This window comes from Lotus japonicus, chromosome 1, assembly GCF_012489685.1.
Source record: "Lotus japonicus ecotype B-129 chromosome 1, LjGifu_v1.2".
NCBI lineage: Eukaryota > Viridiplantae > Streptophyta > Magnoliopsida > Fabales > Fabaceae > Lotus > Lotus japonicus.
The window spans coordinates 127,816,164-127,888,252 of NC_080041.1; the positions used below are offsets into that span (position 1 = coordinate 127,816,164).

A 72,089-nucleotide genomic window follows, 5' to 3' on the forward strand; every position below is an offset into this window, starting at 1 on the left:
ATTAATAACAACTACTTGCAAAAACAAACAGGACCAATAGCACTGAGCCCATGAAGACTAGGCCAGACAAACCCTAGCCTTCAGGGTCTCCAAACCCTAACCAGGGTAGCGGAACAGTAGCAGTGGTGGCGGGGATCAGCGGCGGCTCCATAGCTCAAATCCAAAGTAAATCTGCTGCAAACAGAAGAGAAAATTTGATATTCACATCTTTAAACGTCACTTCTTATACCTTGCCGGCTCTGCCGTCAGCAATCTCTGCTACAAGGCTATCATAAACTCAGGTGTTCAACACCTTTAAGTCAGGGGCAAGCCCCGCAGCAAACCAGATCTGGAGGAAAGAAAGGATGAGACCAAGAAACTGTTATGAGCGATGGAAGCCGCAGTTGGTGGATGGTGGTGGAGGTCACGGCCGTGGCACCAGAGGCAGCAACAAGGAGAAGCAAAACAGGGGTGAAAAACAGAGGCGAAGGTGGTCTTCAGAACAAAGCCAACAACAGATGAAGATGACAGCGGCGGAGGAAGCGGTGGTAGAGACACAGAGACGACGGTAGAGGCACAAGGCTGCAGAAAGGTGCGACGGCGGCGGCCGGTGGGTGGAGGTAGGCGGAGAGGACAGTAACATAAAAGGGAAAATAAGCAAAAGGAGAAAACAACCCACTTATTGGGTAGCAAATCCACCTACTGTGGAAGGGAACCCACCTATTGTGGGAGAAAACTACCTACAAAGAGCAGTAGAAACCTCCATGGAGGAGGAGGAGCCCCCCAAGGGGGGAGGAGCCCCCAAAAGGGGGTGGCGGCTAGCTTCTCTTCAAACCCTAGCAGAGGAAATTGGTACTTACCGATCTTACCCTAATCCCAATAGTTTACTTAATTAATAATTTGAGCTTAAAATGAGTTAGTTCTTAATTTCATTTTTAATTCACTATTTTTCTTTTATCTTGTTTAGCCCACAGAGGCCGAGCTTGCAAATTATTAGGCTGTAGTATTAATTTTTGTTTTGGTCCATCATGGCCTGAGAATACATTGGCCACCTGCGATCCATCACAAATGGGCCAGAACATCATGTTTCAACAGTCCAATCTGTTTGGTTTTGGTTTTGGTTTTGCTTAATGTTTTTATTTTCTAATGCATCATTTATCCGACCCCTTTTCTTCAATTCTAAATTTAAAAAATACCACATTTCAAAATTTTGAAAAAAAAGAGTAAAAAAATAAGGTGACCATTTGTAATTAAAACTAGAAATTAAAAAACGTAAGCTACACATTTGCTGGGTATTAACACGAGGAAAACTCTTCTCGTCAATTTTTTCATTGCTCAGTGAAGTTTATGATGAGATTCAATTTTACAATGATTTGGATTTTCATATGCTATTGTTCCACACACCTATAGAGAGCATTTCAGCCAATTTCAAGCACTTTTTCTTTGTTTTGTAGATAACAGAAATGTTTGGATGATAATTTGACATGCGATAGTATGGTCTATTCTTTTGGACAAAACTCACTCCACAAATCCCAATTAGCATAAATCGGGTTTGTCTAGATGGAACTTGGTTTGACCAAAAACAAAAAAAACAGAACTTGGTTCCCTCTATTTTCTTTCTTTGTTGGATCTCTGATTCCGTTTCTCTCCCAAATTAGATACTGACTTCATTGTCTGTTTCAAAAAAAAATACTTCATTGTCTATTTTGCTGGAGAGAAAAAAAATAAAAAATAGATTTACCAAATTTTCATTTTGTTTATCTGAGAGGCCTAGAATTTTTTTTTTCCATAAATAGCCATCCATGCCACATATTTGAGCACCCGATAATTGAGTGTGCATCTATTTATAGAGAGAAAAAATGGAAAAGGCTTCCTTGCACGACATCATAAGGAGACAAATCTTCACGAATGCATTCTAACCGTAGGATGTCAGCAGAATCAACTTTTCATTAGAAGTAATGATTTAAAAACTTAAAAATAAATTGTTCATGTTAGTGGTGTGATAATGAGCTTTGTGCTAAATAGCAGGAAAAAAATCTCTCTCATGAGATTATCTTAGTGAGTATTCACTTAGTGTAAATATTTTTCTACTATTTCTAGTGATTATCTCCTCCTATATATTGAAGATTTTTCACTCAAAATAATATATTGGATCCTATTGTCTCCCCCTGTTCAATTTTTTTAACCTAAGATAAACTAATAATTAAGACAATGATGTTGTTCTCCTTCAACCACGAAAAACACTTGAACATTAAAATCAACCCCTTTCAAGCAACCAATTATCCCAAAAGAGCTTAAGCATTTGGGCTAATGAGTTATTTAACGTGATATATATTAAAGCCTCTATGACTTAGCGGTCTAGAGTCCGACCCTTGCTCCGTCACCTTCTAATTAAGATGTGAAATTTAAGCACATGGCAGGTAGGTCTATGCATTTATCCACGCTTCAAGCCCAAATACTCTTGCGTGAGGAGGCGTGTTAAAAATATAATATAAAATCATTCATATAACCCTTACCCAATAGCTTAAGCTTTTAGGCTAATTGGTTATTTGACACCCCTTCCCCAAAATCCCAACCTTCATGACCTTCACGCCAAACTCATAAACCACCACCACCACCGCCATCCTCAACCCAACTTTCCCAACCCACTACACAAAAACCTCAAACAAGCCACTACCATCGGCCACAATCCCGAACATGGAGCAAAACCTCCACAAAACTCACTCTTTCAAGTCTTATACAAACCCTCCTCGTTGTCGTCTGCTTTGCCACCACTATCATGGGAAACAATAACGTCCTTCCTTTTCTTGGCCAACAGACATCGAGATCCATCCATAAGAAATGTCGCCCCTTTCAACATTTCAAAATATCGAAGTGTAAAGGAAATTTCAACGCTGACACCTCTCTCAACGACTTCGATGACCTCAAGAGAGAGTGTGTGTGAGTATTTGAAATTTTAGGGCCATGAGCTAGCCCTGGCCCATAGGGATTTTCTTGTTTGGGGCTTTTTGGCCCTAACCCACGTGGGCTAGGGCTTGTGGTCCAAATTGACAGCTCTACTGTAGGAGACTAAGCTGATTGAAAGTCGGATAAAAGTGCTGGATAGTTAGGCCTTATCCTTGGACATGGCCTTTGAGTTCGTTCCGGCTGAGGGATCTGCAAGAGGGTTGGCATCACTGTGGAAGAAAGCTGCGCTTCAAGTTATTCAGAGAAGCAAACACCATATATAACCGACAATTTAGCGAAACTAGGTTGTGTTAGAGCTTCACCTATGTCGGAATTGTCATCTTAAGTTGTGCTTCAGGCCCTCATTGCAATCAGTATTGTGCTACTGCTAGTGTTTGGGTTGTTGTTCTAATTTGTCGTGATACATTATAGGTCACCTTGGCTTTGAGGTCGTTGTTGTCATTGGGGGTTATGTCAAGATTAACGACAATTCATTGCTGTTGTTGGTGTTTTTATCATGTTTATCTCCTCTCCTTTCTGTCAGTTGTTGGCTTTTTATTTCATGTTTCTTTTTACTTTTCTTATTGGGCTTTGGCTATCTTAGCTTTTTCTGTTTTCTCACCAAAGGGAGGTCTGTCCCCTGGGTATGTTTTATATTTATATTATTCTAATCTTTCTTTTTTTTTAAAAAAAAAAGAACTAATTTATGATGTATCTATAGAAAACACTTTTTATTCGATGCATAAATCAATGTTATAGTGATAATATAAGACATTTATAATTCATAAAGACAATTCCTAATTTGTGCAACCTAAAATAGGAATCTAATTTTGCACAATCAACATAAATATTTTCTAATGTACACAACATAAAATATGAAACAAGAATAATAACCGATAATCCAACTTAATTGTCACAGTAATGCCATTATACCAAAACTTAAAATTACATGCAAGATCAGAGACGTTGAACCATTCCAGAGGTTTTTTTTTTCATTTATTCTTTTGTTTCTTCAATTGTGTTTATCTTGTCGAATTACTAAGTTTTTCTATGTGCGTGTCTTTTTTCTAATTAATTACTACTTTATTTTTCATCTAGATGCCTACCTTTTAGGAACTGTTATGATGGTCATTGGCATGGGTGGCAAGGCAAGGTCTCTGCCAAATCAAAAACATCGGATCAAATTATACATGGCACAATCACATCCATATATAGTATTATGGTTGTCAAAACCAGACATAATAACTTTGATATAAATAGTAGGAGCTATAATAGTAATGCCCATAAAATTAACCGAAGAATTAACCACGCAGATTTACTAAAATAGGAGCTATTATGGTTTTCACTCAGTTATTGATTGCAACTGTCATAGCTGGGTAACGTGCGGTACATGACTCGTACAACCGAAGTCCCAAAATATATTATTCATTTCCAATCTGGCCTCCTTAACCCCCCCCCCCCCCCCCTCTGCAACCTGCAATTTCTACAAGAATCACCACAAGACTAACTGTTCTCCCTTAATTTATCCATAATTTCCATCTCGAAACAGAACGTTTCACTACCCATCCCCCCTCTGCCTCTTCCTAGTGAAAATGGCCTCCCTCTCTCTTTTTCTCTTCCTTTTGTCCGGCATTACTCTTCTTTCTTTTTCTATCATAGCATTTTTCTTACTTCCACAAATCATGGCTGATGATGTTGACTATTGTGCACCTTTCACATGTAACAACAATCTTACCCCTTTTGGCACAATAGTCAACCCAATTGTTGTGGGCACCTTGCTTACAAGCTCAATTGTGAAATTCATATGTTCACTACGAACATAATGTCTCGCAAATTTAGTGTCCTTGATATTGTTCAAGAGTCTCAGATTTTGACAATTGTACCGTAAGATATATTGGAATTGAACAGTGTTTGTCCCAAAGAGTATTCCAAGGTCACCTTAGATTTGTCTTTCTTCAACTTCAACTCCGAAGATGAAGAATACACATTGTTATTTGGTTGTCGTCATCTTCTATAAAAGTCTCCTCTAATACCTTTTCAAACTTATAACTGTGTCAGAGATGGTAATCTATATAAGGGACTCCTTGTGTTGTCTAAACGTGTGGTGAATTTCACCAATATCGGGTGCAAAAACAACTTCACTCTTCCGCTTTAAAAAAAGTTTTCGGCACATCCGTTACAAATAATTTTCCTGTAAGTTTTATGTATTATTGAGAGGATTTAAGATCATGAGGAAGGTGAACAAAGACATTTGCGGTAGCTTCCTAAAATCATGAGGGAGTTGCCGACAAAACTCAAAAACAAATGCATTTATGTGCAACAAGAGCCAACAGAATACTCTCATATTACGAGTATCTATTCTTTTTTCTCCTGATTTCATATGTTATCAATTTACTTAAAATACTACTCTTAATATTTGGAAAACTTGCATTCACCTCCCCTCCAATCTTCTTATAGGATACTTTGCATCCCTATATATTTTTAAAAGACACCCACCTCTCTTGCACCAATCATCGTTTGCAATATGTTAAAATGAAATACAATATCTCTAACTTTCCTTTCAAAATTTGTTATTTCAGGAAATGCATGGAGTCAAATTATCAGGAACCATATTGTTATTGTAGGTAATATACTGAATTTTCTTTTATATTACCTCTTTCATGGTTTCCTCATCTATTTTATATCAAATTATATCAATTTGTATAAATGTTTATTGTTAATAAAACATGTCAAATTAGTCTTTTATTTCCCACCTACTTATATCCTATGATTTTCGGTCTTTCGCTCATTTTAGATATTTGACTTGAATTTTCATATTTTTTCGTTATACTGTAGTTCTTGTTTATTATTATACTCTATCATTTAAATTTAACCTCAACACTTAAGTTATGTTGTAGGTCATGTATTGATCGAGAATATAATAAAAGTTTTATAACATAATTGTAAGATTGTATGACTTCTGCTTAATGAGAATTCCTTTGATTTTGGTTATATTATTAATGAAGAGTAGTTTTCTTACAATGGAGAAAAAATATTGATAACTTATTCATAAATAAAAATTAAACAATAAAATAATTAATGATAAACTATAAATACTTAAAACATTTTTAGAAAATTGCTAAGCAGTCCACTATTAAATAAAAGTATGGAAGTATTATAAGTTATTGGAGATTGATATAAAAAAACATCTTGTAGATCATGAAATGTTGCTTCATTGCTTCTGGTATGTAAATATGGATGTAAGGTAAAATAGTACTAAAAAAGCCCTATTCAAACATAGTACTAAAAGTCCCTTCCCCTTTACTAGTTTTTTTTTTTTTTCAAATGTCATTTATCCGAAAATTTAGATGTTGGATGGAATTGAACCACACAATTGTTCAATTGTTACTTTATCCATAACCTTAGCAAATAATTTTTTTTAGCAAACATAGATGTGAAATTTTAAAATAGAGGAAAACTGACAGCAAGAGTGTTCAATATAATAGGAACAAGTAAAAAGCATAAAAAATAGATAACAAAAAGTCTTCAATGCAAAGCGCTATTGCTAAGCAATAGATTTTAGTAAAAATAGACAAATCAGGTATTCTTATAATAGTATCATTTATAACTTTAAATTATTCAATCTCAATATTATATTGGAATGTTAATTTTCTAATATATGTGTGGTGATATGATATTCAAAAATATATTAAATGTTTATTAATTCTATAATTATATTTGCTAACAAGTTTTACATGTGGAGCAATTATAATATTGTCGATATATCTCATATTTTGCTGCTTTAGAGCCAAGCGAATTACACGTCCTGGAGATTTTGAGCGTCTTAGAAAAGATAACCAAGCCATTAAAAAATTCATGCCATATCTCAAGATTCTAAATTTGGAAACTATGCATCAGTAGAAATCAATAATATGATCGACCGATCAACTATGCTAGGACAAGGTAGTTTTGCTGTAGTCTACAAGGGAACGTTACTCAATGGAACTATAGTGGCTATAAAGAAGGTTAAATCTTCCAATAGTAATGATAACGATTTCAAAACTGAGATCTTGAGCATAAGTAGTATTTGTCATAAGAATATTATTATTCTGCTCGGATACTGTTTGGATAGATATAAGAGAGTTTTGATATTTGAATACATGTGATTTTTGTATTTTCTGTAATGAAATTGTTTAAGGATTCATTGGACAGGTATTCATATATCAGAACTTTCTAATATCTATCCAAACAGTATCCGAGCAAAATAATAATATTCTTATAATGAATATTACGGATGCTCAAGATCTCATTTTTGAAATCGTTATCATTACTATTGGAAGATTTAAGCTTCTTTATAGCCACTATAGTTCCATCGAGTAACGTTCTCTTGTAGACTACACCAAAACTACCTTGTCCTAGCATAGTTGATTGGTCGATCATATTATTGATTTCTACTGATGCATAATTTTCCACATTTATAATCTTGACATCTGGCATGAATTTTTTAATGGCCTGGTTATCTTTTCTAAGCCGCTCAAAATCTCCATGACGTGTAATTCGCTTTCCTCTAAAGCAGCGAAATATGAGATTTATCGACAATATTATAATTGCTCCACATGTAAAACTTGTTAGCAAATCTAATTATAGAATTAATAAACATTTAATATATTTTTGAATATCATATCACACACACATACATTAGAAAATTAACATTCGAACATATTATAAAGATTGAATAATTTAAAGTTACAAATGATAATATCATAAGAATGTATGACTTGGCTATTTTTACTAAAATCTAGTGTTTAGCAATAACAGTTTGCAATTGAAGACTTTCTGTTATTTATTTTTTATGCTTTTCACTTATTCCTATTATATTGAACACTCTTGTTATCATATTTCCTCTACTTTTAAATTCCACATCTATGTTTGCTAAAAAAAATTATCTGCTAAGGTTATGGATAAAGTAACAATTGAACAACTGTGTGGTTCAATTCCATCCAACATCGAAATTTTCAGATAAATGACATTTGAAATTTTTTTAGTAAAGGGGAGGGCCTCGACTTTTAGTACTATTTTTGAACGGGGTTTTTTTAGTACTATTTTACCTCACATCCATAATTACACACTTACCAGAAGCAATGAAGCAACATTTCATGATCTACAAGAAATTTTTTCATATCAATCTCTAATAACATATAATAGTACTTCCATACTTTTATTAAATAATGAATTGCTTAGCAATCTTATAAAATGTTTAAATTTGTTCTAATTTATCATTAATTATTTTATTGTTTAATTTTAATTTATGAACAAGTTATCAATGTTTTTTCTTCATTGTAAAAAAACCTACTCTTCATTAATAATATAACCAAAATCAAAGGAATTCTCATTAAGCAGAAGTCATGCTATCTTACAATTATGTTATAAAACTGTTATTATATTCTCAATATATACATGAGACACAACATAATCTAAGAGTTGAGATTCACACTTATGTGTATTAGATCCCTATGAAAACATTTATGTGAATGACGTGGTTAAAGTTAAATGATAGAGTAAAATAATAAACAGGAGCTATAGTAAAACGAAAAATATGAAAACTCAAGTCAAATCTCTAAAATGAATGAAAGACCGAAAAACATAGGATATAAGTAGGTGGAAAATAGAAGACTAATTTGACATGTTTTATTAACAATAAAACATTTATACAAATTTATATCATTTGATATAAAATAGATGAGGAAACCATGAAAGAAGTAATATGAAAAAAAGTTCAGTATATTACCTACAATAACAATATGGTTCCTGATAATTTGACTCAATGTATTTCCTAAAACAACAAATTTTGAAAGGAAATTTAGTGACATTATATTTCATTTTAACATATTGCAAACGATGATTGGTGCAAGGGAGGCGGGTGTCTTTTAAATATAGAGAGATGCAGAGAATCCTATATGAAGATTGGAGGGGAGGTGAACGCAAGTTTTCCAAATAATAAGGGTAGTATTTTAAGTAAATTGATAACTTATAAAATCAGGAGAAAAAATAATACATATCGTAATATGAAATTGTTCGGTTGGCTCTTTGTTGCACATAAATGCATTTGTTTTTTAGTTTTGTCGGCAACTCCCACATGATTTTATGCAGCTACCGCATATGTCTTTGTTCACCTTCCCCATGATCTTAAATCCTCTCGATAATACATAACTTACAGGAATTATTTGTAACGGATATGTCGAAAACTTTTTTTAAAGCGGAAGAGTGATGTTGTTTTTTCACCCGATATTGGCGAAATTCACCACATGTTTAGACAACACAAGGAGTCCCTCATATAGATTACCATCTCTGACACAGTTGTTCGAAAAGGTATTAGAGGAGACTTGTATAGAAGATGACTACAACCAAATAACAATGTGTATTCTTCATCCTCGGAGGTGAAGTTGAATAAAGACAAATCTAAGGTGACCTTGGAATACTCTTTTGGACTCAATTCCATATCTAATGGTGCAATTGTCAAAATCTAAGACTCTTGAATAATATCAAGGATACGAAATTTGCGAGACGTTATGTTCATAGTGACCATATTAATTTCACAATTGAGCTTGTAAGCCGGGTGCCCACAACAATCGGGTTGACTATTGTGCCAAAAGGGGTAAGATACACTCTCTTTCAACATATTAACATCATCAACCATGATTTGTGGAAATGAGAAAAATGCTATAATAGAAAAAGGAAGAAGAGTAATGCCGCACAAAAGGAAGAGAGAAAGAGGGAGGGAGGCCATTTTCACTAGGAAGAGGCAGAGGGGGAATGGGTAGTGAAGGGTTCTGTTTCAAGATGGAAAATATGGAGAAATTAAGAGAGAAAGGTCAGTCTTGGGGTGATTCTTGTAGAAATTGTAGGTTGTAGTGGAGGGATTTTAAGGAGGTCGGATTGGAAAGGACTAATATATTTTTGGGACTTCGGTTGAACGAGTCTTGTACTGCACGTTACCCAGCTATGACAGTTGCAATCAATAACTGGGTGAAAACCATAATAGCTCTTATTTTAGTAAATTTTTGTGGTTAATTTTATGGGTATTACTATTATAGCTCCTACTATTTATATCAAAGTTTTGACAACCATAATACTATATATGGATGTGATTGTGCCATGTATAATTCGATCTGATGTTTTTTATTTGGCAGAGACCTTGCCATGCCACCCATGCTAGTGACCATCATAACAGTTCTTAAAAGGTAGACATCTAAATGAAAAATAAAGTAGTAATTAATTATAAATACTTTCTTTGTTTTTAAATTATAAAGTTTAAACACCTCTCATTTACTTTATTTTATATATATATATATATATATATATATATATATATAGATGATGTATCTTATGAGAAAGGTAATCTTATGTGAGAAAATGAGAATAAATCACGACCGTTAGATCTAATCATCAACGGTCAAGATTAAAACGTCATGTGACTTTTTTAAGTGATCATGTGACAATCACATGACCATTAAATTCTTTTAATCTTAACCGTTGATTGTTAGATCTAACGGTCGTGATTTATTCTCATTTTCCCACATAAGATTACCTTTCTCATAAGATACATCATCTATATATATATAGGAGATGTATCATAAGAGAAATATGTGAGAACATGAGAATAAATCATAACCGTTAGATCTAATCATGAACGGTTCAGACTAAAACAATTTAATGCTCACATGACCACTTAAAAAAGTCATGTGACTTTCTTAACAACTCACATGACTTAATGTTTTAATCTGGACCGTTCATGATTAGATTTAACAGTCGTGATTTATTCTCATGTTTTCACGTAAGAACACCTATATATATATATTTGATACTGTTTGTTAAGAAGCTCACTCTTTTGGTCTTTTTTTGGGTCAAAGAGAACTGGTATTAAGGCCCAAAGGCCGAGCCCATCTTTTGATCTGAGTTAAGAAGTAAACCAAGAAACGTAGGCTAAATGAGTTGGTCCATTAATTCATTTTTAATTCACTAATATCTTTTTTGGTTTTATTTTAGCCCGTAGAGGCCGAGCTTGCAAATTATTAGTCTGTGTATCATTTTTTGGCTGAGAATATGTTGGCCACCTGCGATCCATTACAAGTGGGCCGGGTAATCATGAATCAACTATCCAATCTGTTTGGTTTTGTTTTTGTTTCATGATTTTATTTTATTTTATATATATTTTTTTTTACATCGGAAAGATAAATTGCACCTCAACTCATATGTTTCATAACTCTTACCACTTGAGCTATGATTTAAGGACAACATCATCATATTTGTTTGATTATCATTAAAAAGTAATTTCTGTCAATACGATATTAAAATAACAGCAAGTAAAAAAACTTTTAAAATTTAACTTCTCCAGTCTCCAGATATACCAACTTCATTTCCTTAAGTCAATTTTTTTTTTATTTCCTCTATTTTATTTCTTTGTTGGATGGGTCTCTGACTCCGTTTATGAAAACCCCAAATTAGATAAACCAACTTCATTGTCTATTTTTCTGGTCTCAAAGAAAGAAAAATACTTACTACGTGGGCTCAGCTAAGTGTTATCTTTAAAATCCATGGGCCTTCCATCACAAACTCCTACTACAACTTTGGTGAGAACTTGAACAAAAAAAGAACTTTGGCGAGAGATTTGAACAAAACATGGGCAACGAAAAACATGAGCAACAAAGAACCCAGAAGGAGTTCGTGACATGACTGTTTCTCACTCAAAATAATATATTGGATCCTATTCTCTGAGTTATGATATATACACACTTATTCACTCTTTTTTCACCTTCATTTTGTATATATTTATCTTTTCGATCTTTATCAATCAAATCAAATATCACATTTATACTTTCTCTCTCCTTTCTTCCTATCTCTATCTCTCTCCATCTCTCCACACAAACTTTTTTACCCAAGATAAACTAATAAGACAATGATGTTGTCAAACTTTACCTCATTGGGTTATTTAACTTCATCCTAAATGAATCAATAAAGTTTAGAATAATTGGATTAGAATTTCCACACATTTTTTATTTGTATTTTTATACATAATTTCATTGCACAATGTAAGATGAGGTTATAATCCGATGGGTAAACAACCCATAAGATAACTTTCCTTAATTTACTCTGTAAAAAACCCAAGATAAACAACCCTTTACCAACATACTACTACATGAATGGTGAAAAAAAAAACTATCTTCAAGCCATTTTTATACAATTTTCTTTTCCTTTTCAGAACAAGATAGAGGAAAAAGTCATTAAGGGCTGGAGATGATGAACAAGCTAGGAGGATATCCGAATAGTACATTTGATCCAGTCATGAAAGAATCAATTCTAACCTTCAAGTTTGATGATGAACAATTACAAAAAAACCAGAAAAAAAAAACTAGAAAACAGAACAAAAACGCTACGATGTCAGGCTCAGAAGCTGCTCAAGATAATCAGCACCCAAATCCTCCAAAACCAGCACATTTTGGCAAGCATTGATCATCTCTACCTTCTCACCTTTGATTTTCTTCTTACAAGGCTTTACACTGTTCTTTGTTCTCATAGCATGCTTTCTCTTGAGTGCCAAAACAGGGGAAGTTCCCTTTTCCCAAGGCTTAGTAGCCATGTCTTTCATTGACTCTCTCACAACTTCCTCTGGGAAATTCAGCACTGCAAGGGAACCCCTTGTTGAAAATGCTGCTTGGTCATAAGCCAAAGCTGCTGCTTCAGCTGTGTCAAATGTTCCAATCCACACTCGAACACCGTTTCTTGTTGAATCTCTAATCTCTGCTGCAAATTTCCCCCATGGCCTTGTCCTCACTCCTCTGTACACCCTCTTACTAGGAACTGATGGTGGCGGCGGTGAAGGTGATGATGATGCTTGATAAGTTTCTCTCACTGGTGGAGCACAAGTTTTGCTGGGGGAGGAAACTTCTGATTGTGATTCAAAGCTAAAGACAGATCCTGAAGAGTTGGAGTTAGAGTTTGAGTTTGAGATTGAGTCAGAGGATGATGATGTTTCCTTGGTTTGTGATTGTGATTGTGATTGTGAGTTCTCACTGAAATTGTTGAAGGGAAGAAGAGTGGTGAAATCATTGAAGAAAATGTTGCTGTTGTTGTTGTTGTCTTCCCAGGAGAAAAGTTGAGGATTTTCAGGGAAGAATTGAAAATCTTGGTTTTGGAAGAGAAGAGAATCAAAATCCATCTCAAAATGCTCACAATTTTTTTGATTTTATGGGTGAGCCAAATGTTAATTTGCTTTTTTCTGTGATTCTAGAACTCTGCTTTGGAAGTTTAATTTGAATGAAGATCTAAGGTGGTTGGTTCTCTCATTTATATACCAATTGAAAAGTAGAAGGTGAGAAAACGACCAAAAAGATTAATGGATAAAATAATTCGAATTAAAATGTTAATATATTAATTGTGGTGATATAATAAAGGTAGATATTATTGGGCAAAGGAGGAATATTTTTATTCACCAGCTTGTATTAAAAAATGGACCTGGCGCCTAAATTATAAAGTAGTAGATCCTTCTCACCTGTATGAAAAAAACAGTAATTACATTTGTTTATTGAGGCACGTGAGTCAAAGTGTCAAACAAAAAAGCTAGCCACGTGGGCAACTCCCAACATCATATAGGTTGAAAATGTCCATAATCCATAGAGTCATGGTAATTTTATGAGTGAAGTTCTAGTTAAGTAATGGTGTTAATATTGGGTAGAGAAATGTTTGATGTACCGATATTATAAATTTTTTTTATACCGTGAACTATTCAGATTTTGTTGGAAAATATGATTTCTTTTAATTAAATTTACTTACATGACAAATTTTTAAAATCTAATTGGTTGCTAGTATACAAAAACTTTACACTGTTAATGCATCAACAATTCTGATTTTTTAAACAACTCAACAATTTGTAACCTCATTTTGGAAGAGTCTATTCGAGGTTAATTTACAGAATAAGTTGCCCCGGTCCATGGCAAATTAACCATACATTCAGATAATTTCTAATCATATATATATTTTAATCAGGATTTGAATTCTAATCAGAAAAAATTTGTACTAATTTACCAACAAATAACATTTTTCTATAAAATAAAATAAAAAAATACATACATTTTAATAATTTCAAATTATTGACGGTTGATCGGAGATAGTAGCGAAAAATTTCAAACTAAAATACCAATAGTCAATTCTGTGGCCAGGGTTCGAACCCTGACGAGGGAAGGATAATTTGTACTAATTTACTAACAACTAACATTTGGCTATTAAAAAAACGTAACAACAACAAAATAAAATAAAATTATTGACACCTTAGTTGCTGCTTATAGCCAGATCCGTCTGTAATTAGGTCTTAGTTTAAAAATAGCTAGGTCATTAGTAATTTGACCGAACTTTTGTATGAAAACAAATTCTTATGAATTTCATATAAGCTTTCCTTGTGAATTTTCTTTAAAATATATAATTTTTAAATGTTTAAATTTTTATAAAAAGTTTGTTTCGTAGAAAAATTTACAGAAAATTGAATGTTGTCCATATGAGGGTTGAAATAGGTAAGGTCAGATTTTGCAAAGACGAAGCCTGTTTTTCATTCCTATTTTGTGGCCCAAAACTTAACATGTGGCTTTGTCGTAGGTGAAAATTTAAGGCCTGACATGTCATTTTAGACGGCTCAACCTGACCTACAAGCTTATTTAATAAAAAAATGTCCTCCTAAAAAGGTTATCTAGGCCAACGTATTTATAGGTCAGTAAACTAATAGACTTTTATTTATATATATATATCATTTAATTTCCATTTATTTATATCATTATTAAAAATAATGTTATGTAAATAGATCGGCTTATTTGACTAAAATGTTTTTTTATAGCTTGAGCTCAACCTTTATACTCCATCCATCTGTTTCATAATAATTGTCTACTTAGAGAAAAAATATTTGTTTCACAACAACTGTCTACTTAGAATTCCAATAGAATATTAATTGATGTTTTTACATATAATGCATTGGAATTCTATTTGAATTATATGTAAAAATTGCCCCCTATGAGATATACACAATAACTGTCCCCTATGAGATAAATAAATGATGAGATATAAAAGTACATTGTAAAGGGCAAAATAGGAAAACAAATGATATGTTTTAAAAAGTTAACAAAATTAATTGCATTTCTTAATATGTGTGCATTTTTTCTAAGTGGACACTTATATTGAAACAGAGAGAGTAGTTAATTATATACTTTTTATAATATTTAAACCTGACTTTTTTAATAAGTGGGTAAGATCAGGCAGGGATAGCCCAAGGGTAAAGCCACCTAAGCAAGTGTTTTAGGCTAAAAAAAAATTTATTTTTTACTAAGTAAAAAGAACCCCCAAATTTTTTTTATCAAGTCAAAAAGGCCTCCAACATATATTTTACTAAATAATTTTTTAGGTAAAAAAACTCACTTTAAAATTTACTTTAAACTTCATTTAGTGTTGGGCTGACGCCTTTAATGGTCACCGTGACCGCCCCAAATATAAATATATGTTTCTTTGGTATGTTTAAGGGTTCGGGTATCTGGGTACTCATCTTTGTACAAATATTCTTTGGCTTATGAAAAATGAATGCATATACGCGCACCAGTTAATTTATCTATGTGGAAATTTAATCTCTTTTTTTTCAAGCCTATCAAGAAACGTCATTTTAGATGAAGTGAATTTAATTGTCATAGCAGAATGAATTTAGTTGACGTACGAAATGAAAGATTATACTATACTAAGTTTTAATATTATTATTACTTTATTCGTCTTACGCAGGAGTGAAATTAACAACTGCTGATAACTCAACGTAAACAGTGTTACAGCTATAATTATATTACATTTCAAAAAAAAGAAGCTATAATTATATTAGAGATTATGAAGAGAATGCAGGTAACACAGCTTTGAATTATTAAACTTTTATTGGCCATATAGTATATCATCAACTTGCATGGCAACTTGCATGTTAATTGAACAACAATTATATTACAACAATTATTATATCCTTGTAGGGTCTAGACGCCTCGTGCTTTATAGCGACAAACTAAGCAGGTACATGTATCTCTGTTACCTGTCTCATCTAGAAGCATATACTATGTGACACTTTTCAAGATAAGTAGTTATTAATTTAATATTTTTAATATCAATTAATAAATCCCGTTGGTCCATCAGATCGTCTTGACTTCTTTTCAAAATTCAAAGTCAAGAGGAATTAAGATGAGAAGCCTTTGTTGAATACATAGCATCTTCTACCGGCAATAACTATGTATGTAGAGACTGCCTGAAAATAAAGAAGAGTTTCTAGGAGGACTAAAATTACAAATTAAATTAAATGAGGGACCAAATTAAATCCTCTAGTTTAAAAGGACAGAAATATATTTAACTATCTACCTAGTCGTGATCCTGCATGTGTTTGATCTTTCTAATATGGTCACCATTTTTAAGAACCAAACCCTTTAACTATATCGAGATGGTCTGGAATAAAAAAGTGTTTGCAAATTAAAGAGGACTAAAATTGTACAATTAAATTAAATGAGGGACCATACCCTCTAGTTAAAAATGATTAGTCATTGTAAATGCAGCTACATTAGTAGGGGTTTTCCTTTCATAGTGATTCTATCCGACTCGAACATAGATTTACCTAATTTTCGATACTAATTTGTTCTAAATGTGAAAATATCTCTCAAATCATCCCAAATAGGTTAGAATAGTAAGTAGTTAGTTTCACATATATACTATGTTAAATATGTTAGTTATAAGTATTAAATCCTTTGTTTTCGAGTGTAGGTATTGGCACCCAAAAGTAGGGAATATTCGGCTAAATGCGGCGACTGTTGATTAGCTGATTTCAATTGTCTGAATATGACAGTTGAGCCAATTGTTAGTTGATGGATTGACTGCTAGTCAGTCGTTAGCCAATTTGCATCGACTATCAGTCAATCGTTAGCCGATCTGAATCATCTTCTAGTCAGTCGTTAGCCGATCTGGATCGACTGTCACCTAATCGTTAGCTAGTTTGGGCCATCAAGTGTGGAAGGTTGTTAGCCCAATTCGTTACTTGAGTGAAATTCTCAGATAAAACACGTGCTAAAAGAGATAATGCAATTTTTGTTGATAACAACAAATCCTTACCTTTAAGGAGGGAATATTCTACATGGATTTTTGGAATTTCGCTAGAACTAATTAATCTCTAAGTGAAATTTCCGTCCAATACTTGAAGATAAAGTCATACTGAATTCACTTGCTACATATATATGAACTTCATGTGAAATAGAGGTAGTAGAGCCAATCAATCAATTTGAGAAGGGAAACTCACTAGTTGATATGACGATCTTTGTAGGTTGTGGGACGATGTCATGATCCTAAGTGGTTGTATAAGTGCTTAGTGGCTAGAGATGTGATGAACTTCATGGAAGACAAATAATTATTGTAAATAGGTGTGATTTGTCTCTATAAATAGTAGTTTGAGGTTCATTTATAAACACACAACTCATCAATCAATCAAACTACAAATTGCCCTCATTTATCTTTTCCTTTAAATTTCAATGCCTTTACATTTCATCCTTTAAGTTTCATTTACAGTCTTTCAGCCTTTTACCCTTTCACTACTTAATTTATTCAGCTTTATGTCATTTACTTTCAACCGATTTAAGCATTTTTTTATCCATTTTCGTCTTACCTGAGTTAATAGCCATACTTTCGATACAAACTATTTAACAACGACCACTAAGAGCATTTTGAAGTGCCTTCGAACCTGCATTGATGAGTAGAAACCCTTCCTCAAATGATCGCTTGATTAGAGAATCGTTACGTTGGTTTCTCAGCCGATCTAAACACCCACCTAGTCCCCAAAACAATTTGTAAACCAAAAGTAGGATAAAATTCAAAAGGATCCAAGCAAAAGAGAAACCACAATGCCAAAAATTGATGAATCTAGCTTAAGACAAGTATTTCTAGCTCAAGTTAGATTAAGGCAGCGAAGATTATAAAATTTTGAGGAAGTCTAGGTTAAGGCAAAGTATGGTTGGTTTAAGCCAAAAAGTGGCAGAGAGACTATGATTGCAATTTGGTGTAAGCCAGATGTGGTTGTGTTAAGTCAAACAAGTTACACGGTCTTGATGTAATCTTTTGTCTTAAGCAAAATTATGCTTGCTTAAGCTAAACTATCACCAGATTTCTTTTGAAAATGACGAATAGATCAAAAGAAAGGAACTTCTTAGACTTCTTTTGATATCTTATGAGAGAAATTGAGAGAAAAGCTTGGGAAATTTGGACCTTGACCTTCTATCGACCTCGGAATAATCGACGAGCGTCACGAACCATCATTGTCATCTTAATTCTTCTCTTGTAAGTGGATTTATAACTTTCTTTTGTTGGAATTAGATGTAATATTTAGCTAGGTGGTTTTCTTCTTGATGTTTTGATTTCTGCACATATCAATATTTAGTTGGTGGAAACAATATTCACATAATCCTTGAAGACGACAAACTCATATCTACTTTGCTATGATTGAATTGTAAATAATGTTTAAGCCAAAAGTAGTACAATTAAGGAAAAACCTTTATCAGTTACTCGAGTTTGGTTTGTTGGGGGAGAGAAGGAGGTTAGGGAGAATGGAGAAGGGGGGAGGTGAAGGATCTTTCTGATCTAGAAAAAATGGTGATGTTGTACCAAAGAAGAAGGTTCAGTAGGTAAAGAGGGCCATAGGAAGAGTGAGACACAACCTTCACCTCCACCTCCACCATAACCTATCTCAATCGTCCAAGCCCAAGAATTCGGACCACCATGCAGTAATCAGATACTCTCATCTCCCTTTATTTTTCCTAGGGATTTGATTGAACAAGCAAGACCCATAAACTAAGCTCACCAACAAGAGTTTTAGGATTCGCTCTTGAGGCCTGTCATTATCGTCGAGATCGACCGCTCCTCTGGCTTCCTTCGTGAAATTTCACCAAGCCGCTTTTATTGCCCTTTCACATATTTCTTCCTCCCTTTGCAGTTTTCATGCGTGTTACCTTAGGGTTGGAAGGCTTTGCTTGTTTAAAAGTATAGGTTCGAAAGTGGGGGAAGGGGGTGGCTCAGCTGTCTGTGGTATTTTATGATTTTCTTTGGAAGTAAAGGAGAGGGGTTTGTGGTGGAAAGCACGAAGGAAGATTGAAATTGCCTCTGTGAGAGATTGAGAGATGGTACATAACCCAACAACTTATTTTTTTAATTTTTTACCCAAATATGGTTTATGTGAGAGACTGGTAGAAAGCACGAATGAAGATTGACATTTTCTTTACCCATAAACCTTTTTATTTTGGTTTGGGTTGTATGAATTTTTAGGTTACTGGATTTGAGTTATGGAGGAAGATGAATAAGGAGGATAAGGATGAAGAAAAAGGTGGAAGAGGAGGACTAAAAGTGATTAAAATAGTTCAGAGAGACCGAGATTGATGCTAAAATACTACGTGGTCACCTCTCTGGTGACTAGGCTAGCCAGAAGAACTATTGACCGACTAAAATTGATGACACGTAAGTAGTTGGACTTAATTTGATTTAAAAATGTTTCTCAAGAATCGATTGCCAAATATTAAAAATTCAAGGACCCAATTTAATTCTTTACAAAGTAAAGGACCTAAGACATATTTAAGCCCATGGATAGAGAATAAAAGTTTGTGTGGATGATATGCATGTAGAAGAAAACATCTACGTACGGATGATAACATATGGGTTCTTCATTGGCAAATGAGTTATTGAGCTGTCAATTAGTGAATTAAAGGAGTCCATAAGGATGTATATCAAAGATGGTACCGTAACACACAATTATATTGAACTAAATCGTTATTTGATAAATAACCCCTAACTTCTCAATTAGTATATTAACCAGGCTTTGTTTAAGGAACACCATCAAAATATGATACTATAATTTAGTTTTAAAACGTAAAAATGACAACTAGTTTAGGTGACGCCTCAAAGTCTTTCTCTGGTTTGACTTTACGATCTTTTCTCATATTATAAATTTATATCTAAGAACTTGTCATATATAATTTTATGCATATTTTTTACTTTTAATATTAGATGATCACAAATATTTTAAAATGTTATTTTATGTCATAAATATTTCAAATTTTAAAAATGATGATGTTCTAAAATGTTCATAACAAATTAATACAAATGGATATACAATTACAAAATAATTGATTTCAATTTTTTTTTTTTAGAAACTTAATAAATTTAGCCTCAAAATCCGGTTATTACAATTTTAAGTTTCCCTACATCATACATTCTCATTTATAATTAAATTGAGATAAGATAAATCCAAATTTTTTTTTAACCATTATTATCAACTAATAAGTCAAATACACATGTCAAACGATAGTGAAAATTAATTGTGAATGATATCGTGATAATTAAGATATTCAAAACCGAATAGTCTGGGATTAATATCAATATTATTTTCTTGTTCATAATCTTTATAAGCAATTACATAATTTCTTGCATTTGAGTATTTTAAAATTTCATAAAAGTATGAATACATGTTATTAGGTTATATACATCCAACTAACATCCTTTGTTAAGCCTGATTCAATGTCACCTATTCTTGAAAATAACTTCCAATTCATCACAATATCTGAATTAGAATCAAAGAAGGCAATTACCTTTATCATTATGCTTTATAATGACAACAAATAAGGGCTAGCACCCCTTTGCTAGAAATGAATACAGTTCTAGTTATAGAAAAACAAATTAAATAAGATTAAAGGACAATCTCTTTTTCATGTTGGTATGTACCTTCAAATACCAGTGTTTACTTCCAATAATGCATTTATTTGTCTATAAAAAAAATGATGCAGGAAATGCACGTTTAATAACAAGTGTAGTTTATAAGATTTTTTACTAAGATTTTATTAAAATTTGATAATTTTTATGACATACATGTGCATTCAATTTATGTTTTTATTATAAGTTCATATCCTTCATATAACAGTCATGCATGACACATTTTCAATATTACTAGATAGTGGATGAGATCATACCAGCAATAATGCATCGGATCTCATCAGAACTCTACATTTAAGTACGCTTGGACGAGAGTAGTACTATGATGAGTGACCTTCTGGGAAGTCCTCGTGTTGTGTCCCCTTTTAAAATAGCATCAAGATATTGCTAGATAATATTTTTAGAATCATTGATTCATAATTGTGTAGTAATGAGTTATCTAAATCAATTAAGGTATTCGAGCAAAATCAGTCTAGTCTCTCTTTTTCCAAAAACAAAAGTTTATTGAATGCGTAAGGATTAAAGAGTTGAAATATGGATCATCTTGACAATGGATTTAATATAACGCGAAGCAAACGAAAGCAACACAAACACACAAACCTACAACATACACAAAAACCGCAAAGAACGAAAATTGAAACCAACGCATACTCCTAGACTCTCCATACTTCTTTGGATGAGTAGCTTTGAGATGCTTTAAACAAACTTGAAGAGTCATCTCGTCAATACCGAAAAACAAAACTCCACAAAATTTCTCTGTCTCCAGCATGCCTCGTGCCCTCTCACAAACGCAAGCATAATTTTCTAGAGACGGTATCTCACGATCCTTAACATTTACCAGAGACTCTACCACAACCGGCATGTCACTATCTTCTACTATTAAGGCTGGAAGATCATTCTTCTTCTTCTTCTTCGTGGGCTGACCTCTCTCTTTCTGTGCATTTTTCTAGGTCGACCTCCGCCTCTCCGGTCCGAACACCTAGAAGTTTCAGACTCCACCAAAATCATTCTAGTCCTACGTGATTTAATAATATTTTAATAGTTTTTTTTTAAGTAATAATATTTTAATATTGTTATCATGAGATAAAATTTTCTAAAACACATATTAAATAGTATTTTTTTTTTTTCGATGATTCATTAAATAGTATTTAACCACTAAGTTACATTGATTTTACTCAAAATAAATCCATGATGATTTGAACAACCTGTAATAATGTTTGTTAATTTTGTTTGGGATCCTAATATAAAAGATGGCGCTCCGATCCGCAAATTAGCTAGCAAAATAGGGACATCTCATAGCTAATTCGTGTACCACATATTAAGATTGAAAAGTAAACACCCTTATTAATTAAAGGATCTTCAATGAGAATCTTGTTAGTTAAACTAATAATTGAAATATCATGTAGAAAATAATAAGTGTTGTATATACTTTTTTTTTTCTAAACTTATTCACACAATTAATAACCGTGAGATTAATATTTCACTCTACAATCAACATACTAAGTGATAAAAGTCGATGATTGATAAGTTATTATTTATTTATATGTGCTGAGAGTTAGTCCTCAAACACTTACTCATGGATAAAATCGTTCACCGCTACCTTAATCACATCTACATTCTATTAGTAGTCAGTGGCGGAACTAGATCTAAAAATTTGGAGGGGCGAATATACATGTTAATAATAACACAAAAATATAATCAATTATAAGGATAATTGATGTATCTCCCTCATATTCCTATCTCACATTGGATGTAGGTGTAACTGATGTGATTTTTTTTATCAAAACAATATCCATAATAGAAGTGCTAATTGGTGAACATATTATCTTAGTAAGGATAATTACAGAACTGAAGTCAACTTTTTTTCATCTTATTTTCACTTATTTTTTATTCTTATTTTCTCTTCTTTTACTTTAACTTATCTCATCATTTTATATCCCATTGTGTAAGTGTGATTAAGATATATTCAAAATATATAACATCATTCTCCTTCATATGATGATAAAAATATCGCTTAACTCATAGATATAGATATAGATATAGATATTACCAAGCCAAAAAACTACCCAACATCTTATATATTATTTAAATAAATGATGCCCACCACTTAAACCTCCCCATCGAATATTTCTTCCATATCTAAACATCAACACCTCAGCATGCGACTCCATCTACTCCAAGGTGCCAACTGCCAACATATGATATGATCTAGTGACCAGTGCACCTATACTACAAAAGTTTGGGGGGGTGGGGGCCTTGGCCACTCCCTGCCTCAAGGTAGTACCGCCTCTGTTAGTAGTAAAGAAAATAAAAGCCAAAAGTAGCATATTTTCTTGTAAAATACTCCCTACGTCTTCATTTATAAGTTATTTTTTGTGAGTTTTTCTTGTCCCAAAATATTAGTCACTTTATAATATCAATGAAGCATTTAATACATTTTTCCAAGGTTATCCTCATATTTAATATGAAAGAGATAGTGTGATTTTGAAAAAAAATATTAATTTGGAGAGAGAAACTCATGGGCAATCTAGGAAAATTGCTAATTTTTTTACCAATTTATTGCTAGCAATCATTTTTATTAATCCTAGAGAATTAAGTAAAAATAACTTATAAATGGGGACGGAGAGAGTATTAGAGAATAAATTAGATTTGATATGCATAGTTCAAATACTACTACCGGATATCAACAAATTATATGCGGAAGAAGTTTCAAAATATAAATGAAAAAGACAAAATAAATAGATTTGGTGGCATCATATAATAGATATTGAGGGGCGGCACAATAATGAAGCCATGTAGGTTATGGTGAATGCCGTGCGTGAGTGATGGTGGATCGACATGCCGACTCGTTGTAATTAATGCACCAAGATAATTACAAAAAAGATGTGACGTATCAGGGCAGGTAACTTAACTCCTTCCTAACCAACAAACTACTAGTACTAGTGTAAAATAAGCTACCAATTTGGATTCTACAATGAAACTAATCACACTCCACTTAGTAAGCCTTAGACCTGTAGACAGGTAAAGGCTACAGAGCCGCTAGCTGACTCACATTCGAATTAATGAAGATGTCGCAGCACAAGGTTGGGTGAGTCAAGTTTAAGATGCGCTTCGTCCTTAAGTTTCAGGCTCGACGTCTTGCGGGCATGTGGACCGATCTTGTTGTGAACCGGGCGACTCGACCTACACAGGAAGGGACCGACGTCTTAGGTGAATCCACCCTGATGAAACCATAGTAAGTTGGGTTAGCCCCGATAAAAGGCCCATTAACCATAGCGATGCTCAAATGTAATAAACTTGGGGTTTAGCCTCACTATAAAAAGGCTAAACCTCTCATTTAATAAGACATGTAAATTTCATTCTATGCGTTTACAACTTCAAACCCTAGATCTTAGAGTGTGAGGTCCGTGTAATTAGGAACACTTGGAGTGTGACGTCTGTGTAAGAACAACCTGTTTGGAGGATTTTATAGCATTAACGTTTATGTAAGTGTTAATAAGTTATGTAAATAGCTTATGACCTTATTTATAAATTATGAACTTATTTTCATAAATTGTTTATAATAGCTTATGAAAAAGAACTTACATGTCTCTATAATCCACTTTTTTTTGAACAATAGAAACCGGTTATTAATAAATAAAGATAATGAGAACATCCCTCTCATTTAGGAAAAAATTACACAATGTTTGCCCTAAGTTGATTTTGCCTACCACACACTTGTTTAGCAAGTTGGTCAGCAAAATCATTTAATGATTTCAGAACGGAGAGCACCCATTTGATTAAGAAAATTCTGTAATTTCCCGAGTCTATACTTACTTTCATTTTCCCAACCAACCGCTAACGCAAAATCACGCGCTCTCAATATAGACATCCTTATAGTGAAGTTCTGTGTAGAAGAGCATGACGTTTAATATGGTTAGAACCTTTGCCTCATATGCCCAATATATGCCCACCGATTTAGAGAAGCAACCGAGCACGAACCCTTCATGTTTCTTAACACACCGCCTATATCACTTGGACTCGGATTGCCTTTAGGAGATATGTCCACATTGAATTATAATGAGCCAAGTGACAGCGGTAACCAACACCCACCACGAGGCTGATTATAAATCTGCAGTTTTCTTATAACGTGTCAATTCTCTGCTATCATACCAGTTGCATATGGACAATCCTCCAAGTTTGCTAAACCCACCATGCTAGCCTAATCTTGGTCATTTCATAAACTTGGCTCCGTTGAAAATGGCATAATTTCTTGCAATATCGATATAGTCCAACACAGCGAAAAAGGGACTCAATTCTCATATTCTTCTATCAGCGAAAAAGGGACTCAATTCTTATCTATTCAGCCACTATAACCTACTTTTAACTTATTTTAATATATTTTTCAAACTAACTTATGAAAATGTGCTTATAACAGTAAACACTTATTAAGTTATTTTCCCAACAAATTTGCGTGAATCATATGCTTCCACAACAAGGGCATAATTTTCTTAATTCGAATCGATTGTGTGTATTGTGTCGATTCTTTTAAGTAATATAGCTAGAAATACCTCTTGAATCCTTGTTAACACACTTTTGACCACAATCGGTACATTTATTCGAATATCTTTAATTTCATCTTAGGGGTCGAAATCATTTGTTGCAAAACAGTATTGGTACATAAAGCACGCAGGTTAGCGACCTCCCTTCACAGCCTCCTCACATAACCCTTCATCGACGAAAAATACCCAAAAACAACCGCCCAATTAAGTGCTTGAACATACAAGATCAAGGTGGTGTTGCAGCAACGCACAAATTCAATCATCCTCCTAGTCGAAGATTGAACTCCTCATTAAGAAAGCGGCGCTCATGGGCAATGTCGTCATGATCCTCTCAAGATTGAGCTCGTGGTGGCTTGCTAAGGTGAAGAGGATATGGAATAGCGGAATGAGGGTTTTCATCGATTCCAAGAATAGGGATGACTCGCAGCTAAGTATGAACGAGGTTGAGGATTTGTGGTGTCTGATGATGGTCTCTATTTGGGAAGAGGTTGGACACAAAAACACAGATAAAAGAAACAACTTCAACAAAACTTGGGTATCTAAGCAAAAGTTTGAACTATTGACTAAAATAGTAGCAGGAACATACAATGCATCTCGGCCGTTAGTATTAAATAATAATATAGTTAAATCAATGGTAATTTTAAATGGTGCATCAATGAACTAATTTTAAAATGATACACTATATTAGCTCTATAACGTGCAGGTTGGTTTTATGTGTTGGAGTTTTTGGTTTGCTTTTTTGGATTGGTCTCTATTGCAGGTGTCGAGCGGCTTGTTTTCATTCAATTGTATTTGTTGCCGTTTTTCGACTATTTTAGAGATCTTTTCTAGAGCAGCAATCGCATGGGGTTTTACTAGGTTTTTAGCATGCTCTTGTGCGTGAGGGTTCATTGGGAGGTTTTTGCTATATGAGCTTATCTTTGTAGGTACTGTACCCATGTTGAGAAGGGTTGTTCTCAACATTTCTTATCTATATATATTTTCAACTTAAAAAAAAAAGGGCTAAAAAGCATTTTTGGCCCCTCATGTTTTAAGTTTATGCAAATTCTGCCCCTACCCTATTTTTGTCGACGTTTCTATCCCTCATGTTTTCAAACAGTGCACCGTCTACCCCTCCACCAGTCAGGCTTTTTCAAGAGAGGTTCCTGAGTGGATTGGAGAGATGAAGAGGAGTATATGAAGTTGATGATGATCAAGGAAATGATATAAATTAAATTTGCTTGATGTATATATCAATTATGTATGTAACTGAATTGGTTAAATGCATGTTTTGCTACTTATAGGTCTTGAGTTTGAATCTCTCATGTCATTTTTTTCCAATTTCACTTGTAATTTCCACGTGACAGGTCCAAAAAATATAAAAAAAATCAAATCAGCTCATTCCGTTAGTTTTTTAACGTCTGACTGACGGGGGGTAGACGGTGCACTGTTTGAAAACATGAGGGGTAGAAACATCGACAAAAATAGAGTAGGAGCAGAATTTGCACAAACTTGAAACATCAGGTGTCAAAAGTGTTTTTTAGCCAAAAAAAAAATGATACACTATATAACACTGAAAATAATGAAAAACGTCATCGTTTTTTTTTATACATCGAAAAGATAAATTGCACATTCCAGATATTGATTCTTGGACCTCCCCACTTATCCCATACATTTCCTAACTTTTACGTACTACTTATCATTCGGGAACAAACGCCTTCGTTTAGTTTCAATGAGAAAATATTGCTATAGTTATTACTTATTACATAGAACAATTTTTAAACTGATGTGTCTTAGATTGTGGAGAACAATTTTATCCTTGCAAGTTGAATCTTTCCAAAAAAATTGGATGCTCTTAGTTTGAAATAATGACAAGTTTCCTTTTTTAAAACACATAAAATCCGGTAACGGAAATTAATACATATATATAAGCTAGCAAATCGGAGAAGCTGGTTGGCTGCAGGTCAGCAGGTGATAATTAAATTGTACTATTAAATATTAGTAGTACACTGGTACAATGAACAAGTCGAAAGTCGAAAAAATTGAACCATTAAAAGCATTGTGTATGTGAGTGTCAACAATCAACATAGTTATTTATTTGTACCTTAATTATTCCCATTACCGTTGCTGGAATCCTTGTCTTATTTGAGCAGCCACAATTGATTTTGTGAATTTGGACATTCCTTGTTCTAGGTTCTCTTCCATAGATTCCTACACTTTCCAATTTTATATTTCATAAACCCTGTCGTTTAACCTATAACGTAGTCAAGTTTTAGCATTGACCACACTCATGAGTGGATCACAACGCACCACCACAGAGAATTTTAGAAAAATACAGAAAAACCCCCAAATAATGTACGTTTTTAGTTATAAAAAACAAAATTTAGTAAACATTTTCTGGCCACTCTAATGTATTTTCATATTTGATAGTCATGAAATTAATTAATCATTTACTCAAAAATCAGATCATATTAGTAAGTCTCTTCCAAACAATTACTACTATTACAATATATCATGTTATTCAGGTACCAAGCCTTCAATTAAATGTGAAGAATTAAATTAATTAGTGCACATTATTTACTATTTACAGTATGAAATTTGTATGTTAAAATCAATTCATAAAGAAGTTATTTTAATTTATGAAGTAATTATTTTGTCCATCATAGCCGAAGTCATGCTTTGAGCTTAAAAAGGTGATAAAGGGAATGAACACATTATCGTTTAAATGTTAAATGATCTAAAATATAACTAGTGACATGAACATTATTTTCATAATAAGCTGGAGCAGCTAATAAATAAGTAATTAAATATTGATTTAAAAGCAGTTGTTTGAAACTCTAGTTTGAAAGTTCATTTTTTAAGAATCACACTTTTTTAAGAGACATTTGATATTCTTTCATGCTTAAATTTAAATTGTGAGACACAACAACAAATTTAAATTTAAGCATATTGATGTTGACAACTTTCCTTTTCCTTATTTTAACGCATCCTAATTTTACTGTTGAATGGATAATCATAAAGTAGATACATGAATCGCTCTTTAATTTGTAACTGGTCATCGTACGTTTCCCTTTAATTTATATTGATGAAGTTTGTCTTGTAAAGTTGATCTTTTGCTCGTGCTAAACATAACTCGGCCCTCCATATAATCCACAAGCTCTGAATACATCGAGTTTTATAAAAGATATATAAATTTGTTGTTGTGAATTCGCTTGCTTCAGGTTTGTTTCTAACCAAATATCCTCAACGATCGCCTTAATTGATAACAGTTCATTATTCAGTTCACTAGTCCTGAAGACATCAAATTTTTAAGAAAGATGAAGTTTGTCTTGTAAAGTTGATCTTCCGCTCGTGCTAAACATAACTCGGTCCTCCATATAGTTCACAAGCCCTGAAGACATCGAGTTTTATAGAAGATAATTTTTTTGTTGTGAAAGCTGGTCATTCGCTCGCGTCAGGTGTGTTTCTAACCAACTATCCTCAACGATCGCCTTAATTGATGTTTTGTAAGCTAGATTCCAATCCTTTTAGTTGTCCTAAGATCCTACATAAGTACACCCTCCGGTCACATATATAAGCAAAAAAGACATTTTAGATTCATTCATTTAATGAATGTATCTAACCATTAATAATGACTAGATACATTCATTAAATGAATGAATCTAAAATATGTGTTTTGCTTATATATGTGACCGGGGGTGTATATGCATCTGCTAAATGTTGTGAAGGCTGGTCATTCACCGGCATCATGTGTGCGTGCATCTGCTAAATGTCAGCGAGCGTTAGTGGATATTGAGACTATGAATGATAAGCTTCGACTGTTGGCTCATGTGTCATGCAGATATATCACGTGCTCCATAGACATGTGTCCTTTGCGCTTCCTACTTGTTTCTTCAACTCATAGTTTCACAGCAGTGTTGGGCCTGCCCTAATTGTTTAGGCTCTAAAGTCTGTTTGATTTACAATTCACCCACCCAACAGCCAAGGAGGAGTCACTTTCAATAAAGACACGCGACCCTGCTCTGCTTCTTTGTTTTATTTTTGGCTAGTTTTTCTTTGGCTAGTTTTGGTAGCCTTCTCCTGTTAGTAGTGTGTTCTCAGGGCCGTGTAAAGCTTTAAAATAATTAGGCAATTTCCTAAGGCCCCAAAATTGCTAAAGGCCCCAATTTTTTTTATTCCTTATATAGTATAATCTATTGAGATTTAAGAGAGGTAATGGAACAATAGAAAATCATGTTATTTTAATTGAAATGTGGGCAATGAAATGTGGAAACTCGAAAGTGAAATGTGGGAAATGCAACTTTAAAAGATATTAGTAGTAGTGTTTTAAATTATCAAATTTAGATATTCCAAAAAACTAATAAATAAAATACCCGTTATTTTTACATTTTCAAAATTAAAAAATTAATTGTGTTTACTCGTAATCGTTAGTTTTTTTACTTATATATTTGTAGTTTCACCCATTGTTTTTTCTCTAAAAAAAATCCATTGTTTCTACCTTGAAGTGAATTATCAAATAAGATATTTGATATTATAGTGTTGCAAAATCTCTTACTGTTTCATGTCTTACTTTTCAAGTTCTATTAAAACTTTAGATTCTTTTCTAAATGTATATATTGTCTATCGAGTTTTACTGACAATCCTTGTAACGATTTCTACTGCTTGAAGAAGTTTTTCAAAATTAAAATTGGTTAAATCAACATCATTGTAATAAGATAGGTTGAATATTAACTATCTTATTTATTGAAGCGAAATATTAGAAATATTTTATTATAAAACTCTAATAAATGATTTCTCAGCTCTGAAAACCTAAAAGATTAATATAAAAATTAATAATTTATATGATCCATTAAATCTCATCAAAATTCTTGTCAAAATAAAATAACTTTAACATTTTCGCCTAAGGCCTCAAATTGTTTATACACGGCCTTGTGTGTTCTTTTGCTACTACTTCATTTGTACATGGTTGAAATACGTACCCATATTATTTCTTGATATATGGTTGAAAATATTTGTTGATATGATGATAGCTTGGGACCTACATATTGTTAGATTGACAAGCTGATCTAAATCTGCCTGGAAAGACACTGGTCGTACACTTCTGATAAATTAGGCAGAATTTTCTGATTTCCGCATGAGCACAACATATGCGAGAAGGAAAAATTTGGGTTTCTTCTCAAAATCACCAGGAAATAGATGAGCTTTAAAGTAGAGGCTAAAATGATTTTGAATGCTCTTATTTTTTTGCAAAGAGTTCAACTTATAGAAGGTAATAATTGAAAGTGATTCTACTTTGGCGTTATAATGTGGATGAATAGTAAAGAGCATCAGCCATAAAAACTTATTGATGAGCTAATAAATAAGATTAATTATTTCGCTATGCGTCTATGCATGACGTGAATTGTATCTGTATGAATGTAACCCACATATTCAAAGGAATCTAATAGGATTGCTGATTATTTAGAAAGCGAGGATACAATAGAGTGGAACCACTCTGGAACTTTACTTGATAATTTGTAATTGAGCCGGAAAAGATGTTTTTAAGGCTGTTTCTTATTCAATAAAGCTTCCTGCTTTCAAAAGAACAAACATAAATCAATACTATGAAGTATGAACAAGAGTGCTGGCCTTTGAGTCTCTGACCCGGCCATGCATCTAATTAATGAGATCATATTTAGGTACCAATTATTTTCAACATTATTCACAAGAGATTTTTCTTGTTACAATACAACTTCAAGTGATGAAAATGGATGAATTCTTTGAGGAAACAACTAATCAAAGAATAAAATCAAGCAATGATTTAGTTAAATTAAATGAATAAAGACATGGTTGTGTTTTTCTTTTTCTTTCTGAATAGTGTCATCCTTCTGTTAATCACTTAATTGCCCTAGGGAAGTGGAGCTCAAAAGTTGGTCAAGATATTCAGGACCCAAATCCTCCAATACCAGCACACTTTGAGTCATGTCTATTAACACCCCGTTGCTGCAAGCTTTCTTTACCTTTCTACTACTCTTAGATTTTGTAGTACTTCTCAAGGCATGCATCCTTTTGAGTTCCAACAAGGGTGAGCGACAATTATTCAAGGTCTTAAACCCTATCTCTTGGAGGGACTCCCTCACTACTTGCTCTGAGAAGTTGAGGGTAGCCCTAAAGCCCCGCGTTAAGAAAGCTGCTTGGTCATAAGCCAAAGCGGCCGCCTCAGCCGTGTCAAATGTTCCTATCCACACCCGAACCCCGTTTCTTGTGGTGTCCCTTATCTCCGCGGCGTACCTTCCCCATGGCCTTGTCCTTACTCCTCTATAAGGACTCTTCCCTCGGCTTGGTGCTAGTGGCAGCGGTGGTGATGAATATTTTTCTTCGACGTGGCCGCTATAGAAAACATTGGAGGTGATCTCATGTAATTTAATTTCTTCAATGGAGGAGGAGGAGGATGATTTGGAGGGAAGCTTGTCTAACAAAAACAACTCTTCCCAGGTATTATCATATGAGTAAGAAGAAGATTCTCGACTTTGGAACGTGAATATAGAAGGATCAAAATTCATTCTAAGTTGAGGAGTAATTCTGTTTGTGCTTTGTTGATTACTTGATTTCTCTAGGGCTTTGCTTTTTTCATTGAAATTGTTTGAGTGGCTTTGCACTTTATATATATATTCTCGAGAAGAGATAGGAAGCCCGGAGGAATCGAGGGAAGATGACCAAATGGCTATAAATTAAAATAAAATCGTTCAAATTGGATGTGAATTTATTAATGATATATATGGTTTAGTTAAGAATTGTGGACAAGTAGGATGGAGTATTTGGATTATTTTTATTCAGACACAAGATGGTGTAATTTAAGATATATATATATATATATATATATATATATATATATATATATATATATATGATCTTGTTATGTATCAAGTGTGAGTAAGTCTCGCATTGGAAGATAATGATAAGTTTGAGTGGTTTATAAGTGTGAGTAAGTCTCATACACCCAAAGTCTTAAGGTTTTGCGTGAAGGATGTAGTGTCTGGTCCACTTATGGTTTGTTCTTTTAAAGTTCAATGTGGAGTTTTATCCCCTGATTTTAAACCATCTCATTTATTTGGCCCAACAATGGTATCAGAGCCGATGGTTGTTTGACCATGGGTCATGGGCCTATGAGACTCAGGAGCACAAGCCTAGAATGACAGCTCTGAGGTTTTGTATGAGTACAAGGCCAACTTTCGTTTGAGGTGAACTCCCACTTGAGGGAGAGAGAATGTTATGTATTAAGTGTGAGTAAGTTTCACACTGAAAGATAATGATAAGTTTGAGTGGTTTATAAGTGTAAGTAAGTCTCATACACCTAATGCGTTAAGGTTTTGGGTGAAAGATGTGGTGTCTGATTCATTTATGGTTTATTCTTTTAAAGGTCAATGTGGAGTTTTATCCCATAATTTTAAACCATCTCTTTTATTTTGTTTGTTTGGCCATTTCTTTAGCCCAACACATCTAAATGTATAGTTCTCATTAATGTACGTGAGGTACAAAGTATATAATCTGAGCACGTGAGTCAAATAATTTAGTTTGAAAACGCCAAAAATTTAATTGGAAAGACGCCAAGTAATAATCTTTCAAGTTCAACCGTAGACCTTTGAGGTTGGATGAATTTGGGAGCCGCATCCTATTCATGTTGGAAATAAGTTAACATATTTTTTCTTATCCTTTTTAATTTTTATAGAACCAAGTAACTACTGTTTATTATTATTATTATTTTTTGAAATGACTACTGTTTATTCAAACACATACTAGTTGCTTTTGTAACCAAAAAACACATACTAGTTGCTTTAGTTGAAATTTTCAAATTTACCTTTTCATTTAACCAATTTATTCAATTGTCATTGGTAATAGGAGAGTGGAAAGAGAGATAGAGGGGTTCAATTAATATGCAATATTTACCACTCATGCATTGAAATAGTGAAAATATTATTTTCCTTAGTATTCATTAAGGATATTTTTATAGGAAAATAATTAATACAAATGAATTTAATTTTGTTCTTATAAAATGACCACGCTATACTTTTAATTAAGGGTGTACAAGAGACGAGTTGGGACGGGTTTTGGTTAACCCTAACCCGGCCCTAAATATTGATCGGGCCAATTCATAGACCCTAACGCGTCCCTAAACCCGAAGCAACCCGACATTATGCGGGTCCAATTTTGGACGGGTCTATGTAGGACGGGACCGGGTTGATCCGAGGGACAATAAGTTTAAGACTATTTGATACTAATTGTAAAATTTAAAGATAATAACATACCAAAAGAGTTATAAGTTGGAACTATTTTTTAGAAGAAAGAACTTGAAATGAACTAATTCTTTCATAATCTATTGCACTTGAGAGGTTTACATTTTGTTTGATCTATATACACGTGTCACTCATTTTGTTTGATCACTTTTCACTTGTCTCACAAGTGCATAATACACACACATGATTTTCTTTTGTTAGAGCATGAAATTGTCCATAGTTTGACCAACGTTTATTTAATTCATAAGGTAGAAGTTAAACATTTTAATCTCATCCACATGGTAAGATAAATTTGAGGACCATGTAACACATTTTAATCATTATAACAAATTAAAATTATATAATATATATATATATATGTGGGACGGGCCGGGTGACCCGAGTGTCAACCCGAACCCGACCCTATCCGAAGTCGGGTAACTCAAAGATCAACCCGAACCCGGTCTCTTTTAATGATCGGGCTGGGTTCAACCCGACCCTAAAGGCTTGGGCCGGGACGGGTTGGTGGGTAGGGCCGGGTCTTGTACACCCCTACTTTTAATACTGAAGATTCAACCTATTTCCATGTTGGGGTGGTTTTCTTTTAATTTCTTTTCCCACTAAGTAGAAAAATGAAACTACTCTTTCATATATTGTTTTATCCTCTCTTGTATGAGAGTTTCTTTCTGTAGGTAGAATTTTCCTCTTTTTAGTTTTTCTTTGATTTCTCTGCTTCGCCTCCATCATCGTTACCCATTAACACCACCACATCCATGGACAAGTATAACCAAAGCATCTTCTCTCCTCTTTGTAAGGATAGCACCCGCGCGGGGCAGGGGTGGGGAGAGCATCCCCGCTCCCCGTCCCCATCCTCATTTCTCATGCCGCGGTGAATTTCCACCCCATCCCCGTTCCCTATCTCCCCACAGGCCCCCACAGAGATCCCCAGTATTTCATTAAAAAATTAAATTAAATATATAAAATTCATAAGTTAATTTAATAAATTTAAAAAATACAATTGATAATACTACTGCCGCATCAAATTTTATACAAATATATAACAAAGTTAAAATAATATTAAATGAAATTCATCACACAATATGTGAAGTTTACTAAATAAACAATATAAAAAAAATATTGTATTCAACTCATTTAAAATGGGAAGTATAAAACTCAAAATATTCTCTCAAGCATTTAACTCATAAAAAATGTGAAGTTTTCATTGTAGGTAATTCAATATTTGGAAGTACGTTATTGTATTTTTTACTTATATATACAGGGCGGGGACCCCACAGGGCAGGGAGAGTGATCATTATCCCCGTCCCCAAATTCTTATTGAATGCATTTTCATCCCCGTCCCCATCCCCACCAGGAAAAATTCTCCAAGATCGGGTTCCCAAACGGGATATTCCCCACGGGGATCTCCATCTTCGGATGGAAATTACCATCCCTACCTCTTTGTGTTCTCATTCGCACACGTTTTACTTCTTTTGCCGTTTGAAAGTGCATTTTTAGCGATCTTGACCCATTTTTTATAAGCATCTTGTCCCCTTTAATGGTTGTCGAGATTGCAACCCCAGTATAGATGGAGCGTCGATTAAAATTGAAAAAAAAAAACAATCTTAGAAATTAATAGCTTGTTTCATTGAAGACTCACAGAGGTTGTGAACTTTTGTATTACTTATTAGAGTTTTAGTTTCTTGTAACTTCTTGAGTGGGTATTTTTTAATTTGTTCTTAATACTTATCTTATTGCATTGCAATATTTGTGACACTTGGGGTCATCAATGAGTGATCGTCAGTGAAATGAGAAAACACTGATAAAGAGCGGCTCTAGAATTCTAGGCGAAAGAACATATGATTGAACTGATACTACATTAGAATGAGAGGTATTTTGGATCTGCATAGGTATGAGACTATACAATTAAGGATGACTTATAAGATTTGATAGGTACTACTAATAACAACAAATTCTTTTCGGAAACCCAAATCATAAAAACTTCAAGAATAAATGTAAGCTTGCCTTTGAGATTTAAGAAATATATATGAGATAAGCGACTTCCTAAGAAGTTTTCTCAAAAAGAGAGTGAGGACAAAGCACTATGAGAACAATTATCATATCAAGATGTTATAATTCACTCTCTGGGATTTAATTCTCACTTGATATAATTGTTGGACAACCCTTTTAGTTTTAATCGAAGTATCTTTGAAAAAAAAATCTAGCAATAACTCGTTCCAGAATAAAATTTTGATAAAGGCTAATTTTGAATGTAAATAAGCTAATTTAAGTACTTAGTTAATGTTTATTAATTTAGGGCTCAATTGGCACGCCATATTAGGCATGATAGTATAAGCTTATACAATACATTATGGACTTATCCAATGTTCGGTGCTAACATTGTATTGTATATATTTATCCACAATCCACTCTTATACATTAAAATGACGAAATTTTTAATCCACCCGGATAAAGCATGATAGGAGTGTGATATATAAGCTACATAAAAATATTTAATCCACCACCACTACCTCTGTCACCACCACCACCACGACCACCTCCATTGTCACCTCCACCACTACCACCACCGCCTTCGATATTGCCACTGTCGCCGCCACCACCATCCACCACCATCACTATTTCCACTACAACCACCATCATCACCACTACCCTACCATTGCACCACCACCTTCCACCTCCACCACCACCGTCGCCGCCTCCACCGTCGCTACTAACGCCGCCTCCACACCACCCTCTACCACTGTTGTTCATGTCATTGTTATCACATCTACCACCACCATTATCGTCACCCTCCACCACCACCCTCCGCCACCACCACCACCACCACTACCACCATCATCTCCATCACCTTTCAACACTGTCACCGCCACCCCTAAACCGCCGCCACTACTGCCCTACAACATTTTCACGACCACAATTCTCTCCTCAAACACCATCCACTATCACTGTCCTCCACCAGCATCATCACCACTACCATTATCTACCGCCATGACCACCACCACTGCCAACACCGCCGCAACCACCGCCACCACACACTCAACATATCACTGCCACCTCTATCACCACCGTCACAACCACCCCCATCCATCACTGCCATCACCACCACACCACCATTACCATTGTCGGGTCGTCACCACCACCTTTGTTGCCGCCTCAGCCGTCGCCACCATCACCACCCACTAACACCATCCTCATTTTTATACCATTTATTATTATTCAATATTTTACAAAACTATATATTAATTTGAATAATATGATAAGTTATACAGTATATAACCAAACGCTATATAGTATTAAATTTTTATAAGACATTACCCTATTAGTCTTAATACAATTAAATTTTATACTATCAAATTTTATACGATACAACATATCAAAATGCCCTTAGTTAGTGTAGATATATCATATACACATAGTGGTATATAAGATTTCATACTAAGAATAAAGAATAAGAAGGGTACAAAACAAACATTAGATATAATAATTGGTTAGCCGACTTTGAATTTGAATAAAAAAAAAAACAAGGGAATGCATAATAGAAGCCGAAAACAAGGGAATGCATAATAGAAGCCTTTTCTGAACTTGGAAAAAGTTTACGCGCACATGTCCTAAAAACATATTGAACTATTCTCAGTTATGAAATTATCTTCTTGGAATTTTTTGTAAGAATATCTTGACATTATATATGTTTATAGACATATTTATAGATTAAAACATATTAACCTATGTAATGATTTTACCATAATAAATTTCTCACATATTGTAAATAAGCTTTGAGGTCTTAGGAATGTAAATACGTTACATGAATTATCCATTATTCTTCCACTTTTATAACTTATAATATTGTTAGTCTGGTTATAGACTTCTAGAAAAGATTTATTTAATATATTTTAACTCATGAATTAGCATTTAAGTGTGTTATCTATCTACAAGTAAGTTTTATTATGAATTAGATGTCAAGTTCCAAAAGCTTAAGTTGTTGGGTAAGGACCACATGAATGGTACTCTAGACTTCTTAATCATAAAGATTCTAATATCATGTCAAGTAATCATTTATCCCAAAAGTTATTTTTAAGTTGTTGAATAAGAGTCACATAAATGATTGTATATTATATTTTTAACAATAAACATTTAAATTCAAATATGATACAAGGTTAGACTACACTTTTCAAGGAGATCAAGCCAGAGACCTATTTGCAACGTTAAATTTAGGCTAGGTAACATATTCGCAATCTTTGTAGTGAGGCAGGATGGAAAAGAAAATAACGGCGTGACTTCAAATGGAGAGAAGTCAACCCGCTAACTCACTTCTGCATGATGTTGACTTGTGGTGGTTTTTTTTTGGTAGGTTGTTTTCTAGTTCATGAATTCGCACAATATAATTTTATTATTGTAATTTCATAAGGTTGCATTGACTTTAGAAGCATGAGTACTGCAAGCCATGACATGAATGTCGTCGCATATTTAATTTCTGATCATTAGATTTGGCACCCCAACCATTAGAAATGTCACCCCACTTACGGAAACTCAGTTTTCGAAATATTTCGGAAATAAGGTTTCCGAAGCACTTTTTTACTCAAAAGTGTGGTTTTTTACTCAAAAGTGTGGTGTTAGATGTATTTTGAACTAAAAATCACGAATTAATTTCGGAATCTAAGATTCCGAAATAATTCGGAACTTGAAAATCCGAAAATTAGGGGTGTGAAATCTAATGGTTGGGGTGGCAAATCTAGCTCTCTTGCTTTGTGTGGAATATTCAAGTAGATCACAAGCAACTTATTTTTTATATTGGATTAAGGAAAAAACTCTATCCACACTCATTTCATTCACATCCAAAATAAAGATAGGAATAGAAGTGAGAGAATTAAGGGAGACAATAGAAAAAGGAGGTTGGAAGAAAAAATTGGTGAAAATAGGATAAAAGAATGAGTGAGTGTCATGAATGTATCAAAAATCAAAATGTACAATTAAATTGAACACAAGCACTAGTGCACTACATAAAAAAGTTGAATATGTACCATGTCACATATCATTCCTAGTTAACCATACATAGTTTTGGGCGAAAAAGAGAAAGTGATTCCTACTCAAGTTTCTAAATTGCAGTCCGTAATCGCAATTGCTGTCACAATATAAAGAGGTTTGAAGTCTTCATAGTGAGTGCAATTGCGACTGCATCAATCCGCAATTCTGTAACGAAATGGCTCAGTTCAATTCCTACTTATGAATTTTTTTGCTGTTGGTATGTATTGTCATCAAAGTTGAGGAGTTCCTCTAGCAACTTGTCATCCAAACACTCAAATTCGAAAACTTGTTTACCAACATGCTCTGTTTCAATCATTGAAGAAGATGATGATGAACAGGACTTGGTAGGATTAGGAGAATTAGCCATGTTGTACTCATTTGGAAAGTTGAGAACAGCCGAAGTACCTCTCATTGCAAAAGCTGCACGATCATAAGCTCTTGCAGCCTCCTCTCCAGTGTTAAATGTCCCAAGCCACACTCGAGCACCGTGCCTATTCGAGTCTCGAATCTCTGCCGCGAACTTCCCCCATGGCCGGTTTCTTACTCCTCTGTACTTAATTTGCTTCTTTTTCTCCCCTTCCCTGAAGTCCTTTTCCATTATTGTGTTTGTAATTAGACTTGTACAAGAATATTAACATGACTTTGCCCTTTATATATGTAGTGACATTACAATATATGCACTTAGTTATGAGCCAGTGACTTGAAATTTATCATTAGGTTCAATGGATGAGGAAAAATTAGAATTAGTATTTAGCAAACGTGCTTAGAAAACTCCATGATGGAGATTGGGATTTTGAGTTCAACGTATGTGGATCTGATAGTGATCACTGTAATAGGCTTCACTAGGCCATCTCAATTATAAGCATTTTTGCTTGGAATATTCATAAACAATGTCACAAATTTTGACATCAAAGTCCTACTCCTAACAGGACAGATTGTGAGGTCAGAAGGATCAAGCATCTCAAGGTTAATTGTGCTAATGAATGAATGTAGTTAACAATTGATAATAGAAATTTGGATTTAGAGAATTACAATTTGACAATTTGGTTACTTAAACTAATGACCCTTATGGTCCCTTGAGCAATTGTGTAGCAAAGTTCTGACGAGAAAATATGAAATTAATTATTAATCATCACGTGCTTGATAATATTCTAAGGTGAAACATTGAACTTCAATAGCTTACTTTGTCGATTGTGTCTTACATCATGGATTCATGGTTCTAGATTGAAACTGAACCTGGTGGCTTTTTTTGATCTGCAATATTCACTGTCAATGTCAAGTGAAGCCTTTTCCTAAAGTGTAATAGTGAGTCAAACTAGAAGATAATCATGAAAAAGTGGCACTGTGATCTCAATCTTCATTTTCCCCCTTATCCCTTGTAGTGAATACTGAATTCTCTACGTTTTATGAATAATCAGTGGAGTGTTTTTGGCTTTTTGCAGAAACATCTAAAACCAATGTAAGGATTTTGCTCAATTGATGATGTTAATATTGTTATTATTACCAATAAGGTGTAGCATAACTGGTAGATAGTTGGACTCCTTAACCATCTAGTCCAGGGTTCGATTCTTGGGCAGTGCGTATGGAGAAGCATTTGTTGGGAGAGACCTACCCACTTAACGTGATCTCAAAGCCTCGAGGGATTAATCTCATGGCTGTCGGCGGTGGAGATACATTGGAAACAAAAAAAAATTGTGATTATTGTTTTTTTTTTTTGGAAACAGTGATTATTGTTGATTACCTGGAACTTGTATGCAACTGGGTTTATTTAATTATTTATATTAAACTATATCATATATTCGACAAAAACTAATATTGTGGTTCCACCGGTGCTTTGTCCTTATTGTCTTAATTACATTGAGTTGGGACACGTTCATTATTTTTATTGGATTTGAATTTAACTAATCAATAAGATTAGATGCATGATTTGACTAAGATAGACTAATTAGAAAAATTCTACTTGATTTGAATTTAATCAGTTGTTAATTAATTGAGTAGCTAGATTAGGAGTATGATTATGAATAAGACAGACTATATAAATATAAAAATTCTACTTGCAAGTTGCATGTGATGGCCAATGTTCACTAGACTCATAATCAGTTCACTCCCCAATATCCTTGAAGAATTAAAACCTGTATATATCACCTTGAAGTGAAAAGCTTTTGAGATTAGGATCAGTAACGTTCAAAATACAGGATTAGTATTCTTGATAAAAATGAGTTAGACTTGGTTCAGAGCATGGCAGATAATGGATGTCATGATCATAGACCCTATTTTTTGTTGAATAATCATAGACCCTTTATGGTAATGGTCAAAATATTGCACCTTTTTTTTTGGGAGGGGGGGGGGGGGGGCACAAAAATATTGCACATTTAGATAGACATAAAAATTTACCCAAAGTTTCCGTATAAGTCTGTTTTAAGAAACTTCATAGATTTCTACATTTAGGGAGAAATGATTCTAAGAAGAGAAACTATTAAGAATGTGTTCATTTCAAATTAAATAATCAATGTTTCTGCAAGAACTAAAAGTAAATCCACATGTTGTAATGTTCTTCACTCCACATATATATAGATCAACTTGAGTTTTATGTTGGCATAAAAAGGTCTATAACAAATTAGTTTTTAGTTGGGATTTCTGTCAGAGCTGCTCTACTCATTCACAAGATGAGATGTATGTTTCAAATTGTGGATAACGTCTAATATGAGTTAGTAAATAAAGTGATTTACAGTATATCATTGAATAGTTGAGAGTAGTATAGTGTTTTACTAACATTTAAAGGTTTTTGAAAATTTTAATAGTACCTCAATATTTCATATGGGTACTTAATTTCTTCTCATCACAATCATTTTCGACCACCGCATATCCTTTGCCACCAGCACCACCACAGACCTAGCCTAGATACAACATAGAACCCATCTAACCTATTGCTCCAAACGTCTGGAACGCAGGAAAAAAATAGTGTCATACACAGAGAAGAGAGGGGGAGTGTGGCGCCATATGGGTGTTGCAGTGGACACAGAGTTGTCAGAGGTATTGAAAGGGAGAGGTTGGGCATAACCACAGTTGTGACCTCGACTTAAGGGTCTGGTTGCTAGGGTGTGAGCCTTTTGGAGCTTCAATATGAGTTTTAGTGATGTATAAGGTTGAGAAATTAAATTTTTTGAGAGGGAGATGGAAAAAGATTGAGACTTACGATGGAAGAGAGGACGGGATCAGCGAGGGTCACAATGTTGTGCAGAGTTGACGAGGGTTATGCGTATGCGCTTGGATTTTCGTTGAACTCAATATGGATCCATATTGAAGTCAAAATCGTTCTTCGATCAACGTTGAATCAATGTGGCAAATGATAGCTTCTCTGTTGGTGCATTGAAATACTTGAAATCACATTTGCATTAGTTCTATGTCAACGAGGCATACACGTAGATCATTGCAAGGATGACGTCGAGCTCGAGAAGGCTGCAGGTGAATGATTTGTCTTAGGCAATGACAACATGTTTAGATAGTAAGGTTCTTGGCTCGGTGGGGCCCAAACATGGGAAAAGTGATACATTGGCCTCTAATTGTTGGTGGGGTTATGGCGGCAAGGTCAACGGGAGAAGCTACGATGTTGGCCGCAACACTCGCTATAAATGCAAGGACCAAAAACATATAAATCTTATATCTATCATCTTATGTCTATTTTAGTAATTTTATCCATGAAAATATTTTCACTTAATTAAATTTAAACAACATTCATTTTTTTAAACTTACTTTCACCCATCAATTCTCTTTTTTAAACACACAAACGAATTCACTTTTTAAATTTAATTTTATCCTACGTAATTATATCAAACTTTATTTTTCTCATCATAATTTTATCCTAAACTTTTTTTTTTGAACCAACTTTATCCTAAATCATTAGTGTACTTTGCTAGAGTCAGTGCTGTTTAGATTCGGTTCATTCTGGGCTACAAGTCTACAACTACTTTGTTTTGTCGTTTGTATACTGTTGTAGATCGGGCCTCTACATTTGGACCTTTCTTTGTAACGTTGGCCTTTTAGGTTTGGCCTATTGCCCTTGATTGATGAAACACGAGGAAGCATTGGTTTACCTAAAAAAAGGAAACATTGGCAACAACAAAAGTCTCTCATCTTTGAAAAAAAAAGTCTCTCATCAAAATATCACTTCGGTACAATTTTAAGTTTTTAACAAGTAAAGTTTCTTGGTACAATTTCTGTCTAAAAAAATCAGATATAAAAATTAACATGATTCTATTTGTCTTTTTCATGAGGTTACTGGGATCTAAAACATGTAAACGTATGCCCATAACACATTATTCAATATGAATAATGTAATTTTTTTTAAAAAAATATGACTACCGTAATATGATGGGACCGACGATATTTGGTAGGCATGTAAGATGTTAATACTATTCATATATATGATAAATAGAAAGGTCCTCATAAACGGGTAAGAACTAATTTACAATGATTTTATATGACCGATCACGTATCAACTACTCAAACATCACGTCTCCAATTACAAGATGTTTTGTTGGCATTGACTACGAAACAATTTATGATAGGTGGACCGTTGAATACAGTGAACAACCTTGAAAGCACGGGGCTAGTCAAGATATAACATCTTCACACATCTAATTAGGGTTGTTGACTTAGGTCTTCATCTTTTTAACCAAGGTCAATCTCTTTATGCCTCGTGTTAATAGTAAGAGCTTCAATCCTTCTTGTACACATAAAAGAAAAAATTAATAAAAATTACTAGTGAGGGAGGCAACATTCAGAACAGGGGAAGAAAGTACTAACAGTAACTGGCTTCTAAGATTTGTTGTTTAAAGAAAAGGATAAGGATCATGGTAAGTAAAGTCAAACCCAACCCCTCGTGCTTGTGTAGGTGGTGTTCCTTTTGTGATCAACGCATGTGCCTCTTCCTTAGAAGCTTACAAGTAGAACTAACCCAAATGCATTGATTTCATCACTTTTATCACTGCTTCTTTACCTTAAAATATTCATCACTCCATTCACTCCAATCAATATATGATATTTTCTTCACATTGCCAAGCCAAGACCAAACAAAACTCTTAAAAGCCAAACCATCTTTACTTCTCCCATCACATTTAGAGCTCTCAAATCAAATGGCACTAAACCACAACCACTCTGCTTCAGACTCTGCCTTACCCATATTTGCCATTGTTGTGCTCTTGGCCACTGCTTTCATAGTCATCAGCTACTTAACTCTTGTCACCAAGTGTTGCTCGAATTGGCATCAAATTAACCCACTGAGATGGATTTCCAACTTGCTGCCTCAACAAAATGAAGACCCCTTCATAGCTTTCTCTCCCACCAGGATGTGGAACCAAGGACTTGATGAATCTCTCATCCAAGAAATCCCAACATTTCAATTCACAAAAGAACAAAATGGTGATCAAATTCTTCAAAGTGTCTATGGCTGTGTTGTTTGTTTAACAGAGTTCCAAGAACAGGACATGCTAAAAATTCTTCCCAATTGCAGCCATGCTTTTCATTTGGATTGCATTGACATTTGGCTTCAAAGCAATTCCAATTGCCCTCTTTGTAGGTCAAGCATCTCAGCAAACACTCACTGTGCAATTCCAATGGATCAAATCATAGCTCCAACCTCTTCTCCTCAGGATTCTCAGCTACTTTCCAACATGGGAAGTGAAGAAGATTTTGTGGTCATTGAACTTGGTGGAGGAGAAAATGGGGGAACAGTAATAGAAAGAAATGACTCAAGGGAGAGCCTAGCACATAGTAGTAGAAGTCATTCCTCAAGGAAGATGATGGTGCAGTTGAAACCAAGGAAGTGCCACCATGTTTCCATCATGGGAGATGAGTGTATTGATGTTAGAAAAAAAGATGAACAGTTTTGCATTCAACCTATTCGAAGATCTTTCTCAATGGACTCTGCAAATGATAGACAAGTTTACTTAGATGTTCAAGCCATGGTACAAGAGAATAGACATCAAAATGATGAGGCTTGTGCTAGTGAAGGTCGTAGTGGAAGATTTCGAAGATCATTCTTTCCTTTTCGTTATGGATGGGGATCAAAAAATGTTGTCCTGCCTCTTGAGAATGGTGTTTAATGTAAGATAATTCAATTTGTTCTTTTATTTTATTTTTTGTCTTAGATTTGTATAATTCACTTCTTCTCCTACCTTCTAAATTTTCATTGCATTCTAGTCATGCTGGTGAGGTCTTTGAATTAGAGTAGTCTCTTGAGGAGTTACACATAGGCAATGGAGGGAAATGTGTTATTTTTTGTATTAGTTGGGTGCAACGCGAATGAACTTTGAACAAACTTTCATCATAGTTTATAAGAAGAAGCTCGTTTACTTTCTCTCTTGAAACGCTTGTTTACACCGGTGACAATATGGACTACAATGGGCAACCTGGATAATGATCGCTAAGTTTGAGCCCCACTGCGGATAGATGGACTAGGAGGCTTGAGACAATTTTACTAAGGTGTGGTCTAACATGGGCGACATGGTCTAACGCAGGGAATGTGGTTCATCGTGGGCGACGTTATTCAATGAATGCGATAGATATTTCTACTTATCTTAACACATGTCTTGTTAAGGACTGCTGTAATGTAAACTTAAATATTTTACTTTGAATAGGTGAAAACTCACTACTCCCTTAACCAGAGTCCAGAGCATGTGGCTACGGAGTTAGGGGCGGTTGCGCAATAATCCGAGAGAAATCATGTATAGAGAGGTAACTCACCGTAATACACTTGAATATAGAAAGGAGATAATGTCTTAAATGTTCTTTTTGGTTCTTTATTTGGTCTCTCTCTCTCTCAGTTCACCATGTGAACACAACGGGTATCCAAACAAAACTGAAGTAACTTTTTGCAATGATAGTTAATGATAGAGTGGGTTTGGCACAGGGTTTATTGTCATAAAACTAAGAGGCATTGCTTTTGGTCACAAATGAAAGCAAATGATTTGTTGCAAGAAGCTTTCATTGATGTTCACTATGTATCCCTCTTATCCTTTCTTTGAGTGTACATTTGGGCCCGGGGATGTGAAGGAATTGGGGGTGGAGAATGCAAGCAAGGTTATTGATTGGAAGACAGAGCAAGAGAGGGGCCCAGAGAATGAGAAGTGATTAAATAGCAGCATGCGAAAGGAAATCATCTCAAAGTGAAAGTATCCTTTTGCCTCACGCCAAATCACACGGATACTTGGCAAGTGCAAAACATGGGAAGTGGTTGCAAAATTGCATGTAAGTGGATAACTGCACATATATTCAAAGGGTCACAACTATTTAATACTTATGGGGAGGAAAATAGACATAAAGTTTGGATTATATTCCCTCATTAGAATAGATTCTCTCATGTCATACATCACATTGTTATGGTTCTTCATAATTTCGGTATCACCTAATTAATGTATATGAAGACACAGATGTACATAATTTCAACATGGTAATAATGTTATACAGAATCTAAATGCAACCAATTTCTAATCTCACTATCATGTCTTGTCTTGTGTACAACATTTTTCAAGTACATCTGGATAAAGCCTCTTAGAAGCTCCAAGTTCATAACAGAAACACAAAACTCACAAAAATATGGTTATAATAGATTCTAAAAGGAAAATCAATTTTGTGGGGAAGCTTGTTGAGTAATTTGCAGGTGCAATAATTAATTCTATGAAAAATAACCTGATAAAAGTAGAGAGAGGAATTCAACAAAATTACTACAGTGCCCCATTTCTCCATTTCAAACATTAAGTGTCATCCTTCCAATGTCACATGTTAGGATTATCAATTGTGAGAATATTAAAAATGAGCCTATGCATATGGGCTCTTAAAGTCATTTCATTTTTGAACTTTGATTTATTCACATTTCACTTTTTATTCACCTCAATTCTACTTATTTTGGTTTTTCTCTTTTCTCCTTTTCTATTATATTATCTATCACATCTTGTTCCTCATGTAACTAAAATATTATCTATCACATCTCATATTCTCTCTCCTTTATTTTTTTTTCTTTTTTCTTATCTCTATCTTCCTTCCATCTATTTTCCACTCAAGAGTGTGAATGAAACAATAATCTTTCATCTTTGATAGACTAATTTTACTCTGGACCAGTACATACATGACAATATGCTGTCAGGTCTGCTTATCACATAAATGCCTCGACTACCCTCGACCCAGATGGATCCTCATCATCTAACAATATGGAGGTTGAGTCTGCCAAATAAGGTAGAGAACTTCAAATGGAGGCTAACACTTAACTCTCTACCAACCAGAAAGAAAACATGACCAAAAGAGGAATATTAACTATTGATCCTAACTTCATGTGGAGGCTGGCATCCACCAAGTACATGATCAACTCAAACTTAATGTTGATGTTGGTTTTTTTAATGGTTGTTCTGGTTTGGTGAGATTTTAAGGAACTGTCATGGAGCTACTTGCCATGAGTGCAACTCAGGACAGGGAAATTGGGTCCATGAATTAGGACAATGAACACAATAAGTGAACACAAGCCAAGGCTCATTTAACAGTCTAACCTCACTCAATGAATCTATATACAGCAAAGAATAGAATTTCCATTTAACTAAAATAAAAGGGACAATCATGACTTGGAAATCCATGCATTCTATACATGTGAAAGCAAGAACTTCCTAAACAAACAATCAGGGACAAAGCTATCACTCAAAAGTTTGAACATTTACAGTGGGAGTATCTGGAGGTCTGCTATAAATATCATCAAAATGAAGTTTAAATTCTCCTGCCTCTAAGTCATCATCTGTGCATGCTGTTCTAGATAATTTGTTATAATCTCTCCAGTAAAAGCGCTGTTCATGATCTTGATCCTCAGAACCTCTATCAGAATACTTATCATGATAACCAAATGCAGCTTGTTGATTGAAATCTGGAGGCTCAAAAAAGCTTGTCTGAGCATGTCCACCCTGAGGGCCACTTCTATCCCACCAAGGACTCCTGGCAGAAGGGGACAGTTCATTATGATTCAGATCCTGAATTAGGCTTTCCCTGAAGATGGGAGCTGAAGTGGAAGCTCCAAGTTGAGATACAGCCCGAACCTCGAGATACTCATGTGAGTTTTCTTCATACACAGGTTCATTCTGTGTCAAGTTGGGCATCCAATGCTCTCTGGAATGATGCTCTATTCCTCCAAACGGTTCTGATGGGACGACATCTCTCAAGGTTGTGTCATGAGGTTGAGATGTATAGTACCAATCAAGAAGATAGGGATGATTGTTTTGGATGGTTTCAATCAACCACAATGAACTTAAATGATTGTCAGTTACAGAAGTACTGTATGGCGATTCCCGGGATATAAACCTGTTTCTGTCACCATTGCTTCCCATATTAGGAGTAGGACTATCCCTAAACATTCTAGAAGGGGATGATGCAGGATGTCTGTTTCCATGTACACGTAACTTTTGCTCCCTGAATGTTCTGAGATTTAGCGAAAACCGCTTCCCCTGAGCATTTGGTTCCCATGAAGGGTAACTACTCTGAAAGCTGTAATGACAACAGAAGTTTAATTAATAAAATTGTACAGGAACAGTTCACATCTGTGTTCCGAACAATTTTATTAGTAAACAAAGTCTGAGAGAAAAGTTGCCTAAGAGAGTAGAAACATGAATTTTCTTTTGTTCTAACTGACCAGTTTTTTCTTGCTTTCTTTTTCCTCCAACTTTTAAAATTGAGGTCTTTTTACTTCTTGCCTGAACTTCATTTATATCAAAGAGCATTGACACCGTAAGCAAGAGAATTACAACACAGACAATTTGAAATTAAAAGTAATGGACCTGTTAATTTCAAGCTTATGAAGAATTAAATTTTCCAAACAAGAATAGATTTAAAGATTCGAAGTTGGAACTATTAGAAACTTTAGAGATGCGATCTAATTTTGTTGGCTGGTTGGACTGACTAACTCTATGATTTCAATAGCCGAATGCAAGAGAAAGACTAAGTAAATCAATTTTTGTTTCAAAACACGCGCACAGACACTGGTTAATAATCATCACAACAGTACTGGAAATAATATTTAAAGGGAAAACATATATATGGATAACTGATGGAATTTTGACCTTCCTGTAGCTAAGGAAGTTAGATAATTAATTATCGCTTTTTAGTGAAATCTTTACTTTTCCTTCCTCCCCCCCAAACAAAAAAAAAAGAGCAACATAAACTCTATTGCAACAACTATAAAAGCATGAAGGCGAGTTAAAAGACAACAATCAACAGAGAAGCAGTAAGACCTGAGAGATTAGTTGAAAAACCTTAATAAATATGCAATGAAATAGAACTGCCAAGACCATACCTCAAGAATGATTTCTCCATCTTCCCCTGGGAACTACGCCTGCTACGAGGTGCATTGTATGGGGAACCATAATTACTGTTTCCATGCTCTTGAAAATCAAAGGAGCTATAACTGTGACAACATGACAAATAAAAGGCCAAAGGTGAGGGATGCATAATTGCATATTCAAATTCAAAAGAATAAAATTCAAACCATTCCCTGCTAACCTGCAAACATGCCCAACACCTTCAACATTTACAGTGAAATCAGCAATGAACTGCAAGATATCATCAACTCGCTGCAAAATGAAGAAATTTGCATAGTGAATACCTCATACTGGATGGCATCTTAATAATAAAGTTATCTCAAAGTGCAGAACTGACCTTTGGGACAATAAACAGAAGTAAATATGGTGTGAGGAAAATCGAGGCCATCTCCTCAAGTAACATCATTCCAGTATACTGCACCAGACAAAAAAATACAAGAGCATGAGATGAACTATTTAATCTTATGCTATCGAGTAAATAAAGAACACATAAGGGTTGATCTAACATAATGTGAATGCATAAATCATATGCCTCAGGTAAAGTACCTGGAATAAGGTTTCAAACTCGATACGGACTTTTTCAGTACTTTCTTTGCCACGCCATCTCTTTGGCATATAATGTGTATGCTGAACCACCATAGATATTGCTCCCTCAGGGTCCAAAACTAGAAGCTCGTTTGCAATTGCAGCCCGGCTAATGGCAGTTATAGTTCCAAAAACAGCAGCATACCAAAACAAGTTCCGACCAAATATCTGCAATGGGTTTCATTAAAAAATAAAAATGAATGACTGTCGTGACAATATGACATACTGTATAACTTTGTCAAAATTAACAGAAGTACAGTACATGGCCCTCTAGCAGAGACTCTTCAAGAAAAGCAATGATGATCAGAATTGCAGCAAAGCCACCCGATACAAAAGAGATGAATTTTGCAATGATAGATATGATAGGAGAAGGAAATTGCTTGACATAATCAGAAGCATGCAGTACACTGTTATTAATCCGATGCCTGAAGAGATGCTCCACCTAAAAGACACATTGATAAGCTTTAGCATGAAATGAAAGTAAAAGAATACAAGATCATGTTAACAATGATAACCCCAGGTGCTATCACTTCCAAACTATTGATAGCTCATACCATTACTTTCAAGAAATTAATACCTTTATCACAAAAGTAAAAGGGAGCCCACATATATAACATAAAGTTCACTCTCCGATGCATGCGCACAGACGCGCGCGCACACACACTTATATTTAGTAATATCTAGGTTCTCTGCCAATAAGCTATGTTAAATAAGTAAAATAATTTTGTGAAAGAAACTTGAAATTCAAGTCAGTCAACAATGTTTACAGACAATAAAAGACCTGGCTCAAAAAATATGCACGGAAAAGCAAGCTAATGATCAGAGACTAGACTAGTATCATCTTTCAAGCAAGGTTACAAAAACGAATTCTTGGGAAAGTAGTTCCATTTCAGCAAGTAGGAACGGTTAATCATTCATGTGGTTAATTAAGTCAATAAGTGGTCAATGGTCATTCATTAACTGCAATTCAAACATCATTAACCACTCAAGCCATTGGTTGTTTCTAATGGAAATATTTTTACCAAGAACTTCGTTCTTGTAGTTTCCCCTCATTGTTCAATAAGGACCTTCATCAAGAGTTGTTTATAGTTTCAAATCTTTCTTACATGATCTTTTTTTTTTTTGCAGATTAATAGGGCATACATGCCTTAGATATAGAACCCTTCATGGACCTCCATCAAACAATTTAAGATTTTAGGAAAATAGGCATATGCTTGTTCCAATTACTTCGTCAAGATAAGATGAACTAAACACACACTTGGTCTTTGACATGGCATCAAATATTTATGGTCCTAGCCTCATTGACGCCATGAAAGCTGCAAATTAAACAAAAATAAAAAGGAGACCCAAAGAAACAATAATGATATTGGTACCTCGTTGAATTCCCTAAAGATCCACCTTGACAAATTTGACCATCTTCGAGATGATGCGGTGCTTGGGTGATTATAAAATTGCTCAGCATGCCTCAGAAACAGATATACCAGCATGAATATGACAAGAAATGGAGAAAGTAATAGCATTACAAACCCAACTACCACAAGCCTTTTCTGTAATGTCTTTGGATTTGACACAAAATCTCTCCTGACATGAAAGTTTCTGCAGCAAATTCATGCATAAATGAGAATATCAGTATTTAAAAGAGTAAAAGTATAATGAATTTTTTTACATGTATTACTTAACTGAATCACCACATAAGTCTATCTAAACACATTCATGTGAAAGACAAAAGCAAAATACAACAACCAGCTCCTATTCTACTATGAAGTCATCATATCCAGAAAAACACGAAATATATCTATTAAAAACCAGATATAAATTGCAACCTTTCTATGAGGCACTGTTGTGCATCTAAGTGGACCAAGCATCCTTCAAACCAACAAATCATTCTCAAAATGGTTTAAAGATAAAGTTCAATGATCACACCTTAGAAGATAAACATTCATACACATTATCAACAACTTACAGGATCAAATGAACACGCTTTGATTTTGATATAGTACAATAAAGAGTATTTGGGAAATAACTTACATACCGATCAAACATGCTCTGCAGGATGCACCAATTCAAAGTCCATTCAAGGGTCTTAGTAAGTATCAAATGGTATTGTGTTCCATTTGAACTAGATTTCACTCGAGGACCAGCACCTGGGACCCAAGGAGAAATTGGGAAAGCAAGCACACCCTTGTTGAGCAATCCAATTAAGTAGTTCTCTTTCCGCATCAATCTCATGATGATGTCGTGGGCAGAAAGATCCTTTACCACACATAGTGGACGAGTACTTTGTACCAGAATAACTTTGTCAAGAATTGTAGCCCAGGGCATGGTTTGAAGTTCATTGTCAGTAACATGAAGACTGTAACAAAATCATAGTAAGTTATGACAAAAACATGTGAAGTTGTAAGCCATGGAAAATTAACCATATGCTTCAATGTGTTTCATTGTTTATCATTCATACTTACGTGTTGTAGTAAAACTGTCGAATCTCCAGAGTATACTTTAGCTGTGCAAAGAACCTCAAGAAGCAAAATATCCAATAGATAGAAAATATTCCCAAGTATCCAACAATAATAGCTTTCGTAAGTGTTAGTGGGGTTAAAGGGTGTTCATTAAGAGCTTCTTTAGCAAGATCACAAGGCTTAATTCCAGACTCAACTGCATCCATCCCACACTTTGCATTCCGGAGCCCATTCCAATCAACATACAGCAAAAAAAATCCTGAAAAACAAATGGTGAAGCCCAGACTTAGAAGTTCAACAATCCACTTTGTAAGGATGCACCATAGACCTTTCTCGCAGTAGTAACTATAAAGTCTTTCAAAGAAGAGATCCAAATCGGTAATCGGTTCTACATTTAGGCTTTCACCATTAAGAAGCCCTGAAGGGCTCTCACTTCCTGGACTTGGGATCTTTCCATAATTAGACAACTCAATCTCTGGTGGAATATCATTAAGTAAATCTGTTGTCAGTGATGATGCACCTTGCTCTTTCCATTTGAATATACTAAAAGCATTGACACCCCTTGGTCTGCTAAACATTGTTCACAGACACTAACAGTAGGCATCAACAGCCAGTCCATGCCCCAAAGCCCAAAATGGTTATGACAAGTTTCTACAATCATGGAAGAATCATATATTAGAATTTCCAAAGGTGAATACAAAAGCAGTATAATGAGAAACCAAGTTGTTGCCACTGGCCACCATATTTTCCAACCCACTTAAACAATGGAAAAATAAAAGAGAAGAACAAATATGAAGCACCGGAAAATATGGGCAACTCAACAACATGGTTTCTCATTATACTGCTTGACACTGGCCACCGTATTTTCACATCATTTTCTTTGAGATGGCAGCATGAAATATCTAATCAATAGTCTCTAGAGCAAGATTTCCACCAATGAAGAACATCATACCTGATCATGATCTATCTCAGTATCAACACCAACAATCCAAAAAGAATTGAAGGGGGAGCTGCACCTAAAGTGTCATCCTAAAATGTCAGCATCACAACATTTTCCAAAAGCATATAAAAAATAGAATTTCGTAAAAGAAAATTATAGGCAGTATTTAACAGTGACAGTAAGGTTACAATCAGCAAGCAGTAGTGACAAACAAGGAATGAGTATAATCTCTGTACTTATTCAGTATTAAGAGAGGGTTGTTGACAGATCTTCTAATAATCCTTAGGTACAGAGATCAGTTTGAAAACAAAATATGTAATATGAGGAGAAGGAAACTTCAGAGAAACCAAAATACCACCCAGCTCCTTTCTTATCTTCCATAAAAAATTACGCATCAAGCTGTTAGGACATTCCTACACAAACTTCTCAGCTCATCCACACCTGTGTAACTAACTTTGCTCCCTAGTCCCTTCTCTTTGCTGACATGGCCTTCCTCCTTTGACTTGCTTGTTTTACTGTGAAATTCCCCTTTTTCCTCCACTGGTACCACCACACAGTTCTTAATGTTCAATAAGAATCAAAATCAGTTGCACAAAATCCTTGGTGTCAGTTTTGAACAACCGAATAGGGTCAATAACCATAACTTAGGTTAGTGCAATATAGAACAATTTGAGGGCATGCCATACTCTCAACAATCTTTCTCTTCTGAATACTTTCTTCCTCAACATTTTCTTGTCAAATTCAACTACAAGACAAATATTTATCCTCCTTAAGGCGCCAGCCAAACTCTTAAGCAGCAACCTTCATCAATGTCAACAATTTGAGCAGAATTTTCATTTCAAGCTACTAGGCTATACTCATGACATCATTGTACTCTGTATCCAGAATCTTATCTACTTCACACTTATATCAGTATAGTCAACCCAAAAAAAGAAGTTTCAGTTTTATTTCCCCTCCTTCTTACAACACATTCAAACATATTCATAACTTCAATTCTAGTGTTACGGGATATGTTGACACTACACAATCTTCTAGCTAACTAGCAAATTGTACACACACTTCACCCCAATCAAAATGCCTAATATAGCACTCACTAAACCATGCATACCTATGCCAACCCCATCTAACTAGCAAATTGTATACACACTTCACCCCAATCAAAATGCCTTGCCTAATATAGCACTCACAATGCCATATTGCCATGCACACCAATGCCAACCCCATTGCAGAGACCATGAGCACAAAAGTATTATATATATATATATATATATATGTATATGTATATGTATATGTATATGTAGTAGCATTAACAAAATTTCTCATCTAAAAAGGGAAAAGGCAATGATCTTTTTTCTTTTGTGGATTGCTCATAGAGCAAAAATCCAGAAGGAAAAGCAATAACTAAACTACATCAATATTTAACTAAATAATTCTGTGAGGCATTAAAGCATAACTACATTATGAGACATTGTGCTGCTGCAAACAAAAATGATCATCATTTATAGACACTTATAAGCAAACGTAGATAAGTGTAAAAAACCAATCTTTGCAATAAAAACTAATTCAACAAAACCAAAAACACACATGAATCAACACATGATGATATTGCAACCTCGCAAACCCGTTTCGATGAAACAAAAACCAGCCATACCCAGATAGTGAAATACAATAGTATTGAGCAAAGGGATAACCCCACAAAAATGGAAGGTAAATATATATTAAATGGAGCAAAAAATAGCAAGAAAAAAAGATAAAGGTAGTACCTTTGAAGTTTGAAGTAAGCAGTAACGGAGGAATCGAGTGAAGTAATGGAATTTGGGGAAAATGAAAAGAGGGTTGAATTGATTGAAGAATTTGAGACGAAACGAGTTTGCAGAAGAAGAAGAAGAGAGGGATTTTGTTTTGTGGAGAGAGTTGCGTGGAGGAAGATGAAGTTACAGTGAGAATAATGATTATATTATTGATGAATTTAATTGAATTTTTAAGAGATTGCGTTTAGGTTTTTGATGCGTCTCTTCTGTTTCTCAAGCTTTCGTTTCTCCTTCCCTGCAAGATTGCTGCTTTATTTCAAGGACGTGTTTGGATATCGTTTTTTTTTTTTTTTTGTCTTAACCAAGGTATCCCCACGGCCGACAGCCATGAGACTAATTCTTCGCCCCACGGTCAGCGCACTAAGCGGTAGGGGGCTGGCCAAGGAGTTTTTTCTATTCGCAAGAGTTGGGATTCGAATTCTCAACCACTTGCTTAAAGGATGAAGTGCTGAACCACTACACCAACCCACTTGGTTGTGTTTGGATATCGTTTAAATTACTTTAGTCTTGCATCAATGAAAAATAACATTTATTAATGAAGTGTTCAACAAAACAAACAACTCCTTTATAATAAAAACAAACAATAGTCAAACATAGTTGATGTTTATGAGACATACTTGATACTTCAATCGTAATACTTAAGACTTGATGTCTTGTGGGCTTATGGGGTCAGATATAAGTGAGATCAGTAGCAAAGTGATGTTTGAGGAGAGCAAGATGACGCTAGTTCTAAGGCACACTTCACCTTAATATTTGAAGACTTCATGTTGTTTGGGGTTGTAGACTAGAATGAGTGATTTGGATATGAGGAACTTTTTTTTTTGGTCAATGGATATGAGGAACTTGAGTCAAAGTTTTTTGTCTTGGGCCTAGCAGATATTGGGTTGGAAGAGGTGGCTTTTTTTCCTGAAGTGGGCAACATGCTTAGGTTTGGGCCAAACTTAGGTAATCTAGGTCAAAGGAGACGAGTTATCCCGTGAGGCGTGCAAGATCTGTTGTATACCTTAGATTTTATGTTGATTAGGTCAAAACGCACGACCCCACGATCGGCACCTGTAGCCACATGGTCCAGGTAGTTACACATTAGACTAGGATTTTCATGTATAAAAGGGGGACATGTAAATTTTGTAATGTGCATAGATTAATTTTTGAATTGAATTCTTTGTTCTTAGCTCAGTGCATGTTTGGTTTCAATTCTAGTACCATTAAATGTGGATTCATCTTTCCAAAAGCAACTGTTTATTATTTCTACTAGATGTGGATCACACACACACCTAGATGTGAATTTATTTGGATTTTCTAACTCTCAGTTATGTCTCCCCGAGTTCACTTGGTGAAGAATTTGACATGAGGTTAATTATTTTCAACATTTTATTTTTCCTAATTTCCCCCCATTTTGGCTTTCTAACCAAGCTTCTAGTGTTCAACTGTTCATCCTTTCCTAGTAGATTAACCAGAAAAATTTCCATCCTTCTCTTGTTCTCCATTCAGCATGTCTTGAACAATCTGCAAATTTCCACTTAAATAAAATTCTTTGGCCAAATTAAACTTGTATTATTATACGTTATATAATAAAAAAAGAATTATGTCGGAGGCTCAATTTGTGAACAAACAAGGAGCATAAACTAAACTAGGCAAGAAGTTTGTTTTGTTCCACATAGGTTGCATCTGATCCTGTTTCTTGACTTTATACATATGAATGTTTACACTATCGATTCAACTATTAAATTCAAACAAGTCACCTTCAATTTTTGTCGCCAATAACTCTCTTTCTGTTTTGTGGCCAACCATATCTGTTTCACATTACTCATGTTATTGGAATTGACATCTTAACCTTGTTGTTAACAAAATTCTTCTCTATAAAAACTAAAGCCATTTTCGTACACAACATACAACAACCTCATCCAGATAAAACTCTTGAAAGACAGTGAGTCTAATTCACGACTCAATCAGTCGTAAGAACATACATACTAAGGGGTGAAACAAATGTTGAAGGATGCAAGAAATTAGCATGAGTAGTAGGCAGAGAGTAGTGTTGGAATTCAGAACACCCCAACACCCATCTTTAGGCACAAACAACTGGGGAGGTGTATCTCCTTTGTTAGCAAGGAACATACCCCAGGAATCACTTGAAAACAAGTATACAAGACTCAACTCTGACCGGACCCGCGATGAGATCTTTCCACCTGATTATGACTACTCCTCTGAACACATAGCCTGCAAGAAACACATTAACAGAGGCAGAGGATTTCTATTTAGGTTCCTGTTTCGGCGGAAAGAAAAGATAACTACTGTTACTTTGGGTTCCAATTCAAAGAAGAGAACATGGTTTCCGAGATTAGACCCTCAAAATAGGTGGCCTAATGGTTGGTGTTGATACTTGAACTAGTTGAATATCATATCCATTGCATAGACTTTGTTGTTGTGTTGCCTTGTGATCTGAAAATGCCATTTGAATGATTAAGACATCCAAACTGTGCTAAGATTCTGACAGGTCTTATGTATTTGCTAATACGTAACATGTTTCAGTCTAAGATAAAAGATTGAGGGGGTCTTTCTGGCTTTGAGATTTGTTGTAGCACTTGTTCATTGAAATTTGAATTTGAATCTAGTTTTTTCATTTTTAGTTTTTGGGTTTATCAGTTTGATGAAGAGTGAAGATCAAGAAGAAGATGAAGATAGATAAAATAAGTTTTTAAGATGAAGAGTGAAGATCAAGAAGATGAAGATTTGTTGTAATTACTGAACTCCGTTATCAGATGATGACTAATCTTAACATTTCACGCAGAGACAAAAGTAAAAAAATAATTAAATACCCTTAGAAATACAATAATTAAAATAATAGTTAACCCTATCTCTTTTTTTCTATAAGGTTGCAGCTAGCCACTATTTCCACAATAAATTTGCTTTAGTCCTATTTTTGTCCCTCACTTGGTTTAGAAATTTCAGTGGCATTTTATTGAGCAATTTTGGGAACAAATCAATCCATGTCCAGCCTATGTTCTTAATGGGTCATGACTTAGGGTTGGACCTCGCCCCAGTGCACTATTGGTTCATGGACCTTAGGTACTCAACCCGGCCCAGTCAACTGTTGCTTGATTTCACCACACAACAATATTATTGTCCAAAAATTAGGAAAATAATAGCACATTCACATTACATTACAGGGTTATACAGTATACATATTACTTATGTCAAGGGATCATTTTGAACTGCAAGGGATCATTTTCCACCACTTTGAGTTATTCTAAACTTCTAATTGAAGATATATTTCCATCAGTGCAGTTTTTACTTTTGATTGAAAGAAGTTACTAACTAAATTACTGTAGTCTTCACATAGTAAACAAAGTATTGTTATTTGTGGGGTGAAGGATGTTGCTTTCATTATCAGACACATCCTCCACCTCCCTTATAGAACTTGATTATATTTTTTTGGCAAAACTGGTACAGTAGAGGTAAGTTCTATCTTGTAGATATTGACCTATGTCTTCCTAAACCTAGTCCATTGCTTTTTTTAAATTCTTAAACTCAGTGGCTTTCAATATGATTGAACAAAGGATATTGTTCACAATAAAACCCCAAGAATAAAGTCAGTTTATTGCTTTTTGCGAAGAAGTCAAATGAATATGAATTATAAAGTAAGGAACGACTTATATATAGTTGAGGCTCATCCTAATTATAATGAATGTCTGATCAAGGAAATTGAGCGAAAATATGGAAACGGGGTTGTGAATCACACACTTGCACTTATGACGAGGATAGGATTGAGCAAATTCTATCAACCATTCGTGATGGGTGTTTGACTAAGCTGCTCGCAGGTCGGTCGTATGAAAAAATGTTTGGTTGGGCTAGCTTACATGCTCGATCATGTATAGGTCGTCTGAAAATGAGTTTTCTCAATGTTCTATAGCCCATCCAGGCTTAGAGCTAAGAGGTTAGCGACAAAAACCTTGTGACTGAGGGACCTGATATAAAACAAAAGATTTTATTGTCATATAAATTGTTGGGCAAAACTACTATTTCAATCCCTTTGAAATGGTTAATACTTAATTTTAGTTTTCAATTTTTGAGTTCATTTCCCGCAAAATCATCATACCACATTTCATAATCTATCCCACAAAAACAATTACAATATTGAAGTTCCTGTTTTAACTTTAACCATGATTAATCTGTTAAAATAATAATTGACAAAAGTCAAAGTTGAATCAATTTCCATATCCAAGCTTGGCGGCTAGTGCTTGGCAGGTGGGAAGTGGTGAACATTTTCCCATTTGAATGAATGTGAATGATTGCGTACACAAAAGAATGTTGAATAGTCTGACGACAGAACAGAACAATCTCATTCACTATGAGCAGTTCAGATCCACTGAATGAATTTACAACTGACAAGCATTGTCATTCTGAATTTTACTGATTATGATCATATCTTTACATGAGTTTGGTCCTACGCAAGGATGATGAATCAACCACCCAAAAACAAAGGAAAGAAGAAAATGCTACCATGCTTATAACTCCAATGACTTTACAAGGTACGGTTGTTTTGTCAAAATCTAATTTCCGTATATCACAATCTCACTCAAAAGGGGGTGAAAATTGTGAATAGCAATTGTCCCTCTAAGCTATAGTATTGCTTTACTCCCTTCCATGGCTTTAGCTTGCTACAAAAGGTGCATGTCTGCCAAATAAGTTTGAAGATAGATGGAATAAATCAATCTAGCGAAACTTTGATTTAAACTACTATAGTCCTGAGTGAATCAATGATATTTAAATTGAACGAACTATAAATTTTACATTTTATCACGTATCTTAAATATCATTATTGGTATACCCAGAACTAAGGCAATTTAACTCAAATTTTACATAGAATCATTTAAACAACTTTAAATGAAATAACTAGTTGATCACATTTATTGTCAAAATAATTTACTTTTCTCTATAAAGCAATGATAATGTTTTTTTACAACAAGTAATTTTCACAAAGGTTGAGGCTACTGTTAGTCAACTAGTTAAGTGACTCATGGTGGTACACTAGGTTTTCATGATGTAACATTTTGAGTTATGATATATCATATATACACATCTCTCCACTTCTTTTCCACCTTCATTTCTATCCATTTCTCTTTTTTTCCATCAATCAAATCACCTATCATATCTTTACTTTCTCTCTAATTTCTTCTTATATCTCTCTTTCTCCACCTCTCCACACCTCATTTTTGAGGTGTGAAGATATAATTATTCACCAAAATGTATCTGTGATTTCTCACCATCTCTGACTTGAACCATCTCCTCCATTAAGTGCAACTCGGTAACACAAGGAAGGGTGGTAAAGCTAGCGACATATATAGTCAACAACAACAGAAGGACAAAGCAATGATAGAAAGTTGGTGACTTAAGAGTTCCACACCCTTCCCCCTTCCTCTTTCTCCTCCTCTCACCTTTCCCTTTCATTTTCTTGCCCCTCCTTCCACAATCAAATCGATTCCTCCCTCCTTGTGTTTCCCTCTCTCGTTGTTCTTCGTCCCCTCTGCCATTAAACATGTCCCTCCCCTTCACTGATTTCTTTCTCTCGATGTTTCTCCACCGGCCCCTTCCCATCCACCACGATGGGGGATGAACCAAGAGACTTGTATTAAAAGTGCAACACAAAGGAACTAAACGATCGAGTAGATCGAGTGCGACGTTTGTACTCGCCATTTTGTAGAGATTGAACGATGAGATTGATTGCATGTGATGCATAGGAGGTCAGGGAGAGATGAACCATGTGTTAGCAATTTTTCTTGAGTGATAGGTGAGTTAAGGGAATTGGGTTTGGCGCCCCACCCCTTAGGCTCCCCACCCCACTTAAAGTGGGGAAATTACCGTAAAATCCCTCATGACTAGAAAATGGTAAATGATTTACCGTTTTTAATATGATAAATGAAATTTTATTTTTCTTATTTAGTGAAAATATTTAAAATACATATTTAATTAGTGGAAATAGATAATTTATTTAGTGAAGTGTTAAATGTAAAAATAATAATAGCAATAATAATACATGTAAAAATAGATTACACAAATAAAATTTGGTTTGATTTGTCATGCATCATTTTATTATCAAGCTGGATGCACCAGGTTAGCAAAAAAAACACATCAGTTTTCTGCATCCAAAAATATTAGTAATTGTTTGATACAATATTCTGTATATAAAACTCTAAATGTAAGGGTACAACCGTACAGGCAACTCTTGAACTAGTGGAGTAACAAATTTATCTGACAATATTTTTCAGTTTTCCTCTATACCCCCTACAACCTCACTAGTAAATCGAGACCTCTTTCCGTTCTTCATTCTCGCTATCTATTCAAAGCAAACAAATTTAATAGCATTAGCATCAACTATCTAATTTATCTCAATTATCTAAGTAATTTCAACTATCTATGTTATATCAATATTAAAGAAAAATAAAATTTCATTTAAAATAAATTATCTATTTCCACTAATTAAATATGCATTTTAAATATTTTCACTAAATAAGAAAAATAAAATTTTGAAAACGGTAAATCATTTACCATTTTGAAAGCGGTAAATCATTTACCATATTCTAGTCAGGAGAGACTTTACGGTAATTTCCCCACTTTAAGTGGGGTGGGAAGCCTAAGGGGTGGGGCGCCAAACCCAATTCCCGTGAGTTAAAAGTGGTTAATTACCACATTTTCCAATTCACTGCAACGAATTTATCACGTTAACAAAAATGACTTTTACTTTTAACCCAATTTTAATAGATACACACTCTATATTATATGTGTGAGAGCTATATAGTAAATGACAAATCCCACGAATCTTCCAATCTTATCTTCCAATCATGTTAAATTTGTGGTTACAAAAGCATTTGTACCTTTCATGGTGGTAGGAATTGCTTTCTTTATCATAAAGCTAAATACATAATGCTTGGCTTTATTTGCAACAGTATAATTTTAAGATTACATGCTGTTGGATATGGCCAAAGTTTACTTTGTGGAGATCCCAAGACAAATTAATTAATGGCAATTCCATTTTCTCACCCTGATGGTCGAATGAGCCTTACTAAAAGTGATAACATGGTCTTGAATTTGACTATATATATTAACAGTTGTATATCATAATACATTTATTAGTAGTTGAAGAATATAATGGACAACATTTTTAAAAAAATAATAATTATGATATTCTCTAATAGAGTAATAAATTCAATATTCTACTTCTACATACCAATAATTCATAAGATGACAAGAATTTCTTTTTTCTTATCTTTTTTTACACTCAAGGACCACAACATTATTGCTGCCTGTGAACAAAATTATAAAAGAACAGGGGGCTATAAAAGAGTTTTGGGTTATCGATTTTCATTGGATTCCTTGTGTGCCTGTTTTATCACTGGCTTGGAATCAAATTCTCTTTTGAGTGTATTTGGCTTCTTGTTGGGAAACTCAAGGATCAATAGTAAAATTAGTTATGGATGAAAATCTTGATGAGAATGTTTTTGAAGAATTGATTATAAACTCAAAGTTAGAGAGATTATTTTTTTAATATGATAAATTCTGATATTCTGATATGTTACAATTGGATTCCACAACAATATAACCTAATAAAAGTCACTTTTTTCATAATATATTTAAATATAAATATTTCATTTCAACTCACTTTTATTATAATCAGTTTTACCGAAATTAATCTTATCGATGACAATCGCCTGATTTAAACACGCACAGAGGGTGCTTTGAAAAAATAACTTAATTAAGTGTTTGTGACAATAAGTGCACGCTTATATGTGTATAAGCGTTTATTCATAAGCAAATTTGAGAAACGTATTAAATAAATTGAAAATATGTTATAGATAATTGCGTAAACTCTTAATTGTAAGCTAATTTAAATAATTTATGAAAATAAATTTAAAACAACTTATATATAAACTATAAGCTATTTAGATAATATGTCCCCAAAATTTATACATAAGCACCATAAAATCAACTCAAATAAGTAATTTCAATAAAAAAAATGCAAATAAAAGGGAAAAAAAATTAAAGAAAGATAAAACTTTTCACAAACTCCACAACTAGTAGTTTAACTTCTATCTTTATCCTTAAAAATAGTTTATTCAGGCAGTGGCCACTAAAGTCCTTATTCATCATATTTAAAATTTGATTTCATATATAGGGGTGTTCCATTAATTTCCTTGCCCATCGATATTGACTATGTGAGAGAGATCAAAGTCAAACACCCTACTCATGACTTTGGAGGCTAAGAAGTCATCCTTTCTTAATTAGAATATTACGTGTTAGCAAAAAGCTCAGCTACAATATCTATATGGGATGATTTTGGCTCCAACTATGTTATAGCAATTAATGAAAAGGGAAGACCATAACATGTTAAAAAGTGGCCTTTGTGTTTACATGTTTTTTTTTTTTTTCTTTTACTACATAAAATTTTATGTTTTCCACTCAGTCACCACCACAAGGCAAAATCTATCTCAGCTGACCATTAATCGCTTAACACATGCATACTCTATTGATCTATTCTTAACAATTGAGCCAAGATTTATTGGTACTTCTTAACCCAATATCTTAAGTATTTTTTTTTATTTTAATTTTTCTTGGCCTGGGATGCTTGTTTCGAATTCTTCTTGAAATAATTTTATTGTCTAGATATATAGCAGTAGTTAATTGGATCTAATTCTCGATAATTATATTTTTACCCTTTTTTACATATATATTTCAACAATTTGGCGTACTCAAATTTTTCAACAATCACTCGCTGTGAAATAAAAAATGAAAAACTTGTAAAATTTAAGAAGGAAATATATAAAATAATAGGCTTAATTGCACTTTTGATCCCCACGATTACAAAAGCCACGATTCTGGTCCCTAACAAAATTTTATTGCATGGAAGGTCCCCACGTTATGCTCCGTTAGCAACTTTAGTCCGGAGTGTCAATTCCGTTAGTTTTCTAACGTTTCTCTATCCTAGTGACCACTAACTTATGACATTGAAAATGTAAAACCGAGAAATCTATCATCTTCATCTTCTCCCCATGATCTTCATCTCTTTCTTCATTGCATACAACCAAAAACCCAGGAAAAAATAAAAATAAAAAACACACGCACACTTGGAAAAGAAGAAAAGTTCTTAAATGAAAATAACTTTAAAAATCTAGATCTTGTTTAATTAATTTATGAATTAGATTGTTTTAAAGACCCATAATTCTATCATCTTCATCTCCTCCCCCATGATTTTCATCTTCTTCTTCATGCTATACAACCTTTTACCCAGAAAAAAAACATTATAAATAAAAAACCAAAACCAACAGATCCATCTACCCCTCTTCATTCTTCAACCCAGCAAAATCCTAACCCAGATAACCCCAAAAATGAAAGCAACAACCCCAACAAAGTTGAAGCACCTATACGGCCATACCCAGCAAGTTGAACAAAAAAATGAATTAAGCCTTAGAATGACACTGATGTAATTATACAAGCCAATTTCTTCTTCTTCATGATGATTATCATCATCCTTCACAAACCTTTGTTCTTCAATGGCATCAAACAAACAACACAAGCAATTTAAATTTTTTTCCAACATCTCCTCCTCATCTGAACTCCTTCGACTTGTACATCTCCACACCCAACCATCAGAACAAAAAATCCAACAAAAACCAAAAGCATTTCAGTTCATTGTAGAGAATCAAAATCAAATTCGAGTTCAAATGAATTTCCCTTTTTTCCATTTCTCTCAAGCAAGAGGAGAGGGTGAGAAAGAGAGCTTACAGTTGCAGTAAAAAGAGAGAAAATGGAATTAGAGAGTGCCAGATCTAAGAGTGAGTGCTTCGTGTTTATTATTAGTGGAGTGAACGAATTAATTAAACTTTTCTTCTTGTCCGAGTGTGAGTGTGTTTATTTTTTATTTTTTTCCTGGGTTTTTGGTTGTATGCAATCAAGAAGAAGATGAAGATCATGGGGAGAAGATGAAGATGATAGATTTATGGGTTTTAAATTTTCCATGTCATAAGTTAGTGGTCACTACGAGAGAGAAACGTTAGAAAACTAACAGAATGGACACTCCGGACTAAAGTTGCTAACGGAGCATAACGTGGGGGACCATCCATGTAATAAAATTTTGTTAGGGACCAGAATAGTGGCTTTTGTAATCGCAGGGGATCAAAAGTGCAATTAAGCCTTATTGTTCTTTTTTGAAGAAATAATCATTGTTTACCTCTGTGCACATTCATAATAACATTCATTCCATGCACTTCATCATTAGAGTCACTAACTTACATGTTCATGCATAGACTGGTTGACTTTGCCATGACCATCAGCTGAGTAAGCTTTTGATATCCCTATAATTAAATTTATCATAACAAATAATAATAGCCGTTGAAAGAGTTTTTATTCATTCCACCATTGAAGAATAATAAATTTTTCCATATTTACTTCCTAGCTTATTGACCTACACAATCATTTTGATTGTGAATTTCACGTGATAATAAGATGACAAAGTGGTTAATCTCGTCCGACTCACTTTCAACTTGCCTTATGTGCAGGGGCGTATTCAGGATTTTCTTGTTCGGGGGCGGAATATTAGACTAAAAATCTTCATTTAATATTACATAAACTTAAATAATAAAAAATTATTTAAATACAACTCTTCGTTCTTTCATAGTACTAATTTTATATAGTATTGTATCAACAGAGATTTTTTCAGCAATTTATCTCTCGATATATACAACTAATAAATTTCAGAGAAGATCATCTTCAATTTTGTTGCAAAACCAAGTCTTAACCACTTTCATTGCAGAAAAAAGATCGCTCTGTAGATATTGTTGAAATAGGGAGTGTCGAAACAAAACGTTTCAATCTATCAACAAGTGAAAATATTGTTGTTTTTCCAGTTTCAACTAACTTCGTAAAACTTGGATAAAGTGGAAATGTTTCCTAAATTAGGATCTCGGGAAACATCTGAATGATAATGTCTTAATTGAAACGACAAATTCTTTTTTTCTAGCTTGGAAAAATACTTATAGTCGGTGAAAAAAACTTGAGGGGGCGATGACCCCTGCCAGCCCCTACTTTTGTAGGATGGGGCAGGCTTAACCACCATCAAGAGTGAGAGTCAACTCATTCCGTTTAGGTAAGTTAGCCCACTATTGAAATTAAAATAATTAAAAATATGATTAAAATATTAAAAAAAATGGCAAGCTGATAGGTTGGCCCACAATAATTGACGCAAAACACTAAGAAAACCATTAAAAATTTTAGTTTTATTTATTTATTTTAAATATGGCAGCCTAGTGGGTTAGCCCAACTCATTTTATCCGGCGGTTAAGTTGATTGACCCACTGCATTTAGCGGTGGCGGGAGGGGGACATATACTATTGTTATGAGCTTCCTAGTTTATTTTATTTTATTTTTTAATATATGATACTCCCTCTGTTCTTTATTATAAGGCTATTTTTTAGTGTTTTTCTTGTTCTTAAATATAAGTCCATTTACAATATTAATGGAGCATTAATTATTTTTTCCCAAAACTATCCTCATATTTAATATGAAAGAGACAATGAGATTTTGAAATAATAACTTGGAGAGAGAAATTTATAAGAAATTAAATAAGGGTAATGTAGGAAAGTGAATAAATTATTTTACAAATTTATTCCTTGTAACTACTTTTCTTAATATAAGAGAATTAGGTAAAATAGACTTATAAATATCAACGGAGGGAGTATGTATGTATATGAGCTGTACAAACAAATGTAGGTATGCCATCATTTTTTTTTTTACCCTTTAACTCAAATTCTTGCTTCAGTTGTTAAAAAAAAAAAGAATTCTTGCTTCAGGCCGGATTGAACCCACTTTACCATTATTTGAGACATTTTTACCACATTGTGTTCTGTTTTTTTATTTTCTTCTAAGCAAACATTTTGTGAAGGATGGTTCCAAATTTTTGTTAGACACTATGTGAGGTGATTGTATAAGTTGTAGACCATTACATAATGCTAACGTAAAAAAAGTATGGAAGTTAATATAGAATTTGGATACTGTACCCTATAGAATATGCAGCTCTTAAAAATAAATTATACTAATCATGTCCTCTGGCGAGAAAAAATTTGGACGATAAATGATGGGTCATTATTATGATCAATAAATTGATAATTGAGGAAACCTAGAGAGATATATTTGATTCCCTAAATGCAAACATAATCAATTAACAACAAAACAAATCTGAATGATTATGCCTCTTCATACTACTGAGAAACCAGGTAAACTGCTGCTAACAACTTCCGACAAATTGAAGCAAGATTTGCTAGCATCAGTAGAATAACATATCGTTTTCTTTACTCAGTTTTGATTCTAATTGGTTTGTGTTTTTGTCTTTATGGTTTTTGCTACTACCAACTATCCCCTGAAAAATGCATTTCTAATTGTTATAGGTTAAGGGGAAAATGAAGATAGATAGTAGTTAGTAGTTACTCATAGAACTCAATGGCTATAATCACTCTCGAAATGCAGGTTAACCCAAATCATGGGATTTCATGTTGAGTTGCTGCGGGGGCAGGGGAATATTGTCCATGTTTTAAGGCGGTTGCACATTTTATGTAAGGTAGTTGCACAAGACAAGATTTTTTTTTTTTTAGAATTATAGTGCAATGAGGTAAATAGCTGAATTAAGCCACAAGGGCCACACATTTCATATTTATAAGCTCAATTGAGAAACTTATTAAAATAAAAATTAAAATAAATTATAGTAAGTGCTTATTTATAAACTAATCTAGACAACTTATAAAAATAAGCTCAAAAAGTTTATATAGACAAATCATAAGTTATTTACACAAACTCTTATAAACATTCACATTTGATTATATTATGAAATAAATTCAAATAAACTATTTCAAATAGATTTTTAATTATAAAGATAATTTTCATCTTGCTTCTTGAAAAGCATCATTAATTTTAGAGAAAATTTCATTAATTTGACTCGGTTTTAATTTTGTTTTCATTTACTTGACATTAAAAGATTCATATGTTTAAATCAATCAATTAAGTCCAAATAATTTGATTTTGCAGTAAAACAACTTTAACCTTTTTTTATATCTCTAACACAATTATCCTTCACAAGAGTCAAATTGTATTCAGGTCATTAACATACACATTCTCGTGGGGTTAACTCTTTGAGTGGTTTTCTCGAATAATTATATCTTCACACCTCATTTTTTAGGTGTGGAGAGGTGGAGGAAGAGCGAGATAGAAAGAAAGGAGAGAAAAAGTAAAAATGTGATATGTGATTTGATTGATAGAGAAAATAAAATAGATAGAAAATAAAAGTGAAAAATGAGTGAATAAGTGTGTATATATCATAACTCGTTGTCTTACCCATACACAAGATATATATTTGAGAGATCTTAGTTAATATTAATTAAACATGTACCATATGAATTAACTATCCGTTCAGTTGATAACCAACTTCAATTTGATTTGAATAACAAAGTTGTATATATTATGTCATTTTTAACGTTAACTTTTTTTTTTTTATAGTTTTAATCAAATGTATTATCATAGTCAATAGTTGTAAGACTAATCTTTCACTCCATAGTCATCATCGTACTAACCTGTTTATATAAGTTTGACTAAATATTTTATAATTTAATAACTGAATTTAAATAGATTGAAGGATTAAAAATAAAAAAAATCAAATTTTACATGTTGAACTGATAAAAGTTATATTCAAAAAACTGCTACATTAACACTTAATGAGTCTCCGTCGTAGCGGTTAAATGTGATTATTTGAACCTTTAATGTCAAGAGTTTGATTTTTAGAAGTTACACTTTCAAAGAGACTTTTGACATTCACCGCACCCGATTCAAACAAAATTGTATCAAGTAGGATATTTGTGGTTTCAAAAACTAAAAGACTGAATTAACAATGTTAAACATGCTTTATTTGTCTAAATTACGGTCTAAATTGGATAAGCACTGATAAATCGGTGCATGATATGACCATAAAGGGCAGCATAACCACAATTAAGTGAAACAAAACAAAGGTTGGTATCATAAAAGATTTGATTATAATGGTGCCAAGCAAGAAGTGTTTGTATGTAATGAAAAAGTAGTTGGACGTAGCCCCATTCATCATAAAAGGAAAAAAGAAAAAAAAAGCAGTGGAAAAAATGGAAAGGTTGAAGGTGTCACAACTTTAGGGCAATAGGATCATTCCTTGTTGAAAATGACCTAAGAGAGTGGGAGTACCCATTCACTAGGATTTCAAACAGAGTATTGAAAACTTGTGGGTAAGATAAGGAAGCATGTCCTCAACCTGGTATGATGCTGTTTGCCATCAATTGACACCACCATAAAGTGTACTCATAACTCATCAATTGGATTGTTTCCTCTTTAGATTTGTCCTAACATTAACATTAGCTCATTAATCTAACTATAAATCTCTAATTAGCCTCTAATATCCATAGTGTCATTTCCCTTTGGGGCTTTTGCCCTTTGTCTTCTTCTATTATTTAAGTAACACCTTGCTAAAATGCGCACAAACTATGCTTATGGTGCGTATGATTAGACAAATCAAACGGTCCATATTCACCAAGTGAAAAAGCTTGATGAAACATAGTGCCAATGTAACTCTCTAATAAAGAGCAACCACACTCTCTTCTCTTCCACCATTGATTCACATTCACACACTCTTCTCAGCAAACTGCTTCTCTCTCTCTCCCTCCCTCTCTCTCTCTCTCTCTCTAAACAAACTTTGTTTTTGGTTCAATTTTCATTGTTTTTGAGTCAATAAAGCTCTGAACTTTGAAGTCTTCTTTGAAATCTTAACCAACCCCATTTTCAGTTTTGCTTCTTTGTTTGCAAAGTTCTTTGCTTTTCATCCAATCGCTCTCCAATTCCACTCTTCCACATGTCTTCTGATATAAGCTAAATTACATGCATGTTACTCTGATGGCTAATGCTGGAGCTTCTGTTTACAGTGTAATTGAGGGTTTGGTTCTGTTTCAGTGATTGTGAAGCAAAGCTTGAAGCTTTGGTTGGTGGGGTGGTGGGAATTTGCGGTGTTTGTGATGGGTAAGGATCGGCTGCTACTGGCAACAGTTGGACCGCCATTAAAACGGCGAGCAGGGTTGCGGAGGAAGCAGGCTGGAAGAGGCTCCTACAGAGGGAGCTAGGGTGAGGGTGATTTGTTGTGTGTGTGATTGGAGGGGGGTTTTTTGTTGTTTTTTGACGACCCTTTTTGTCAAGGGTGCCTTTGAGGTGTTGAAGTTTCTAACTTTTTGAAGAGGAACAAGATGGGTAGTACTAACTTGCACCAAGTACTTAGAAGCCTCTGTTTCAATTCTGATTGGAACTATGCCATCTTTTGGAAGCTCAAACATCGAGCTAGAATGTATGTTACTACTTCTGATATTATTGTTTACTTCTTGTTTTTAGTCCTACTTGCATATTGCATCTTTACTTTGGTGTATCTTTGATTTTATCTATATTCTATACCATAATTTTGGATGTTGACAACTCAGAACATGTTAATGAGGTGAAGTGTAGTTTGGCATGATTCCATCCTTCAGTCTGAAGTTTGACTTGGCATAATTGGTTTTATTTTTATACATAAGTTTTTACTAATATTATTCATATTATATAATGATTTTTATAGTAAAGATATTCCTTGATATTCTTCCATGTGTTTTGTCCTTCCACGTTTGGTGATTCTAGTTTAGAATAACTTTTTTTTTAATCAACTAAGATGGGAATGTGTTGTGTGTCTAGATTCTAGAATCCATAATTTTGAGGAGTTTTTACCCTTTGATGTTGTCTATTTTGGCTTAAGGAAAACTATTGTATCTTGTTCGGTGAATTACGATCTTCTGTATTCAAAGTGCTTTATGTTACTTTCATTTGAATGGGATAAGGGTAGCATTTGTGTTTGGTCATTTTGCATTTATGTGATCGGCAGTAAAGATAAAACATTACTGTTTAATGATATAATTTTGCACATTCATTTCTTCATTACAGGTGCACTTAGCACAAATAGTTAAAGTACATGATGTGTTACCTTAAAGTTTCTCGGTGTGGCATTTGTTTGCAGGATGTTGACATGGGAGGATGCTTACTATGACAATCCTAACAATGATGATTCAGAAAATAAGTACAGTCAGAAGACCTTGGAACAGATTGGTGGTGGGAAATTTTCACACGACGCTCTAGGATTAGCTCTGGCAAAGATGTCATATCATGCATATTCATTAGGGGAAGGGTATGACTAATCAAATGTAAATTGGTGCTACTTAAGATTTGATCTTCTTTTATGTAGCTCTTATCCTAAGATCCTTTCTTTACAGTATTGTCGGACAGGTAGCTATTACTGGAAAGCATCGGTGGATATGTGCGGATAATCAAGTTCCAGGTTCTGGCTTGTCTTTTGAGGTGAGAACTCTTGTTATTCAGTGATGTGACTTAGGATCTCTTACCCTTGGAAAAATTGAAGGTCTCTAATTGGTATCAGACAAATAACATGTCATTTTCTAATCCATCTTCCAATCATTCTCATTCCTCTCCCCTTTCTGGTTTCATTTTCAGTTTGCTGATGGATGGCAGTCTCAGTTTTCTGCTGGAATTAGGGTAAGTTAACTGCTTTATTATTCTTTTCACAAGTCACAACTCTACAATATTCATGTCCATCAAAATTTGTATAAGTGAACTTTCTATTTCTAACCAGACATTAGAATTGTCTCACATTAATAATTCTAAGGATAAAGGGCAATTTAATTTGTGGTTAATATGATAATAGGCTCAATAAGACAAACTTTTGAGCCGCTGCAGCACTCTGCCTCATTATTCTTAATTCACTAGATTCAACCAATATAAAGCAATCTTACTGTGTTGCATTCGGTTCCTGAGTACTAAACGTTAGAAAACTCGTCTTTGAGACAATGATTTCTTAGTCTGCATCCTTGTACTTTGTATTCTATGCATTAAAATTTTTCATTAATACAGCTTTTACTTTTCTGTGCAGACAATCGTTGCTGTAGCTGTAGTCCCACTTGGTGTTGTTCAACTTGGCTCTCTAAATAAAGTAAGATGAGTACTTTTTTATCTTTATTTTCTTTGCTTTAGAACCTATTGCTAGCTAATGTGGTTTCTGATAGTGTTCAAGAAGACATCTTTCATCTCTTTATGATGCTCTGTATAACAGACTTTGTATTCGAGATTTTGAAATTTATTTTCACTCTTTCAGTCTTTTGCTTTGATCTATGAACTATTAAGATATGTGTATATAATTTAGTGAAGAACACAGATAAATGAGTGAGACTGTCAACAACCAATTCCTAGTTTTGTCAATTGATAACATAGGCTTAATGTAGTTAAGTTAGCTACAAGTATACTCAATTATAACTTATTAAACAACTAAAACCAGAGGATTTGGCATGAAGATTAAAT

The 72,089-nt window shown here is 34.1% G+C and overlaps 6 protein-coding genes and 1 pseudogene across 6 annotated transcripts in view; 3 read left to right on the top strand and 4 right to left on the bottom strand.

The window, feature by feature from the left end:
• Positions 1–12,108: 12,108 nt before the first annotated feature.
• On the bottom strand, positions 12,109–13,205 carry LOC130732649 (ethylene-response factor C3-like). Its single transcript, XM_057584657.1, has one exon. It carries the CDS (start codon positions 13,118–13,120, stop codon positions 12,335–12,337), a length of 786 nt encoding a protein of 261 aa, XP_057440640.1. The 5' UTR covers positions 13,121–13,205; the 3' UTR covers positions 12,109–12,334.
• Positions 13,206–20,940: 7,735 nt separating this feature from the next.
• LOC130734801 (5S ribosomal RNA) lies at positions 20,941–21,059 on the top strand (annotated as a pseudogene).
• A 9,938-nt stretch (positions 21,060–30,997) lies between these two features.
• LOC130732650 (ethylene-response factor C3-like) lies at positions 30,998–31,799 on the bottom strand. Its single transcript, XM_057584658.1, has one exon. The coding sequence runs from the start codon at positions 31,757–31,759 to the stop codon at positions 31,088–31,090; it is 672 nt and encodes a 223-aa protein (XP_057440641.1). The 5' UTR covers positions 31,760–31,799; the 3' UTR covers positions 30,998–31,087.
• A 6,662-nt stretch (positions 31,800–38,461) lies between these two features.
• On the bottom strand, positions 38,462–39,127 carry LOC130732651 (ethylene-responsive transcription factor ERF096-like). Its single transcript, XM_057584660.1, has one exon. It carries the CDS (start codon positions 39,105–39,107, stop codon positions 38,706–38,708), a length of 402 nt encoding a protein of 133 aa, XP_057440643.1. The 5' UTR covers positions 39,108–39,127; the 3' UTR covers positions 38,462–38,705.
• A 4,357-nt stretch (positions 39,128–43,484) lies between these two features.
• Positions 43,485–44,793, top strand: LOC130730543 (RING-H2 finger protein ATL16-like). Its single transcript, XM_057582582.1, has one exon. It carries the CDS (start codon positions 43,645–43,647, stop codon positions 44,611–44,613), a length of 969 nt encoding a protein of 322 aa, XP_057438565.1. The 5' UTR covers positions 43,485–43,644; the 3' UTR covers positions 44,614–44,793.
• Positions 44,794–47,068: 2,275 nt separating this feature from the next.
• LOC130730544 (autophagy-related protein 9-like) lies at positions 47,069–54,882 on the bottom strand. Its single transcript, XM_057582583.1, has 11 exons — positions 54,603–54,882; positions 52,852–52,915; positions 51,903–52,550; positions 51,476–51,796; positions 50,817–51,039; positions 49,706–49,885; positions 49,405–49,611; positions 49,196–49,273; positions 49,040–49,110; positions 48,834–48,944; positions 47,069–48,028 (listed from the first exon to the last, which is right to left on the bottom strand). The coding sequence occupies exons 3-11, from the start codon at positions 52,475–52,477 to the stop codon at positions 47,191–47,193; spliced, it is 2,604 nt and encodes an 867-aa protein (XP_057438566.1). The 5' UTR covers positions 52,478–52,550; positions 52,852–52,915; positions 54,603–54,882; the 3' UTR covers positions 47,069–47,190.
• Positions 54,883–69,220: 14,338 nt separating this feature from the next.
• The window catches only part of LOC130730545 (transcription factor EMB1444-like), a 6,620-nt gene continuing 3,751 nt past the window's right edge, over positions 69,221–72,089 (top strand). The window contains exons 1-5 of the mRNA XM_057582584.1: positions 69,221–70,041; positions 70,738–70,905; positions 70,991–71,075; positions 71,229–71,270; positions 71,665–71,724. Of these exons, the coding sequence (XP_057438567.1) occupies positions 69,944–70,041; positions 70,738–70,905; positions 70,991–71,075; positions 71,229–71,270; positions 71,665–71,724 (453 nt within the window). The 5' untranslated portion in view covers positions 69,221–69,943. The remainder of the gene's footprint in view (positions 70,042–70,737; positions 70,906–70,990; positions 71,076–71,228; positions 71,271–71,664; positions 71,725–72,089) is intronic.

Excerpts from the sequence above, each read along its gene's own strand:
- LOC130732649 (XM_057584657.1), bottom strand. The coding sequence starts at position 13,120 with ATGGATTTTGATTCTCTTCTCTTCCAAAACCAAGATTTTCAATTCTTC.
- LOC130732650 (XM_057584658.1), bottom strand. The coding sequence starts at position 31,759 with ATGAATTTTGATCCTTCTATATTCACGTTCCAAAGTCGAGAATCTTCT.
- LOC130732651 (XM_057584660.1), bottom strand. The coding sequence starts at position 39,107 with ATGGAAAAGGACTTCAGGGAAGGGGAGAAAAAGAAGCAAATTAAGTAC.
- LOC130730543 (XM_057582582.1), top strand. The coding sequence starts at position 43,645 with ATGGCACTAAACCACAACCACTCTGCTTCAGACTCTGCCTTACCCATA.
- LOC130730544 (XM_057582583.1), bottom strand. The coding sequence starts at position 52,477 with ATGTTTAGCAGACCAAGGGGTGTCAATGCTTTTAGTATATTCAAATGG. Across the intron at positions 49,612-49,705 it reads AGTCTCTGCTAGAGGGCCAT|ATATTTGGTCGGAACTTGTT; the intron begins GTACTGTACTTC and ends AACCCATTGCAG. Across the intron at positions 48,945-49,039 it reads GGTGTTGGGCATGTTTGCAG|TTATAGCTCCTTTGATTTTC; the intron begins GTTAGCAGGGAA and ends ATGTTGTCACAG.